Source organism: Talpa europaea (assembly GCF_964194135.1).
Source record: "Talpa europaea genome assembly, chromosome: 16".
Lineage (NCBI taxonomy): Eukaryota > Metazoa > Chordata > Mammalia > Eulipotyphla > Talpidae > Talpa > Talpa europaea.
The window spans coordinates 41,562,585-41,628,236 of NC_140084.1; the positions used below are offsets into that span (position 1 = coordinate 41,562,585).

The 65,652-nt window shown below is 51.8% G+C and overlaps 4 protein-coding genes and 1 pseudogene across 5 annotated transcripts in view; 3 read left to right on the forward strand and 2 right to left on the reverse strand.

Annotated features, from left to right (window-relative positions):
* The window catches only part of LOC311186025 (interferon lambda-3-like), a gene marked incomplete at both ends in the record, with an annotated part of 2,041 nt that extends 1,342 nt beyond the window's left edge, over positions 1 to 699 (forward strand). Inside the window, 3 exons of the mRNA XM_084256912.1 lie at positions 200 to 343; positions 435 to 518; positions 601 to 699. Of these exons, the coding sequence (XP_084113038.1) occupies positions 200 to 343; positions 435 to 518; positions 601 to 699 (327 nt within the window). The remainder of the gene's footprint in view (positions 1 to 199; positions 344 to 434; positions 519 to 600) is intronic.
* A 15,952-nt stretch (positions 700 to 16,651) lies between these two features.
* Positions 16,652 to 17,371, forward strand: LOC311186026 (small ribosomal subunit protein uS3-like; annotated as a pseudogene). Its single transcript has one exon. The product of its transcript is annotated as a small ribosomal subunit protein uS3-like (transcript).
* A 10,419-nt stretch (positions 17,372 to 27,790) lies between these two features.
* LOC311186027 (interferon lambda-1-like) lies at positions 27,791 to 28,871 on the forward strand (the record flags this gene model as incomplete). The annotated part of the gene is made up of 5 exons (XM_084256913.1): positions 27,791 to 27,958; positions 28,044 to 28,121; positions 28,364 to 28,507; positions 28,596 to 28,679; positions 28,773 to 28,871. 5 exons carry the CDS (start codon positions 27,791 to 27,793, stop codon positions 28,869 to 28,871), a joined length of 573 nt encoding a protein of 190 aa, XP_084113039.1.
* A 7,458-nt stretch (positions 28,872 to 36,329) lies between these two features.
* Positions 36,330 to 42,239, reverse strand: LRFN1 (leucine rich repeat and fibronectin type III domain containing 1; the record flags this gene model as incomplete). Its single annotated transcript, XM_084256683.1, has 2 exons — positions 40,819 to 42,239; positions 36,330 to 37,224 (listed from the first exon to the last, which is right to left on the reverse strand). Exons 1-2 carry the CDS (start codon positions 42,222 to 42,224, stop codon positions 36,330 to 36,332), a joined length of 2,301 nt encoding a protein of 766 aa, XP_084112809.1. The 5' UTR covers positions 42,225 to 42,239.
* A 10,310-nt stretch (positions 42,240 to 52,549) lies between these two features.
* On the reverse strand, positions 52,550 to 56,741 carry GMFG (glia maturation factor gamma). The gene is made up of 7 exons (XM_084257271.1): positions 56,684 to 56,741; positions 56,168 to 56,264; positions 56,006 to 56,055; positions 55,067 to 55,116; positions 53,351 to 53,433; positions 52,869 to 52,942; positions 52,550 to 52,736 (listed from the first exon to the last, which is right to left on the reverse strand). Exons 1-7 carry the CDS (start codon positions 56,684 to 56,686, stop codon positions 52,665 to 52,667), a joined length of 429 nt encoding a protein of 142 aa, XP_084113397.1. The 5' UTR covers positions 56,687 to 56,741; the 3' UTR covers positions 52,550 to 52,664.
* Positions 56,742 to 65,652: the final 8,911 nt, after the last annotated feature.

A 65,652-nucleotide genomic window follows, 5' to 3' on the forward strand; every position in this document is an offset into this window, starting at 1 on the left:
GGCCCCTACCCTGGCTCCTGGGTGCCCCGAACCCGCCTTCCCTCCGGGCCCTCTGCCTGCCCGCCCTGCACCCCCTGCCCCTCACCCGCCCATGGCCGAGCCCTCCCAGCTGTCCCCCGACTTCCTCCCCACTGCCCCGCGCCCTGTCCTGCAACCTGGGCCCTGCCCTCACCCCCCACCCGCCTGTGTCCCCGGTCAGGTGTGGGAGCGCCCCGTGGCCCTGGAGGCCGAGGTGGCCCTGACCCTGGAGGTCCTGGGCGGCCTGGCCGGCTCCTCCCCGGGGGCCGCCCTGGACCAGCCCCTGGGCACGCTGCGCCACGTCCACTCGGAGCTGCGGGCCTGCGTGAGTGCCGGGGCCGGGCCTGGCTCTGCCTGTGGGGCGGGGGACCCCGTCCTGGCGCGGCCCCGCCTCACGCCCCCTCCTGTGCCCGCAGCTCTCGGCTCAGCCCGCGGCGGGCGCCCGGCCCCGAGGCCGCCTCCACCACTGGCTGCAGCGGCTCCGGGAGGCCCGGAGGAAGGTGACGCGCCCGAGGGTGCTGCTGCCCGGGGCGGGGCCGCGGAGCCCAGGCGGGGCCCCCCTCACCAGCCCTGTCTCCTCAGGAGTCCGCGGGCTGCCTGGAAGCCTCCGTGACCTTCAACCTCTTCCGCCTGCTCAGCCGGGACCTGCCGTGCGTGGCCAGCGGGGACCTGTGCGTCTAGCTGAGACCCCGCCCGCCCCGGGCGCCCCTGGACGGCACTGACGCCCCGTTATCTTCTTATTTATTGCCTCGGATCACTATTTATGTATTTATGATCGCGCTCACCCTCAAAACAGCAAATGTTTATTTTTCTACTTTTGTAAAAATGTGCCAATAAAGAGTGTGGCCAGGACGCTCAGGTGGTGCTTGTGTTCCGTTTCTTTTGCAAAACCGCCCGTCTAGCTTCTCTCATTCTCCTCCCGGGTGCAGCGGGCCCGGGGCTGGCGGGGGGAGTGATTCGCAGAGCGTCACCAGCCTGCTCTTTCCAAGGCTGAGCTCGGGGGCTGTGAGAGCAGGGACGGCTTCCCGCCCCGTCTGGATTGGCCTGTGGCTGCCTGTGGGCAGCAGGAGCAGGGGTTTCTGGCGGCCGCCCCACTCGCTGCCTCCGGGGGGCACCATCTTATCCTGTGGCCTGTAGGACCTCTCTGCAGGCCCAGCTGGGCGCCAGGTAGACTGCCTGCCAGCACTAGTGGGGTTTGAGCACCTGAGCACCCCCTCAGGGCTCCAGTACCGGTCCCCAGAAGCTGCTTGGAGGCCCCAGAAGCTGCTTGGAGGCCACAATGGGCAGCCCATGGCAGGCATTTTCCCTGCCCTCCAGCGGAGGCCCTACTGTGCTCAGGCTGCTGACAGGGCCCCGAGTGATGGTTGTGGGTGGTCCCCCCACCACTTCACCCCAGGCACGCAGCCCCACTGGGGGTACAGAGCAAGGGTGCCTGTCTGGAGCAAGCAACATTTAGCCTTGCGCCCCCTGACTACGGCTGCCAGTGTCATCTCAGCCACACCTGTGAGCACCTCCAGCTGCTGTGAGTTGGAGTCCAGCCTCCTGCTCTCCGGAGCCAGGGGCTCCAGGCCTCGTTGACGGGACCACACCATCTTGAATGAGCAGCTTTTTGTTCTGGACACTGTGGGTAAGAAAGCCGGCCCTGTGGCCTTAGAAACTCTGTTTCCCCTTGGTTTTCTTTGTTTGTTTAAAGATGTATTTATTTATGCATATAAGAACTGGGGTACAGGCCAGAGGTGCGGGGGGTGAGAAGATTCACCAGAGACAGAGTGGGGAGCAGAACAGGCAGACTGGCTGAAATACACTGCTGAGGGGAGCAGCGGGCGAGGTAGGAGAGGTCTGCTGTGCCACGTGGGTCACCTCTCAGGCCGGGGAATCGAACTCATCCTGAGGTGGCTAAGCACAGCTTCACAGGCTGCATCTCAACCCCTTGCGCACCAGGGAGGCCCCTGGCTGGGTTATTATTGGGAGGCTCTGGAAGAATCTGCTTCCAATTCATTGAGAATTTTTTTTGTGGGGTGGGGGTTCAGTAGCCTGCAGTGGTGGGATTGAGGTCCCGCTTCGAGGCTGCTTGAGAGTTCCGTCCTTTGTTCTTGAAGGTCTCGTTCTGGTCCTTGCGTGTGTGACCCCATGTGTCAGGTTCAGCAAGTGAGGTCCTTCCTTCTCATGCTCGAAGTCGTTCTGACTTCTGCAAATCTCTCTTCTGCCTCCGGCAGGAGAAATAGCTGTGCTTTTTGCACCTCCTGTATCTACATCATGCCACTAGGATGCTGAATAATACTCTCCTTGTTCGAGTCCATAGACTGTCATTGCACCTGCGCCGTTCTGAGACAGAACATTCCTGCCTCAGCCCTGCCTGCCTCCTGCCAGGGTTCAGACTCACCAGGATGCCCCAAAACCACAGTCACCTTCAATCTCCGGCGCCTGCTCCCTTGGGACCTGAGGCTGCTAGGGGCTTGGAGAAGGTCTGTGATCCCACTCAGTCCCCCGGGGACCTGAAGCTCTGCCCGAGGCAGGTCCCAAGGGTGCTGAATCTTTTTTTTTTTTTAAGACTTATTTTTAGGCACACAAGAACTGGGGTGTAAGTCAGAGGTATGGGGTGGTGAGAGGATTCCCCAGAGAAAGTGGGGAGCAGAACAGGCAGATCTACTGCATACATTGCTGAGGGGAGCAGCAGGCAAGACAGGAGAGCTCTGCTGTGCCATGTGGGTCACCTCCCTGGCTGGGGATCAAACTCGTGCTGCAGTGACTGGTGATAGCTTGATAGAGCTGTGTCTTCAACACCTGCACCACCAGGGAGGACCTAGGTGCTGAGTTTTGGGAGAATCTTGCCCACATTGGCTGCACTTAGACCCTCCTGCTCTGGGTACAGAGGTGTGTGTATTTTTTCCACACCTGGGGAGCAATAATATTTCCATGGGAGCCATTACCCTAAAATACCTATGGAAGAGCCTTGATGCTTGATCGGCCAGCGATTCTCACGCCACCTCCGGCCAGTTTTATTTGTGACATTATCTGTGTTCCTCTGAGCACAACAGGGCTGAGCCTATGACTTTAAACCTCAAGCCTCTTTTGGATTCTATGAATCTGCTTTTGTCCTGATCTGAGCAGATCTCACCCTCTGAGCCTCTGGGGACCACAAATGTCAAAAGTTCCCAGTTATTGTGATATTTTTGGACCCTGTTATTAATGTGCCCTCTTATTTGTAAGCTGTGTGCCTGTGGTGTTATTCTGTTCCTCCTGGTGTGAATGTGTTTTATTTATTAAGTGGTGTTACACTTGCGAGCAGGAGCAGTCATTCCAGGCAGGGTGAAGTGGGGGAAGCCCAACTTTGGACTCACACCTGAATTTGAGACTTAGGTGGAGCATTTATGTGCCTGGTGACTTTTAGGAATAGACTTGCCCTTCTGGACTTTCGTTTTCTCTACTAAAAATGACTTAGTGATGCCTCTTTTTGGAAAGTACATCCATCCATCCACCCACGCACCCTTTCATGCCCTCGCTTTACCTGGCAGGGTGTTTTCTGCCATTTGCCAGGTGCTGGGGCTACAGACCCACAGGTGTCTGCCCTCAGGGAGCTTCAGACTGGGGAGGGAACTGATCGCCAGCATTTGAAGAAAAGAAGGGAGGTGTGCGCTGGATTCCAGAAATCCGGAGAGGAGTGGCTGGGGCGAGACTGCCAAGCAGGCAGGGGCCAGTCCCTCTGGTGCCTGTCAGATCTTTAAAGCGCTTGGATTTTGCTGGAGGATACAGAAGGTGTGTGTAAAGCAACCAACCCATTCCGGGCAGGTTTATGAACGGTTCTAGCAGCCACATGCTCTTCGCCATTGTTTGTAGTCGCCGCTCTCCTCCGTACACTCCACTCCTCCATCCTTAACACCGCACTACCACCACACCGCACTCTGCTGCACCATCCTTGTAAATCAGTCTCTTAGCTCAGGTGTACCCATATCAGGTGCCCGCCAGGGTTCCCTCATCTATCCTGATGGCGGGAGGGCAGAAAAGCCTGATACCTTTTACCTTACCCTCCAGTGTGGTTGTAGGGCTTTAAGCGAGGAAGCCATAGCTCCTTGCTTACGTTTCTAAAAGCTCAGGCCTCGTAAAAGGAGCATGGGCTGAAGTGTGTGGGAGGGTATCAGGGCGTCTAGTTGCATGTTGAGGGAGAGTTGTCATCTCAAAGGTCAGAGATGATGGTGATACCTACGTATATCCAGAGGTTCTTTTGTGGATTAGAAATAATATATGCCAAGCAATTAGCACATGATGGAAGAGACCATACGGTCACAGTGGTTGAAAATGTGAGCTCTTGTGGCCTAGGGGTTAAGGTACAGCATTATCATCACTACAGCGCGAATTTGATCCCCAGCCAGGGAGCTACCCACATGGTGCAGCAGACCTCTCCTGTCTCCCCACTGCTCCCCTCAGCAGTGTATTTCAGTGGATCCACCTGTTCTGCTCCCCATTCTGTCTCTGGTGAGTCCTCTCACCCCCTGCACCTCTGGCTTGCACCCCAGTTCTTCTATGCACAAAAAACAGTGAACTCTGAAATCAGAGAAGTCTTAGAATCACAACTTCTCATTTACTTTGTGATCTTGAACAAGTCATTTAAGTCATTTTCAATCAATATAATAGCTATATAATAGTACAAATAACATATGATAGTATATATAGTATAGCATATAGTATATTATTATATCCTTGTGGGGTGGTTGTGTTTGTTCAATGTATTCAATCATGTCAAATGTTTTTTGTGTTTTTTTTAAAGATTTTTTCCCTTAAGTTTCATTTATTCATGCAAGATGGGTACAGGCCAGAGGTGCAGGGGGTGAGAGGATTCACCAGAAACAGAGTGGGGAACAGAATAGGAAGACTGGCTGAAATACACTGCTGAGAGGAGCAGCAGGCAAGACAGGAAAGGTCTGCTGTGCCATGTGGGTAGCTCCCTGGCCAGCCCCGGGATTGAACTCATGCTGCAGAGGCTGCGGATAACTCGATAGCACTGTCTTTAACCCCTCCACCACCAGGGAGGCCCCGATCATGTCAAATGTTAAGGCACAGTCCCTGCACAGGGTAAGGACTCAATATTAAATCATTGCATCATCACTTTTTTTAAAAAAATTCTAACATGTGGTCTGTCACATTAGAGAGGAAGCTTTACCCTAACGCCCTCTCTCTAAAATAGATAAAAGAGACTCAGTTTTTGAAACCTAACAAAAATTTCTCATGGCATTCTTGATGGGGTCCTTCCCCTCCATCATTCTTGGGTGAATTTGATTGAACAGGATTTCATATTGTTATCTGCAATCCACATATCTCCTTTGGTGAAGTGTCTGTTTAAAACTGTTGCCAATTTTTCATTGGATCATTAGTCTTACTGTCAAGTTGCAAGTTTAAAAAAATATATTTGGGACAAAAAAAGTCTTTATCATTGTTTTGCAAATGTTTTCTCCCTGCCTGTGGCTTTGTCTTTTCATTTCTTAAACTTGTCTGTTTTTCATGTATGCCTTTATTGAGGTATAACTGACATACAAATTTACCTTTGCTTCTCAGTCTCCTACGTTTCACTTGAATCCTTTGCTTAACGCCTACAATCTGGTACCCAGCTTCACTGATCCATTACTACTGCCAGTAGCAAAGTCTGGGGAGACTTTTATTTGATAAGGTGAGGAAGAATATTGGTGCAGTGGAATCCTTCCCAACCCCCTACTGTATTATATATATATAATATATATATACCTAAATTTATTTATATGCAAGTGACCTTGATCAAACCATCTAACATTTCTGTATCTCACTTTAAAATATGGATAAGGATAAAAATAGATCATAAGGTTATTGAAAGATAGTTATTTAATACACGTAAATCACTTAGACTATTCTTGGCACATCATCAGTGCTCAATAGATGCTAACTAGCATTATCATAATATCATCAGCAGCTATCTGTGGTCCTGAAGTGTCATTGTCGACTTGAGCTTAAAAATTTCTTCAAACAGTGGGATATGTGGACTCCTGGCCAGTTTTTGCAAGGAATTCTGAGCCAAGAGAGAGAAAGCAATAGGGAGAAAAAAGGTAACATACAGACAGATTCAGACTGTGGGGGAATTTAAGTACAAAAAGATTTCAAGAAAGAAGCAAGAGAAATTTATTTCTACACTGTTGTCAAGAACGCTGAAGATTTTTCTATCTTGATGGAAAATCTGGGCTGTTTATACTAGAACCATAATTGGTATTTCCATATCATCGAGACATTTTATAACCACCAATGGAACAATTCATTCAGATAAGGACCATCAAGGGATGCTAAATCGTTTGGGTGAAAAGTAGTTGGAGAGCAAGATGCTCACATAGTGCCAGTATCACCCCAGAGGTGACTTAATAATACAAGGAAGGAAAGAAACTTTTACAGTGAGAAATCTGGCAGACTCCACCTTAACCCAGTCACCAAAAAGGAGACAAACTGACATCCTGTTCCTCTTGATGTGATGCACTGAGGCCACCGCATCTTGCATCATCTGTGCATTATTCTTGGCAAAAGCATTTAACCCGAATTTAGATCATGAAGAACGAATTAAAACAACCAAGCCAACGTATTTTATAGAACAACTAACTTGGACTCTTCAAAAAACATTAATATCATGAAAGAAGAACATAAAATAAAAAGGCTGTGGAACTGTTCCAAGATTGAAGAACAGAAAGAGACATGACATCTTGATGCTGTCACCACTGTGGCCTGGTGCGGCAGACCTCTCCTGTCTCGCCCGCTGCTCCCCTCAGCAGTGTATTTCAGTAGATCTGCCTGTTCTGCTCCCCACCCTGTCTCTGGTGAATCCTCTCACCCCCCACACCTCTAGCCTACACCCCAGATTTTCCATGCAAAATAAAAAAAAAAAAAGAAATAGACATGACATTGACAGATAAATGCAAGGCAGAGACCTTGATTGTACTGGAACCTGGATTTGAATATGTATATGCACTTAATGAACAAAGCTACTAACTGGATACTTTCGGAAATGGAATGCATACAGGGTCATAGAGTGTTGGTAATGTTACTTTCATGTAAACATTTTTAGGAATTGTGATTAAGTGGGAGGATGTCCTTGTTTTTAGGAGATTCATAGGAAGCTTTAGGTATGAGGTATTGAGACATCTGCAACTTACTTTAAGTGGGCGAGACAGAGAAGCAAAATGTGAACACTGGTGAATCTAGGTGAAGGGTAGATGAGTGCTATTATAATTTTTCTGTTAACAGTGAAATTTTTCAAAATAAAAAATCAGAGGAAACAACAAGTATTTCTTTTGAAAACTTTACCGTGTTCCAAGCAATTATAAGTTTTCTTCTGCTCCTTGGAGTGCTAGCCAGAAACACATTCATTCAGCACTTACTGAGTGCTTATTGTGTGCTAGGCATTGTGCGAGGCACTCGGGAAGCGGTGAACAAAAACACGCAGAAATCCTTGCTCGCATAGAACTTACATTAGAGTGGGAAATGCTTCTCAATCTGACATATCTGTTATTCTCCACACCCTCACCCTCACCATCTAGCTAGGAGTATGGCAAAGAGTGTAGGAAGCCTGGGATATATCCATTCTCTGCTACTTTAGTAACAGATCTCTGATTTAATGGCAGGTGGCAAGTTGCCCAGATAAAAGGGATTTACCAGGGAAGCTGAACAGTGGTGCAGCGGCTTTGGCATCTCCGGGCTGAGTGCAAGTAATAGAATCACCCCGATGTTCAGAGACTCTTCAGATTCCTCTCTCATTCAGTCTGCAATCTCAGTCCATTTCAGGGGGAACTTGGGTGCTGCAGCAGTGTCATTTACTAAGAAACTTGATCCTGTACAGAAAATCTTTGTGGACAATAGGAGAGGCTGCAGAACCAAGTGACAGCCATCTCGCAGACCTGTAGATGCTGGTCCAGAGTATCAGCAAGAGCTGGACAGGGAGCTTTTTAAGTTTAAGCAAAGCAGGCATAAATCCATTCCCCACATTTGAAGTCATCAAAAGCCCCAGGCTTGAGGAAATGGTATCAAACGTTTCTGGTAATTTGTCCTAGGTTGGTTTTACAACTGATCATGAGTAACAGAATAAACATACATTTCACCACTGTCAAAGTACTTTTAATTCTGATTTCAAACAGATCATTTGGGTGGGGAAGATATTTACCAACCTCCCTTGCAGTGAGGCTAGCTAAGACCCAAAAAAAGTCTAAGTTAGTGGGTGGGGCTTCCAGGAAAGTTTACTAAAGAAAGTAGAAAGCAGACAGATGCCCTGTTTACCCATCACTCCTTCCATATGATTTTTTAAAAAGATTTATTTATTCATGCATACAAGAACTGGGGTACAGGCCAGAGATGGGGGGGTGAGAGGATTCACCAGAGACAGAGTGGGGAGCAGAACAGGTGGATCTACTGAAATACACTGCTGAGGGGAGCAGCAGGCAAGTAAGGAGAGGTCTGCTGCGCCATGTGGTTAGCTACCTGGCTGGGGATCAAACTCGTGCTGCAATGACTGAAGGTAGCTTCATAGTGCTGTGTCTTAACCCCTTGCGCCATCAGGGAGGCCTCTCTGTGTGATTTCTCTGTGTGATTTCTGCTTTGAATATGCTTGGGCTCCACAGCCACCGTGAGCTACAAGATGACCGTGAGCATGGACTCCATATCCTAGGACTGGCAGAGCAGAAGGTTCAAAGGAGCCTAGACATCCATCACCACCCTGGGGAGCTGTAACACTGGTCCTGCCTCTGGATTTGTTTTAAACAGGAGAGAAATAAACCTCTGCCTTGTAGCTAGTCTGCAATCTGAGAATCAAACTGTAACTCACAAAGGACACAGGAGCAGCAGCAGTGAGAGGGAAAATGAAAATGATGGCAGGTTTATTGAGTGCTATCTCATAGCACTTTGATTTAAGTATTTTGAAAAAAGGATTTATTTATTTATGCATACAAGAACTGGAGTACAGGCCAGAGGTGTGGGGTGTGAGAGGATTGATTCACCAGAGACAAAGTGGGTAACAGAACAGGTGGATCTACTGAAATAACACTGCTGAGGGGAGCAGTGGGTGGGTCAGGAGAGGTCTGCTGCACCATGTGGGTAGCTCCCTGGCCGGGGATCGAACTCATGCTCCAGTGGCTGCAGATAGTTTCATAGGTTGTGTCTTAACCCCTTGCACCACCAGGGAGGCCCTGATTCAAGTATTTTGAATAATACATACACTTAGTTAATCCTCAAATCTTATTAACGACATTAGTATTAACCCATTTTACAGGTGAGGACTCTGAGGCACAGAGCAGTTACGTCATTTGGCCAAGGTCACATTGCAAAGAAGTGATGGATTCAAGTTACGAGCCAGGACATCTGGCTTCAGCAAACTACACTGCCTCACAGAAAGAGGGCGCCTCAGAGCAGGGGGGTGGATTTACCTAGTAGCCAGGATGAACCACACCTCCCAGAAGCCCCTCCCACACTGTGACTGACCACGTGGCAGGCTCTGGCCAATGGGGCATTAACACAGAAGCTTGCTGAGTGCTTGTGCACTGGGGCTTGGGCTCTTGGAAGTGTGCTTGCCACCCTATGGTGAAGACAGCCTAGATGCTGACTGAGGAAAGGCTACCAGGAGAGGTAGACCCAGCCCTAAGAGCACCCAGCCGCCCCAATGCCCAGTCAGCCCACAACGGACTATAGCCTGCTGAGTCCACACAGCAGAGCCCAAGAGAATGACTCACCAGATCCTAGAATCTAAACAAATAATGAATAGTGTTATTTGGAGTCACTTGTCAAGAATCAGTATATAATGGAAACAGGCAGACAGAGACATGGGAAACATACAGAGTAGAGATAATTAAAAGCTTTAGCATTTGTTAAAGCCCCCATGTCATATAGGGCTGAGGAGCAGGGCAGGGGAGAGTGAAATCAGAATATCTGAGGAAGAGATAGCCCCTGTCCTCAAGGAGTTGACTTTCTCTGGTCCCAAACGATTCCTCCCCTTGGGTGATTATAGGATACATTACTGGACTGATCGCAGGTATGGATTTGAATCTCAGCATCGTCACTTCCTAGCTGTGTGATCTTGGCAAGTGATTTCACTTCACTGTGCATCATCCATTCATCCAAAATTACTATTATAATTTCCTAGAAAATGCAAATTAATCTGTAATAACAGAAAGAAGATCTCACGATGCCCAGGGAAGGGAAAACGCAAGTATATACAGATGTCAAGACTCATCAGCAGTGTGTGAGAAATGTGTAAATTAGACCTTGAGGTGACAGTTACTTTTATGTATCAACTTGACTAGAGTATAGTTTCCAATTATTCAGTTAAACACAAATCTAGATGTTTCTGTGAAGGTATTCTGTCAATGCAGTTAAAGTCTACAAATCAGTTGTAGATTATTCCAGAAAATCTGGATAAAAAGTCTTAAGAGCAAATCTAAGGGGGCAGAAATTCTTGGACTGTACCATCGCTCCAACATCTGCCAATTACTTGTAATATATCCATCTGCCTGTCATCTCTAGACAGACAGGCAGATAGAATCCTGGTATCTCTGTTTCTCTGATAGAACCCTGACTTGAAATATTTGATAACATTGTAAAAAAAAGTTTCAGAAATCCATGTGATAATAGGAAAAAAACTCATCTCTGTTGAAATAAGATCTGGAATTGTGGTTTAAAATCTCAGACATGGTTTTAGATTCTGGGAATTCAACTAGATCAAGATGAACTCGGTCCCTGCTCACGGAGCTCACTTCTATGTGGGTTGGGAGAGAAAATAAACAGACATACAAATAAATATATAATTTTCAAGTGCTGAGTAGAGCTATACAGGAAACGAAGCAGGGAAAAGTAATAGCATGGTGCAAGCACTAACTTGGGGCACCCTTTGAGCAGAGCATGAGATTAAGTAGTAAGCCATGCCAACGCTTGGAGAAAGGCCATTTCAGGTGGCAGGAGCCGGAAGAGGACATGTGTCATCTCTGTCTGATCAGCCTGTATTGGTTGCTGTATCATCCTGGGTGCACACAGGAGATGGAGACCCCCCAGAAAACTAAGCAGGGAAGTCTGATATAAAGGAATATTAAGAAATTGATGCATTTAATACCCTTTTTATATCCTTCTTTAATATAAAAAATACTAGGCAAGGGTACCTATGAGTTACTCTCATAGGAAAGTAACTATGAAGATGGGGAGGTTAGTAAAGGTAACCTAGGACTGAGGAGAAGGCTCTGAGGAAGGACAAACTGGGGAGGGGGTTCCGCTCTCCGCTGCTAGCCGGGAGCAAAATTCCCTTGTATTGCCATGGTCACCAAATGACTCCATTTTTTGTGGCCTCCTCTTGTGACTCCTCTTGTGACTCACCAATCCCAATATTTATTGGATGTATATTGTCTCCCATTCTGTCCTTCATGTTATTTAATTCCCACAATTAGCCCATGAAGTATTATCCCAACATTACTGCTGAGCTCCAAAGGCGTTGGCTCCCTGCTTGGCTCTATATGTGTGGGCTCCCTGCAGAGCTATGTAAGTAAGTGCTGGCTCCCTGTTCTGCTCTTAGGTGCAGGGTGCCTGCATAGTTCAACATTGCTGGCCCCCCCACTTGGCCCTATAGGTGCTGGGTCCCTGTCGATCCACAGGTGCTGGCTCCCTGCCGAGCACTATAGGTGCTAGATCCCTGCTGGGCCCTATAGGTGCTGGATCCCTGCTGGGCCCTATAGGTGCTGGATCCCTGCTGGGCCCTATAGGTGCCAGATCCCAGCTCAGATCCACAGGTGCTGGCTCCCTGCTGAGCACTATAGGTGCTGGCTCCCTGCTGGGCCCTATAGGTGCTGGATGCCAGCTCAGATCCATAGGTGCTGGCTCCCTGCCGAGCGCTAAAGGTGCTGGCTCCCAACTAGGGCTTATAGGTGTTGGCTCCTTCCTGGGCTATATATTTGCAGGATCCCTGCTGACCACTATAGGTGCTGGCGACCTTCAGAGCTATAGAGTCTGAGTCCTTCCTTGGGCCTGTAATTGATAGCTCACTCTTGAGCCTGTGGCTTCTGAATCCTGCTGGGTCCTATTATTATTGCTTTGCCCTGCTTCCCTCTATAGGCGCTCCCTTCCTATTGAGCTCTGGCGGTGCTGGCTGCCTGCTGAGCTGTATACACACTGCCTCCCTACTGAGCCCCACAGGCCTAGGTTCCTGGCTGAGCCCTCCAGGGCTTGACTCCCTGCTGGGATCTAGAGGTGCCGGCTCCCTGCTGGCTTTATAGATACTGGCTTCCCTCTGAGGTCTATAGATTCTTTAAAAAAAAAAAAAAAAGATTTATTTATTTATTTATACAAGCACTGGGTACAGTCAGAAGCACGGGAGGGTGAGAGGATTCACCAGAGCCAGATCAGGGAACAGAACAGGCAGACTGATGAAATACACTGCTGAGAGGAGCAGTGGGCATGGCAGGAGAGGTCTGCGTGCCATGTGGGACACTTGCTGGTGGCCGGGGATGGAACCTGCACTGCAGAGGCTGCGGGCAGCTTTGCAGCCCAGCGCTCAACTGCTGCGCCACCAGGGGAGGCCGGGTCTATAGATTGTGAATCTCTCCTTGGTCCTATAGGTGTTACCTCTTTCCTCAGCCCTGTGGATGCTGCATTCCTGCTGGGGCCTATAATTGCTGTTTCCTGCTGAGCTCTGAAGGTGCCATCTCCCTGCTGAGCTGCATAGTCTCTGGCTCACTGTTAAGCTGAAACAGTGGAAACAGACCCAAAGCTCACCAAATCATGAATGGCTAAACAAACTGTCATAAATCCATACGATGAAATTTTATCAGGCATGAAAGGAAATGATGTACTGACAGAGGCTACCTCGCTCATGAGCCCTGACAGCTTTACACTATGTGAAAGAAAGCAGACCCCATAGACCACAGACTGTATTTATCCAATTTGTAGAAAATGTGTAGAGTAGGCAAAATCATTGAGACAGAAAGATGTGGTTGCCAAGGGCGTAGGGGTGGGGTGGAAGGAAATGGGGGTGACTGATAAAGCACACGGGACTTCTCTTTGGGGTGATGAATGTTCTAAAATTGATTATGTGGATGGCTTCACAACTTTGCGAATATGTAAAAATCCATTGAATTTTACACTTTAAATGTGTGAATTGTATGGTATGTGAAATATATCTCAATAAACCTGTTACCACAAAATATGCATTCTAATGTCAAGTAAGGATGCAGAGAAGGAACGTGACATCTGGCTTTGCCACTTACAAATCATTTGACCTTGACATCACTTTACCTTGTTGATCCTCCATGTCCTCATCTGTAAAATTGGGATAATATTTCATTGGCTAATTGTGGAAATTAAATAACATGAAGGACAGAACTGGGGGATAATAAATATGCAATAAATATTAGGATTGCTGTTTTTAAAAAATGTGAGTCACAAGAGGAGGAGGCCACAAAAAAATGGAGAGTCATTCGGTGACCATGGCAATAAAAGTCTCTGGTTCTTTGGGAGGCTGGAAGGCTCCAGCCTCAGAATCAGATTTCTGGAATTCAAACCTGACAATCTGAGATTCTAAGCAAGGTTACGGGTTCTCCGTCCCCCAGAAGTGCCTTGTGTTATGGTTGGGGATTATTCCAGGTTGTTAGCTTCATCCTCTGCCCTCTCTGGTAATCGCTGAGCTTCCTAAAGCCTTTAACGTGATGTTTTCACTGTTCAAACCATCCAGTGTGGATTCTGTGGTTTGCAACTAAGAGCCCTGATGGATCCAGGCAGGAAGGGGCTTGTTCAAGAGATGGCATGGAGGCTATGTGGTAGAGGAGGGGGAGCCAAGAAGGAGATGGGTTGAGAAGGCCTGGAGGGGTCAGATTTCAAAAGACATGGCAGGAAGTTTGGCTTTTATTCTGAGCGAGATGGGAGCCTTGAGAGGGATTTGAACAGTAGAGATCATTTGAATATGATCTCTGGCTCTGTCAGAAAGAGATGAGGGCAGGTGAGTTCCGGGCAACCAAGAATGAAGCCTGGGATCCTCTAGGCAGCAAGTGGTAGACAGGACTAGGATGGAGAGCGTGCAGAGGGAGAGAAGTGAGTGGGTTTGGAAATGCTTGAAAACAGGGTTTGCTGATGAATTGAAAAATAGCATGGGTGGGGCCTCCCTGGTAGCATAAGGGGTTAAGGCGCAGCACTATGAAGCTGTCTGTGGCCACTGCAGCACGAGTTCAATCCCTAGCCAGGGAGCTACCCACATGGCACAGCAGACCTCTCCTGGCTCACCCGCTGCTCCCCTCAGCAGTGTATTTCAGTCAGTCTGCCTGTTCTGTTCCCCACTCTGTCTCTGGTGAGTCCTCTCATCCCCCACACCTCTGGCCTGTGCCCCGGTTCTTGTGTGCATAAATAAATAAATCTTTTTTTAAAAAATACTGTGGGTGTGTATGTGAGACTGACAGAAGCAGTAAGAGAGAGAAGTCAAGGGTGACTTGATGGTTACAAAAAGCCTCAATTGCACCATCAGGAAAAGAGGAATACTTATTGCATAGGGAGATCAGGGGAGGCTATTGTAGAGGCCGGACCGGACACAGTGCAGGTTTTCTGATCCCATGCAGACCGGGTAAAGGAGGAGTCAGAGTCCTCAGTGGTTTTTGCAGGTCTTTTATTGGGGTTCACCAGGCATATGGCAGGCAGGGGTGCTGGGGGGCCGGGAGGCTGGCTGTCCTCCCAGCCCCCAGCAAGTCTTCACTCTATCTGGGCTCTCTACCGTTCGTTCTGCTGCTTCTCGGCTTCTCTTTCGGCTTCGGCTTCTCTACTGTTGCTGCTTCTGCTGCTGCTGCTGGCGTCCCCCTGTGACGCCGCCCTTAAAAGCACAGTCTTAGCTCAGCTGAATCCCATCTTCCTATGCCCACACCCTACTCCAGGTGCCCGCCATCAGGCATGCATTCAGGACAAGGATCCATCATCTCTCCTGATGGCGGAAGGGCAGAAAAGCCTGATATTTTCTTTACCCTACAGCTATGTAATCGTGGGTATAAAGCACTTAGCACCGATCATGTACCGAGGCCGTTATTCTTTTTTATGGGGTGTGCTTGAGACAATTCATCCAAACCCATCTACTTTGTTTGGCACCAGAAAAAAAAATCCTACCTGTGTTTCCTAAAGTTCCAAGAAAACCTCCACCATGCCCCAATTTCTTAAAAATATCTTCCCCCTTATTTTGTGGCCCTCACCTTCTCTAAGAAATAGGAGTGACTCACTTCCTCCCTTCCCACCATTCCAAGTGTTCTTGGAACTTGCCAGTCCAGAAGGCTCTTTCTAAAAGAGTCCAGGCTCCCTGATCTGGCCTTTTCTGTTTCTCTTTCAGATTCATTTTCCATGTGTCATATCCTGGTCACTGCCTACCTGGTTTTGTTTTGTTTTTTTAAGATTTATTTATTTATTTATTTATACAATCACTGGGTATAGTCAGAAGCGCGGGAAGGTGAGAGAATTCACCAGAGCCAGAAACAGAACAGGCAGACTGACAAAATACACTGCTGAGGGGAGCAGCAGGCGCAGCAGGAGAGGTTTGCGTGCTATGTGGGACCCTCGCTGCTGGCCGGGGATCGAGCCGGCTCTGCAGAGGCTGCGGGCAGCTCTGCAGCCCAGCACTCAACCACTGTGCCACCAGGGGAGGTCCCTACCTGGAGTTTTAAAGCCCTGCTTCAGCCCTACTAGCAAATTCCAAATTCAAGTGCTGTACTTCCTCTGCTTACATCAGCTGCTGAGACGCCCCTACCGCCCATCCCCTGGCTTATGGCCCTTGCTTGTTTTACAAACACCTAGGGAAGTCTAACGATACTGATGTCTGGACTGCCATCCCAGTTATTTCATTGGTTTTATTCATTGCATTCTATCAGAGGTTCAAAAATTTTATCTGCACCAGATTCAGCTGGAGATCTTCCTAAAACATAAGATTGTTGGGTCTTTCCCCCAGATTTCTGATTGCGTGACTGAGAATTTGCATTTCTAACAAGTTTCCAGGTAAAGCTGATGCAGCTGGCCCAAGGACTGCACTTTGAGAACCACTGCTCAACGTCAAGCAGTAGTAACTTGGCGAAAACTCTGGCTCCTCAAAGTGATCCACAGGCCATTGGCATCACCTTGGGAAGTGAGAAATGCAGAATGTCAGGCCCTGCCCCCTACCTACTGTGCCATAAATCTGCCATATTGATAATATCCCCAAGTGATATGTTAAAGATTAAGGAAGTTGGGTCACTCCTAGCTCTGCCTACCATTGACTAGGAGATTTGGAAGCATCTTCTTGACCACTTAGTTACCACATCTGTAAAATGGGGATAATAGATTTAATATCTACCTCCCAAGGTCATAGGAAGGATTAAATGAGTCCACATAAGTATAACAGTGCCTGGGACATAATTCCCACTCAACGAAGTCTTGTTATTTTTTTGTTAAATTAGCACCCCCTGCCCAGGTGTCCCTAATTGCCAAGTCTGGGCAACACTGAGCAAAGTTAAGCCAGCCCCTTGGGACCCAGGCGCCATAGGGATGTGGATAAAAGGATGGAAACAGACCGGGATGTAGATGAGACACCAAATAGGGAGCAGAAGAAGAACAGCTGAGAGCAATAAAAGGCCAAGACAGCCTTTTCCTCTCAAGGCGCAGCCGCAAGATGGCGGCGCAGATTCCCCAGGAGGAGAAGCTTCTTGATGGCGGCTTCTTCAAAGCTGAGCTGAACAATTTTCTCACTCCCGCTACTCTGGAGCTGAGTCGATTTACACCAACCAGGACAGACATCATTATCTTAGCCACCAAGACTCAGAATGTTCTTGGTGAGAAAGGCCGGGATTCTGGAATTCATAGCTGTGGGTCGGAAGAGGCTTGGCTTCCCTGAGGGCTGGTCGAGCTTTCTGCTGAGAAGGTGGCCACGGGAGGTCTCTGTGCCATTGCCCAGGCAGAGTCCCTGCATTACCAACTCCTAGGAGGCCTTGCTGTGGGGGCACCTACTGGGGTTCAGCATGGTGAGCCAGGCCAAAGGCTGCGAGGTCGTGGTGTTGGGGGAACTCCAAGGCCAGAGGCTAAGTCCATGAAGTTTGTGGGTGTTCTGATGACCCCAGTGGGGCGCCTGCGAACTACTACCCGGACCCCTCCGGGTGCCATGTGCTGCTGAGAGAGCTACGCTGGGCATCAGAGCAGAGATTATGGCACCTCGGACCCAAGTGGTGACATTGGTCCGAAGAGCCTGCCCTGCCACGTGAGCCTCGTAGAGCCCAAAGATGAGAAGCTGCTCCCCACTTCCCTCAGTGCCCGCGGCCAGTACCCACAGCATAACAGGTGCTCCCTGGCAGCTGCATGTGGAAACTGGATGTTGCTCTATAAGGAACTTTCATAAAATCTTTTTATTATTTTTTTTTAAGATTTATTTATTTATAAAGCACTGGGTACAGTCAGAAGCGCAGGAGGGTGAGAATTCACCAGGGCCAGAGCGGGGAGCAGAGCAGGCAGAAGGACCGAAGTAAACTGCTGAGGGGAGCAGCGGGCAGCAGGAGAGGTCTGCGCGCCATGTGGGACCCTCCTCCGGTGGCCGGGGAGCAGCCGGGGATCGAACCGGTGCTGCAGAGGCTGCGGGCACCTTCGCAACCCAGCGCTCAACCGCTGCGCCACCGGGGAGACCCTCATAAACTCTTTTTAAAAGACAAAAAAAAAAAAAAAAAAGGTGAAATCAAAACCTGAAGCAGAGTTACCCAATGTCGAAGACAGAGACTTGCAGAGAAGCATTAACAATTTCCACAGCCAGAAGTTAGAGGCAACATTAGGTGAGGTCAGCCGCCATCCCTGAGCCACGCCTGTCTGTCCGTCCAGCCGTCCAGCCTTCCGTAGTAGTGGGGCTGTGGACCCGCAGCTGACAAGGTGAAGGGGCAGCAGGATGACCCAGACCTGCTGGGAAGTAATAGGCAGGGTGTGGGGAGGCGCATCAGAGAAGGCTGTGTGGGAGATGGGGGGCCATTGGCGCTGGGATCTGGGTGTGGGACCCAAGATTCTGCTGGACAAGCAGGTACAGCCAGTCTACCTCCTCTACCCCCAACTGAAATAAGTGCCCCCTTGTGCCCACCAACCCCATACTCTGCTCTTGAGGATAAGGAGTGCCCCTAAGATGCCTGCACCCCTTCAGTGGGGTCCTGGGAGACACAGGGGAGAGTTCAGAATGGTACAGCAGGCCCAGAGGGAAGGGTGGGTGGTGGAAGGGGGCCAAGCAAGGGTCCGCTCAAAGGTCCCCTGCCTTGGCTCCTTCATTCCCCAAATGGCACCCTGTACCCTGTATCCCTTCTCCTGGACTCACCCAGTCCACCCAGTACTAGTTGGGTCTTTTTCCATGAGCATTGCAAAGTGAGAAAACCAAAGTGCAGGGAAATGTATTCTGAATGATTTTGAAAAAAGATTTATTGATGCATACAAGAACTGGGGTACAGGCCAGAGGTGTGGGGGGTGAGAGGATTCACCAGAGACAGAGTGGGGAGCAGAACAGGCAGATTGACTCAAATACATGCCTGAGGGGAGCAGCGGGCAAGCCAGGAGAGGTCTGCTGCACCATGTGGGTAGCTCCCTGGCCGGGAATCGAACTCACGGCTCAGTGGCTGAGCATAGCTTCATAGTGCTGAGACTTAACCCATTGAGCCACCAGGGAGGCCCCTATTCTATATGATTTGAGGCCACTTTTGTAAAACCAACAAGAGTATGTGCTAAGAATCTGCATGTGATGTAAGTGTGTAGAGAAAGCTGTGAGTGAACCAAGGCTAGCCAAGAAGGCTAGGATGAGAAAGAGGTGGGGGCTCGGTAAGGGGAAAAAGTAGGAGACTACAAGCTGAATGGAAAAATGTGCATGCATGGATCTTTGGTTTCTTTTGGTACATTTTTATTCACTTAAAGTTTTATTTTAAAATATCATAGATTTACAAGAAGTCACAGAAATACTAGAGTTTCCTCGTAACCCTTATTACGTAACTAGAACACATTCTGGAAACTAGGAAATTGACGTTGTCACAATACAATTAGCTCGACTACAGACCTTTCTGGGACTTCGCCAACTTCCACACACACTCATTTCTTTTCGTGGGTCTTTGTGTATAATTCGGTGACATTTTATCACGTATAAATACCACAATCACGATACGGAATTGTTTCCTCGTCACTAAGAAACGCCCCTTGAATCACACCCTCCCTCTTCTTTCGTTACCCTTGACAACTACTAATCTGTTCTCTAACTCTATAATTTTGTCATTTTAAGGGTGTTACAGAAATGGAATCACATAGTATTTAACCTTTTGAGATTTTTTTTCACCATTCAGCACAATGCGCTTAAAATCCAACCAAGTGGTGTGTATCGCTAGTTCATTCCTACTTGTTGAGTAATATTCCCTTGGATGGATGTGCCAATGGGGAACCTTTCACGATTCACAGGTTGATGAACCTATCGATAAATTCTAGTTTGGGGCTGCTAATGTTACGTCACTTCCCATTAAATAGTTCAATAGGCGATTAAAACCACCGTGAACATTCATAGCACATTTTTTGTGTGAACATACATTTTTATTTCTCAAGGGTAAATGCCCAGGAGTGCGATTGTTGTGTCATGTAAACATATTGTGAAATTTCCTGGGGACTCTGCCTCTGATCTAGCAGGCAAAGCTATCTTCACAGGCTCCCTCCTGAATGCAGGAATCTGTAACTTGAAGGTAAAGTCAGTTTTTTCAGATTAAAAAGAAAAAGATTTAAGAGCACCAGCTTTTGCCTCTCTGCAGTATATTCATCAGCAAGGAAAAAAAAAATAAATTCTGCACTCTCTTCTGCTAACATTTGTACACCTTGAGGTCAAGACAATTTAGAACGAGAAGCCCCTCTTATCAAGCATAATTGTATTTGCAACATCAATGACTCACTCCTGCCTATTTAACTAAATTCAAACGTGTTTACTGAATAGTTCTCACAGAGTAAATCTATTGGATTGCTTCCGGGTTCAAATCATCACTTTGGTTTTCTAATAAGCTTTTGGTCTAATTATTGTTGAGATTATCTTTAGTTGACAGTATAAATGGTAGATGTGTGCATCTAATTTTTTAAGAAACCATCAACTTATCTAGAGGGGCTGTACCATCTTATGTCCCTGCCAGCAGTGTCTGAGAGTGCAGTGTTCTTTGCATCCTCACCAGCATTTTATTCTATCAGGATTAGTATTAGTATTAGTCATTCCAATCGGTGGGCAATGGTATATCATCATTTTAATTTGCATTTCATTAAGGACAACTTTTCTTGTGTCCATTTGCCAATTGTTAAGAAGCTTTGGGGAAATGCCTGTCCCTGCTGGCCATTTTCTCCTTGGATTCTTTGGAGTTAGGTTTCTTTTTTAACTTTTTTTTTTTAAGATTTATTTATTTATATATACAAGAGCTGGGGGACAGGCCAGAGGTGCAGGGGGTGAGAGGATTCACCAGAGAGAGAGTGGGGAACAGAACAGGCAGACTGACTGAAATACACTGCTGAGGGGAGCAGCGGGTGAGTCAGGAGAGGTCTGCTGTGCCATGTGGGTCACCTTCCTGCCTGGAGATCAAACTTGTGCTGCAGTGACTGCGAACAGCTTCATAGTGCTGCAACTTAACCCTTTATGCCATCAGGGAGGCCCGGGTATTTTTGTTTTGTTTTGATGAGTTTTGAGAGGGTTAAATACATTCTAGGTACTGGTCTTTGTCGGGGATGTGATTTGCAAATATTTTCCTGGTTTTTGAGTTTTTTGATCAGAAATGGATTTAGATTTGTCAGGTGCCTTTTCTGCTTTGATATGATCCTGTGATTTTTCTTCATTAACCTGTTAATACAGTGGGTTCCACCCACAGACTTTCAAATATTGAACTGGTGGTGTATGAATGGACTAAATCTCCACTCAGTCATGGTATATGATTTTTTAAATTTAAAACATCTTTATTCACTTTAGCCTACCATTCTTCCCCTTAATTGTGGTTAAAATATAGATAACATAAAATTTGCCATTTAGCCATTTTTAAAAGTACCCTTCAGTGGCATTAAGTATATGCACAATATTGTATAACCATCTCACCATCTGTTTCCAAAACTTTTCAACACCCAACCTGAAATTTTGTACACGTGAAGTGATAACTCCCCCTTTTTCATCCCCCCCAGCCCTGGGCACCAGCTTTTCTACATTCTGTCTGCATGAATTTCCCTATAGATATTTCCTGTAAGTGGACGCATACAGTATTTGTCCTTTCGTATCTAGCTTTTTTTTTTTTTAAGATTTATTTTTATTTTGTGTAGAAGAACTGGGCATAGGCTGGAGGTGCGGGGCATGCGAGGATTCACCTGAGACAGAGTGGGTAGCAGAGCAGGCAGATTGACTGAAATGTACTGCTGAGGGGAGCAGTGGGGGAGACAGGAGAGGTCAGCTGCGCCATGTGGGTCACCTCCCTGGCTGGGGATCGAACTCGTGCTACAAAGGCTGTGGATAGCTTCACAGTGCTGTGCTTAACCCCTTGCGCCACCAGGGAGGCCTGCAGGCCCCATTTAGAACCCCTGTTTTTAGTTCTCCTGCATATATAATGACTTTGTATGTGTAATTTTATTGCTGGCTACAGTTTGCTAATTTTTAAGGTTTTTTTATTTTGCTTATATTTATGAGGGAGATTGGTTTACAGTTTCCTTTTTTTCTTTCCTTTTTTTGTTCTTTGGTGCTGGAATGAGGGTTACTCTGGCTTCATTAAGTGAATTGGAATGTGCTGCCTCTTATTTCTAGAAGAGGTCGTGAAAAAGTGGTGTTAATTCTTCTCTAAATGTGTGGTAGAATTCTACAGTGAAACCATCTGGGCCTGAAGATTTCTTTCTAGTAGCTTTCTAATTGCAGATTAAATCTTTGAAATAATTAATGAGATTGTTCCCATTATTAATTTGATAACGATTTGGTGCATACACATTTAGAATCAAATATATTTGATTCTCTATAATATGTAATCTAATTTATTAATTTAGTCTAATTTATAATATATAATATAGATTATAGATAACATTTTAGGTGGGCTTTGCTAGTTTGTGGGGTTGTTTTTAATGAATTAATTTATGTTCCTACATTGTTGTTGATTTTTGGACTCTCCCCTCAATGCAGTTGCATTATCCATCACCAAAGTCATTAGTGCGCTTCCCTCCCATTTTAACCCCCTCCCCCGCCCTCCTCTCTGCTGTGTGCCTCAGATGTATGGTCAGCTTGCAGGTTTTGTCTTTTTTTTTTAAAGATTTATTTATTTATTTATACAAGCTTTGGGTACAGTCAGAAGCGCGGGAGGGTGAGAGAATTCACCAGGGCCAGAGTGGGGAGCAGAACAGGCAGACTGACAAAGTACACTGCTGAGGGGAGCAGCGGGCAGCAGGAGAGGTCTGCTCGCCATGTGGGACCCTCGTCCAGTGGCCGGGGATCGAACCAGTGCTGCAGAGGCTGCGGGCAGCTTCGCAATCCAGCGCTCAACCACTGCGCCACCGGGGAGGCCCAAGTTTTGTCTTTTGACCCTCTGTTTAGTTTCTCTATATTCTGCAAAGTGAAACCATCCTATAGTAATCTTTTTTCCTTCTGACTCATTCCAGCTCCCTCCATGTTGTCACAAATGGCATGAATTTATCATTTTTGACCACTGAGTAGTATTCCATTGTGTGTCTATTTTGCCTAAGTTCTTAGATGCATGTGCATAGACTTGTTTGTGATATTCCTTTTTTTTTAAAGATTTATTTATGCATACAATAACTGGGGTACAGGCCAGAGGTGCAGGGAGGTTGAAAGGATGCACCAGAGACAGAGTGGGGAACAGAACAGGCAGATTGACTGAAATACGCTGCTGAGGGGAGCAGTGGGCGAGTCAGGAGAGGTTGCTGCGCCATGTGGGTACCTCCCTGGCAGACTGGGGATCGATCTCGTACTGCAGTGGCTGCGAATAGTTTCATAGGTTGCATCTTAACCCCTTGCGCCCCCAGGGAGGCCTGTGATATTCCTTTATTATTTCAACATCTGTGAGCTCTATAATGATGGCTTCTCTTCCTGCTCATGGTCATTATGTCTTCCTTTTTTAAAATTCTTCAGTCTTGCAAAAAGTTCATTGATATTTTCAAAGAACCAGCTTTTGATTTTATTAAATGTCTTTATTGTTCTTCTGTTTTTTATTTCATTGATTTCTACTCTTTTTTTTTTAATCTTGCCTTCTATTGACTTTGGGTTTATTTTACTCTTCATTTTCTGATCTCTTGAAGTGAATGCTTATACTGTTGATTTGAGACCTTTCTCCTTTTGCAATATAAGCATTTAGTGCTATAAGTTTCTCTCTAAACACTGCTTTAGCTATATCTCACAAATTCTTAAATGTCATGGTTTCATTTTCATTCAGCTCAATGTAATTTTCATTTGCCCTGAGCCTTCTCTGAACCATTGGGTATTCAAGAGTACTTTGTTGAATTCCAAATGCCTGGAGATTTTCTTATTACCCTTCTGTGACTGATTTCTAGTTTGATTCCATTGTGGTCAGAGAATATTTTCCATATCATTTTAATTTTTTTTAATTTGTTGCAGTTAGTTTTGTAACCCAGAATGTGGCCTATCTGTTGAATGTTCTATGTGCCCTTGAGAAAAAATGTAAACTCTATAGCTATTCTGTGGGATGTTCTGAAAATGTCAATTAGATTCTCTCGGTTGATGGTATTGTTTAGTATACAAAAAATTCTTGCTGATTTTTTGTCTAGTTATTCTGAGAGAGGGATATTGAACTACCCACTATAACTTGCATTTTTCTATTTCTCCTTTCTGTTCAACTGGTTTTGGGTTGATGTATTTTTAAGTTCTGCTCTTTGGTACATACACATTTAGAGATTTATTTTATTTATTAATGCATACAAGAGCTGGGGTTTAGGCCAGAGGTGTGTGGGCTAAGAGGATTTACCAGAGACAGAGAGGGGAGCAGAACATGTGGATCTACTGAAACACACTGCTGAAGGGAGCAGCGGGCGAGACAGGAGAGGTCTGCTACGCCATGTGGGTCAGCTCCCTGGTTGGGGAATCGAACTCACGCTGCAGTGGCTGGCAATAGCTTATAATGCTGAGCCTTAACCCCTGCGCCACCAGGATGACCCTGGCATAAGCATTTAGTATTGTTGGGGGTAGTTTCCCTCTGGCCCCAAAGTATTTACATTCCTTGCATATGCAAAATTTGCTTGCCCTTTCCAGAGCCTCAAAAGTCTCATCTATTTGTGTTGGGGCACAGTCAAGATTGAGGACCTCATCTCAATCAGATCTAGGATTGAAGCGGTCACCCTATTGCAGAGGTGGGAATTCTGGGTACTTGGAGAGGATGGGAAGCGGGTGTGACTGTTTAGGAGAACAGTAGATGAGTATTTAGACCTGCACCACCAAACACATACAGCTGCCGTATTTAAAGTGAAAGAAACTGAGAATTCCGTTCCTCCATTGCACTAACCAGATTCTAAGCGCTTAACCACCACGTGACTCGTGGTTGCTAGACAGTCCACGGCTTGTCCACACTTTCACTTTCTGTGGTTTTAGTCACCCATGATCAACCATAATAGGTAGAAATTTTTAGTTCAGCAAAAATTTGAGAGCCCACAAGCACCTAACTCTTATAATGGTACATGGCTGCAATTGTTCTATTGTTAGTTGTTGTTGTTCCTTTGTTGTGCCTAATTTATACATGAAACTTTATCACAGATGTGTACATCTAGGAAAAGTAGAGAGTATATTGGGGTCAGTAGCATCTGTGGTTTCAGGCATCCACTGGGGATGTTGGAACATCTCCCCCACAGATAAGAGGGGACTTCTACCTCGGATGGCACAGATACAGAACATGTCCATCAATGAGGAAAGTTCTGGCAAAGAGCACTGATTAGGCAATATTATAAGTACAGATCTACCCTGTGGCCCCAAAATCCTACTCCTGCACATACATCTTACTTGGGGTCCCCAAAAGCATGTCTCTGAAGCAAGGGCACAGGTGGTCAGTGAAGATGTCCCCAAGAAGTACATATGAGTGGGGAAATGCAAACTGGAAGAAAAAAGACCCAGTAAAGTTTGCAGAGTATGGCCTAGAGTGAGACCTATGAGGTACCCCAGGCACCTGGCCAAACCTGAGAGCGAGCACCACCTGATTTTTTGCACCCTAGGCATCTGGCAGTTCTTCACCCTACACCGCCCCCGCCAAAGAGTTACTGCTTCGGCCAACTGGTGTTCACTGGATGGGACCCTTTGAAAACTCTAGGAATCACATAGACTGCAACTCAAACCAACCCACTGAGGAAAGGGGAAGCAGTTGTATTTATTCCCCGGCTCCTGACCTTTGTTGGTAGAGAATTGCCCCGCAGGAATTAATCCCAGTGCTTCTGGTCCGTTTTGCAAGCAGGCAGAAGAAAGACCTCAGAAGAAGAAGCAGAAAGATATAGACATGAGGGGGCGGGGAATCTATGGGCGCGGATGGGAACTGTTCAACATGTCTGTGAGGGAGCGGGGAAGATGAGCCGAGGGGTACGGTGGGCACGCTGGCAGCTATGCCATTGTAGAGCCCGGACAACCTCCCCCAGAGCACACATGTGAGCCTTGTGGGGGTGGGGGGGGAGCTGGAGGCAACCTCTGGTCTACCTCGTGGGGAACAGCTAAGTAAAAATGCTGTGCACACGAGGATTACAATGCAGTGGGTAAAAAAGAGAACTTGACGACCACCACTCTGTGGAGAGATCTTATAAAAGAGCATCGTTTTGGGCCTCCCTGGTGGCACAAGGGGTTAAGTCTCAGCACTGTGAAGCTGTCCACAGCCACTGCAGTACAAGTTTGATCCCCCACCAGGGAACAACCCACATGGCACAGCAGACCTCTCCTGTCTAGCCCCTGCTCCCCTCAGGAGTGTGTTTCAGTCAATCTGCCTGTTCTGTTCCCAGTTCTGTCTCTGGTGCATCCTCTCACACCCCACACCTCTGGCCTGCACCCCAGCTCTTGTATGCATAAATAAATCTTAAAAAAAATAAAAGAAACAGCATTGTTTTAACAAGCAGAAGAAATAGAGTTGATTTATAGCACAATCCCATTTATGTAAATTGGCAACACATGTATACACACAAAATCACGAATTATAAAGCTCCATCTTTGTTGTGATACAGCAAGTGCATGAAAGTGGCTTCCCATGAGGGAGGCATGGGGTTCAGCTTGGAGGTGCAGGGTCAAACCTTAGAGCGTCTTTCACGGCCCACTTGTGATTCTGTGTTACGATCTGCACAATGTGATTGATCATTTTCTGCACCTAAGCACCAAGAAGGAGCTCTCCTGCCCGCCTGTGACTGCAGTTGCCTCTTTTCCTTTCTCTTTTTTCTTATAAACCTGTCTTTCTAAAATGTAATAAAGACCAAGAAAACAAGAAAGGCGTGGAAATATGAAGTGCCTGCACGTTACTTCCATCCTGCTACCCAGCTGGCGCTACTGCAGAGGGCAATGGCACCACCCAGACCGACTCTGCCTGCTTCTGGAAGCTTTCCTCACTGCTGAATCCCCGGGCAGCCCCTCAGAACTAGATGCTTAGGGTTGCCAGAGGCCCCCGCTTCTCCTTTGACTGTGTATAGAATGTGGGGTAAATGCCAGGGAATCTGTTCAAACCCCAGCTCTGCCTTTAACCAGCTATGGGACCTCAGGCAGCTCACCTTGACTTCCTGTGCCTCAGTTTCCCCCTGGGAAAATGGGAATGATGAACCTCGGCACAGTCATCTCCCATTCGGCATCACAGGTTGTCCTCGGACCCTTCAGGAAGCCCCAGATCATCAAAAAGAGGGCCAAGTCATTCAGCACCAGTCAGACCGACTCATCAAAATCAAGCATAGCTGGTGGAAACCTTGAGGCATCTGCGGATCGATGGATGCGCAGAAGGTTCAAGCACCAGATCTTGAAGCCTAACATTGGTTATGGGAGCAACTAGAAAAAAGCCCAGTGGCTTCCCAAAGTTCCTGGTGCATCGTGTCAAGGAGCTGGAAGTGCGGCTGGTGTGCAACAAACCTTAGTCCGCAGACATCACGCACGGTCTCCTCCAAGGCCTTTGTGGAGGGAGCCGCCAGCACCCCCAACCCCGCGACCCTCCCCCAGACCCAACGCCAGGCTGTGTAGCAAAGAGAACGAATAGCTAGCTCGTGTGTGTGTGTGTGTGTGTGTGTGTGTGTGTTGTTAATAAAACCAGGAAACTGCTTTCTGCAATAAATAAAGTAAATAAAATGGGGATCATCAAAAAAGAAGTACTCAAGGGAATGTTTGACATAAAATGAGTTCATGGAATGTGCTTAAACCTATAGGGGAAGTTTCCCCTCTGCCAGGCACACAGCCTCGCCACCCCCACTCCACCCCCCAATACCGCCAGACTCCTGCGCCCCTCTGATAGTAGTCCAGCCTCTTCCTATTCCTCTCCCTGCCTCCGCCTCAATCAGGGGCTCCCCAAAGTCCCAGGGAGTTGCCAGCTGGGCTCAGGGACGACTCAGGTTTCCTTCCGAAATGGAAATTTAATTTCACTTTCCTTTCCCACATAACTCCGGACTTACCTGGCTGCAGTCACACCTGTGAGCTCATCTCGAATAGCAGGTGGTTCCGCCCACTCTGCCTTAGAAAGAAAACGAAGCGGAGCTTGGGAATTCCTTTTGCATTTTCGCTTTACGTACATCAGAGGCTCAGAGGCTCGCTCAGCGTGGTTAAAAAGCCCAGCCATGCCGTCGGGAAAGCAGGTACCGCTTGACCATGGCTTATGTCTGGATCCTCATGCTCGTGACTGCTCTGGCTTCAGCCACAGCGGGTCCTGTCCCCACTTCCAAGCCCGTTACCACCAAAAGGAGCTGTGACTTTGGCAGATTCAAATCTCTGTCGCCCAGGGAGGTGACAGCCTTCAGGAGAGCCAAGAATGCTTTGGTAAGTCCATGTTGTTGGCTAGCCCCTCCCTTCCTGCTGTGGCCAAGCTCCCTCCTGCTGAGCTGACCTGGCCATTGTTCTGCAGGAAGACAGGCTGCTGCTGAGAGACTGCAACTGCAGCTCCTGCCCCTTCCCCAGGACCTGGGACCTGAGGCAGCTGCAGGTGAGCTGGGAGAACTGGGCGCCCCGCCCTCGCCTGGCCCCTACCCTGGCTCCTTGGTGCCCCTAACCCAGCCTTCCCACTAGTCCCTCTCTGCCTGCCCGCCCTGCACCCCCTGCCCCTCACCCACACATGGCCAAGCCCTCTAAGCTGTCCCCCGACTTTCACCCTTACCTGCCCCTGGCCCTGTCCTGCTCACCTGAGCTCTGCACCTCACCACCCACTCGCTTGTGTCCCCTGGTCAGGTGTGGGAGCGCCCCGTGGCCTTGGAGGCCGAGGTGGCCCTGACACTGAAGGTCCTGGGCAATGTGACTGGCTCCTCCCTGGAGGCCGTCCTGGACCAGCCCCTGGGCACGCTGCACTATATCCACTTGGAGCTCCAGACCTGCGTGAGTGCTGGGGTCTATGGCCTGGCTCTGGGACTAGGGACCTCACTCCTGGCCCATACCCACCTCACACCCCCTCCTGTGCCTACAGCTCTCAGTTCAGCCCGCAGCAGGCACCCGGCCCCGAGGCCACCTCCACCACTGGCTGCACCGGCTCCGGGAGGCCCAGAAGAAGGTGAGTGGTTCAGAAGGCACAGGATGATTGAGCCCTGGGTGAGGGAGGAGAGGCACCAGGACGATGGAAGACCCTCTCAAATCTCTCTCTCAGGTGTCTCCAAAGTGCCTCCTGGCGTCTGTCACCTTCAACCTCTTCCACCTCCTCAGAAAGGACCTAAACTGTGTTGCCATTGGAGACAAGTGCATCTGAGAACTTGCCCCCCCAGCCCTCTACAGTGCCAGACCTTATTTATGCACTAAGCCCCATCCAGCCTTAACTTATTTCCCTCACCCTTTATTTATGGATCTGTAGCTCTCAGGCCCAAAAGAAAGATTTATTTTTCTACTTTTACACAATTTGCACAAATAAATAATAAGAAATTGGACCATTCTGTGATAGGTGAATCCTTGAGTGTGTGTGTACGAATGTGAGTTTGTGACCAAATGTGGATGTCTGTGGCGTGGACAAAATCCTCAGGAGGTTGTGTATTTGTGTGCCAGACCCGACTGTCACTGAAGGTGCATCTTGGGGCGTATCCGTGGCCATGTGTGTATAAACGCGTGTGTCTATACGCAGTTGTTTATGTGATGTCATGTGAACTGCACATCTCTCTGGCTCCTTGTACTGATGTGTATCTTTTTTTTTTAAATTAATTTATTTATTTATATAAGCACCGGGTACAGTCAGAAGCGAGGGAGGGTGAGAGAATTCACCATAGTCAGAGTGGAGAGCAGAGCAGGCAGTGACGAAGTACACTGCTGAGGGGAGCAGCGGGCGGCAGGAGAGGTCTGCGCGCCATGTGGGACCCTCCTCTGTGGCCAGGGAGCAGCCGGGGATCGAACCGGCGCTGCAGAGGCTGCGGGCAGCTTTGCAACCCAGCACTCAACCGCTGCGCCACCGGGGAGGCCCCTGATGTTTATCTCTTGATGATAAATACATCCTGAGAAAAGCATGATTAGGCACGTTCATCATTTTGCAAAAGTCATAGAGCACAATTCCCCAAACCTAGAAAGTAGAGCCAGGCTAGGTGGAGCGAACGCCATCAGGCCCACAGCCCATCCTGTGTAGGTCATGACTTAGATACCCAGAATAGAGGGAGTCTACCTCAATCAAGAGGTTTTATCCTGTAGTAATAATCAGAAACCCAATTCAAATAGGTAAAACAAAATGTGTTTAGGGCCTACCCCGGTGGCGCAGCGGTTGAGCGCTGGGCTGCAAAGCTGCCCTCAGCCTCTGCAGCGCCAGTTTGATCCCGGCCACCAGCAAGGGTCCCACATGGCACGCAGACCTCTCCTGCCGTGCCCGCTGCTCCCCTTAGCAGTGTATTTCGTCAGTCTGCCTGTTCTGCTCCCCGCTCTGGCTCTGGTGAATACTCTCACCCTCCCGCACTTATGACTGTACCCAGTGCTTGTATAAATAGATAAATCTTTAAAAAAAAAAATGTGTTTATCCACAAAAAGTCAGTAGTCAGGACAGTTCTAGAACTGGATCATTCATTCATTCATTCATTCATATATGTAGTAATGTGAGAAGCAAGTCCTTGCCCATTTCTGTTGACTGATTCTCACTCTGCTACCTCATGGTCTCAAGACAGCAGCTGCAGCTCCAGCGGTCACACCAGAACATAACCCCAAGGCACAACAAGCTAACCGATCTGAATGGAGTTAAACAGCAACGATTTTATTAAGCTCCCGCATTCTGTGGGCCACTAAGTTAGACAAGTATGGAGCCTCTGCTCCACAATATGGGACCTTGATTCTCCTTCCATGGTTCTTAAAAGCAAGGAAAATCAGTTCTGAGAACTGATTAGATTGGAAGGGAACTAGCTCAAATTCAGCCAAACCCAAGTCTAAGCCAGTCACTGGCCAGGAAGATGTAATCACAAAGATTAGTCAGACTTGATTCATCCCTGAGGCTGCGAGGATCCCAATCCTGAAAAAAAATGCCCCAAGGAAGACACTTGGTGCTTTACTGCAGGTAGGAGCTGAGTTAGACAGCTAGGTAGCAGCCTAAAATGGCATAGAGATTGTGTATCCATGCAGGACTGATATCCAGTGGGTCTCCAAAGGGTAGTACTGCTTATGCTTTTAAAATATTGAGATGCTTTTATACCAGTTTGGCAAATTGCTAATAGCCAGAGAACTTCCTCAATTCAGGAACAAAAGAATTAGCACCTAATTGGGGGGTGGGGTGGGTGTGATATTCAGGATCAGCTCCAAAAAGTGCTCAGCATACCGTGGTTAACTCATTCACTGGCACCCCCAGTGCAAGAATGATAGGTGTGGCTTTAAAAAGTGGGGGGGGGGGCTCCCCAGTGGCTCAAGGGGTTAAGTCTCAGCAATATGAAGCTATCCACAGCCACTGCAGTTTGAGTTTGAACCCCACCCAGGGATCTGACCCACATGGCGCAGCAGACCTCTCCTGTCTCCCCACTGCTCCCCTCAGCAGTGTATTTCAGTACATCTGCCTATTCTTCTCCCCACTCTGTCTCTAGTGAATCCTCTCACCCTCCTGCACCTCTGGCCTACACCCCAGCTTATGATTGCATAAATAAATCTTAAAAAAAAAGGGGGCCATAGGTTCTGACATTCCCCCCAAGAGGTAGAGTGCGTGTTACCCTCTCGTTGAAACTTAACTTGACTTCTTCAACTCAGTAGAGCAGAGAGCAAGGCAAGTCAAGTGCAGGGGGGGACTTCCACACCGTGTCCCTCTGGCTCTCTGAGAAAGCGCCATCTCAAGACATGGCCTCTTGCAACCTGATCTCCAGGCTGCAAGAACTCCCGGCCACATGGAGAGGCCACGGGGACACTCTCCTGTGGACAGTCCCAGTGGAGCTCAGGAGCTGCAAAACTCAGCTTCACAGTCAATCCGGCTCACACACGTGAGTGAAGAAGTGTCCAGACGATCCCCACCCCACCTTGCTGAGATCAGGTTCTTCATCCACACAATCTGGGTGCATCCTAAAATCATTTATTTTGTTTGATGCCATTAGTTTGCTTCTCATATGAAGCACTAGATCATTGGGACAGTGTGACAGCCACCGGTCCATCATAAGCCGTTGGGGACATGTATCCCAAGAAACATGTTACCCAGAGGAAGCTCCTTAAGGTTCTGAATGACTGAGTTTGGGGCACATTACAGGAGTTTCAGAATCATTTCCATCATCTTTTCAATCTCACTCCTTTGCATTCTCAAAGAGGGGAGGGCTGGCCTGCAGCCACCACTAGCATAGCCTCCCCCCTACCACCACTATTTATACAGCTTGTAAGTGACAGGACACCAGTTTGGGGGTTGAGGGGAAGCAAGGTACCCAGGGCAGGGTATGAATTTCTTCCCCCCGGCCCCCACTGTCCAATACCAAGTGCCCAAAACCTGCTTTTAGAAGACTAAAGGGCTTCTTAAATGGGTTTGTTTATGTAAAGAATTGAAAATAATTCTTGGCAAAGGTCAAGTCCCATATATGTGTTCACTGCTATTACTGTTACTGTTTTAGAATTTTTTCTTCCCTGAAACAACTTGTCCCTTCCTGTTTAGTTCATTGGGATGAGGATGTGAGACCTGGAGCTGTGGTGGCCATTTTGTGACCATGAAGCAACAAGTTTAGAATATGAAGTTCTTCTAAGAAAGGTGGAACAAAAGTAGAAACTGGTCCTTGGTGGGTTGGATTCTTATTAATAAGCTGTTGCACAAAACCCCAACAGCCCTAACTCCTGACTTGTTAAAGAACCAGATGACTTAAGTCATGTTAATTGAGTTTTCTATTTCCTGTAGCAAAATGTACTCTCATACATCCATGTCTGTCTGCCCACCACACAACCCAGAGAAGATGGTTTATTCATTTTTAATAATAAAAATTTGAAACAGATAAGACAGGTCTGATTTCAGGCTTAGGACGCTCTTCAATATGAGTGATGTAATGGAAATAAGGTTGCAAACTTCTGCTAAAGTCAAGAAAAACAAAAGAAATTTGCTGTTTTGTTGTCACCCACCCTGATAAAGCACCTCTCTTTTCCTTTGGGGAATGAGCTCCTCATTCCATTGGACATGTGACTCTGGATTGTTCAGTCAGAGCACAGTGACAAGCCTTCCCTGTCCTCCCCCTTGACAGCCTTTGCGCAAGCTGCTCCCCTCGCTTGGAATGTGCCCCACGGTTCCCCAGCCACCACAATAGCTTCACCTGCCTGATTCCCACTCATCCCCGATGTCTCAGCAAATATCACCGCCTCCAAAATTCCTTCTGAGTGATACACTGGGGTTTCCGTTGCTTTCATAAACCCATCAAACTTTGCCATCCTACCTTTTCGGTGACTACTCAGGTTCAACCACATGAAATTGCCCATTTTCTATCCCTTCTGACCTAAAAAAAAACCTGGCAATTTCGTATAGTTCAACCTAATCTTTTAGCTATCTCTTCTCCCTGCTACCCCCAGTGCCATGTGACCTGACATATGCCCCCGACCTGGCCAATAAATGAAACACCAATAAAGCTTTCCATTCCCTTGGATGCCACCATGGTGCAGGGATGGCATGTGACCCCAGTCCAGCCAATCAGAGCCCTTGCCCGGAATTTCTTCATTTAGGGCTGGGGCATATTTAGGACTTGGTATACTTTGCCTGTGGGCTATGGTGCAGGAAGGACCAAGTCTGTGTTTGTAAATAAATGACCATTTAGCCCACCTTGGAGGTTGCAAGGTATGACTCTGAGCTAAAATAAGCAGAGCAAAGAGTGGGAAGAATGTCTTGGTGGAGTCGAGTCTGGGGCCTGTCTCCGAGGCCAAGTTCTAGGGAATTTCACCTTTGTCTGTCTTGCACCTACCACAGCCAACAAATGCCTGTTTTTTTATGCCTAAACCAGTTAAGCTGAGTTCCTATCACTTGCTACTGAAAGAGTCTGACTAATACCCACCCCTGAACCTCCTTTTTTTTAACAGATTTATTTATTTATTTATGCATAGAAGAGCTGTGGTACAGGCCAGAGGTGTGATGGGGTGAGAGGATACACCAGAGACAGAGTGGGGAGCAGAACAGGCAGACTGACTGAAATACACTGCTGAGGGGAGCAGTGGGTGAGACAGGAGAGGTCTGCTGTGCCATGTGGGTAGCTCCCTGGCTGGGGATCAAACTCATGCTGCTGTGCCTGCTGATAGCTTCATAATGCTGAGACTTAACCCCTTGAGCCACCAGGGAGGCCCCTCCTGAACCTCAGGGTGGGGCCAGCAGCTCCTAGGGCCTCCTGTCTCCTGTGCCATGTGCTGTCTGAGAACCAGGAGGGGAGGGGCTGGTCTGTCTTGTCACTACTTCCCATAGCACCGTTCTGCTCACCAAACTCTGATCATTCACCAGCTTCTTTACCGTCTCCCAGTTGAGAATAGAAGCTCCTTGGGGCAAGGAATTCTTGTTTCTGTTTTGCTTGCTCACTGCTATATCCTCTGCTCCAGAGAGTTTACTGAGAGAATCAGAGACAACAGTTAGGTGCACAGGATTTGGAGGGAGTAAACTTGACCAGCTGTGTGATCTTGGGCAGGCACCTTAGCCTCTCTGAACTTGCTTCCTGATCTAGAAAGGTGGGTGCAGAGCAATAAACAGTTGGCTGCAAGGTATAAACGCAATCATGCTTGCTATTTGAGTAACTCCATTTTGTGTTACATACACGGGCTGGGTTGCATGTTCTCTACTCGTGCATCAGGGAGGGTTTGTAAGCACAGGGCCTGGCATGTGGGAAGCTCTCAGCGCCGGGAGTCGTGATGACTGATGGGGAAGTGTGGCTGGTCTGCTGGGTGAGGGAGCCGACCGGGCCTGTGATTCTCCAGTGCCTCTGTCCTTGCCGCCTCCCACCCTATCTGCCCAGATCCATCCCCCTCCCTCCTGCTCAGTTGCTATTTCTGTCTTTCTCTCCTCCTCCCCAGGCCTCAGGGGGCCCTAGCTGGCAGGAAGCCTTCCTCCTTCTTCCTCAGGATCAGGAAGGACTTTCACTGCAGGGACCCCTGCTAGAGCTGGGGCACCCCCTCCACCCACCCCCCCCTCCCCATCCACAATCCTGTCTCACCTGAGAAGCTCCTCTCCCACACCTTCCTTCATGCCCACAGCTTGCTCCTTCTCCACCTAGGCGGAGACCAGAGTGACCAATGAGCGCTTTCCCTCTCCCACCCTGTCCCCAGGCTGCTCCCGAGACCCTTGCTGGGCTAAGGCCCCTGGGGCTATTCTCCAGCCCCAGATACTCACACCAGAAGCAAGGTAGCATGGCTGGCTGTGAGATACAGACCCTGAGATCTTTACCTGCTCCATTACTGCTACACTGGGGGGCCTTAGGCAGGTGACTTCGGGGTGTCTACTTGAGATTCCTGTCTGTAAAATGGGACCAAAGATCTTTACCTCACAGAGCTGTCTGATCTCCGAGATGAGCTGTGCTTAGCACAATGCCTGTCTGTGAAAGAACATTCGCTCACTGCTCAGCCCAAGCTGCTCTGGCGGGAGGCAGGCGGCTGCCTTTTTAAATCCCAGGGGGCCACCGCCCGCAGGATGTGACCTTGGGTATCACAATCCTCACCTGTAACGTGGGAAAACAGTTCTGATGGCCTAGGGTGGTGGTGAGAATTAAATATTTAAGTGCTTGGCACATAGTAAGCACTCACTAAATGTTAGCTCTTATCATTTTATTTTTATTATTTCCCACCTCTTAAGTCTCTCAGAGGAGAGGAGCCGGTCTGCAAGCCTCCCTGGTCCCAGTCGGCGGCCCTCCCTTCACTTAGGAATCCTCACCCCGGAATCCAGGTCGCCCGCCCTCCCCCACCCAAACACACGGACACACACAGAGGTCAGCAGGGCGGCCTCGGACACAGAAAAAAGTTTAATTCTGCTGCGGCGGAGGGTCCCGGCTCCGGTAGGGAGGGGGATTTGGTTTTGGATTTGTTCATGTGGGGCTTTATTTGAAGAAAGAGGAAGAAGTAGGGATGAGTCTGGTCCTTCTGGTGGGACCTGCCCGGGACAGTGTGTAGTGGGGAGAGGTCATCTCCAGAGACGGGGAGACTGGACGGGACGCAACACGGGGGTCGGGTGGGGGGGTCGAGGGGAGACAACGCTTTCACAGAGGCAGGGGAGACGGGTAGGGAAGGACAGAGACGTAAGACAAACGACAGAGGGCGAGACAGAAACGAACGAGGGGAACACGGAAAGGCGGACCCCAAGCCAGACCCGACGGGACCGAAGAGGTGAATAGGGTGGGGTTGGGGGCTTTGGAGGCCGCCGCGGGACAGAAGAGGATCTAGTCCAGCCAGATACAAGAAATGGGCCCCTCGCCCCTGCCCCGGGTCCCGGGCGGGGGGAGAGGGCTCGTGTCTCAGTGCTGCAGTGTCGGGGGGGCCCTGCCCCTCCCCGCGCTTCGCTGTGTAAGGCACCGGCTCCAGCGAGGTCCGCGAGCGCGCGGGGGGAGGGGCAGGGGGGAGGGGCTCGCGGGGGCGGGGAGCCCGGCGGCCCGCCCCCAACTCCTGGGGCGCGGGGAGGCGGCCTCCAGCCCCCGCCTGAGGCGGCCCCGCCCACTCCAGGGAGGCGAGGGGCGCGTCTCCCCCGGAGTCCGAGGTCTCGGCGAGGCGTTTTCTCCTCGAGTCCTGCCCCGGGGTCCGGGCGGCCGGGCTTTGGTCCTCGGCCCAGGCGCCCCGGCGCCGCCCCCGCTCACACGGTGCTCTCCAGCATCCACTCGGTGCTGGTGAAGGCCAGGCGCGCCCTGGCGGAGCCCAGTCCCAGGTCTCCGTCCTCCCCGGCCGCGCCCCCTCCGGCCCCGTCCAGGTGCGGCGTGGACCGGTGGCGCTTTGTCCGGCGGGCGCGGCGCGGGTAACTGTGGCTCTGGAAGAGCGCCCCGTAGTCCCCGTCGAACGAATAGCGCTGCTGCGGCCTCGGCCGGGCCGAGGCCCCCCCAGGAACCAGGGCAAGAGTTGGGGGCGCCGAAGCTGGCGGCCCCAGCGCCCCGGAACGGCTCCTCCGAGGGCCGGCCGCCGCCCGGGACTCCTCCCCCGAGGCCTCCTCCGACGGCAGCAGGCACAGCGAGGTGACCGAGCCGCCCAGGGAGCGTCCCAGGGCCGCCTCTGGCTCCACGGAGGCCATTTCGGCCGCTGTGGCCTTCGCCTCGACGGCCACCGCGGCGGCCGGCGACACCTCGCGCAGCGCCTCGTAGCGGTCCTGCGCGGGGGCCTGCGGGGCGCCCGCACCCCCGTTCGTCTGCGAGCACACGTGGCTGACCCGCGGGGGGGAGCGGGAGGCGCCCTTGACGCGCCGGGAGTCCCCGTCGCCGTAGACCTTGTAGCGGATCATGAGCAGCACGATGAAGACGAGGACCGAGGCGACTATGACGCCCCCGATGGCGATGATCATGGTGCCGCCCAAGAAATGGGCCCTCAGAGGCCGGCAGGGCGCCGGATCCCCCGCGGTGGTAAACTGCACGCAGCCCACCACTCGCGTGGCCGGCAGCGCGGTCGCCCCGTCGTCGTAGACGGCCAGGACGCACAGGTCGTAGGCGCGGCCCGCCGCCAGGTCATTCACCAGGAAGGTCTGGCTGGTGGATGGGATCATCCTGCAGGAGGGGCGGGGTCGGCGTGGGTTAGCGCCACTCTGAAACACGCCCTTCACTCGCATGTCCCACGCATGCATTGGGATCACAAGGACCAAACTAGGAATCCCCACCATGATCTCACCCCCTAGTGGACAGCAGCGGACGTTCAAGAGACAGTGCCCGCCCTTGCAGGATCCTAGCTCCACACCATGCCCCTCTTCTGTGTGCCTCCCCCTAGCCCCCACCTACCTCCTGCCTTTCCCAGCACTTATTAGGACATCTGCATTCACATTCCCTCGGGGCATAGGCCCTGCCCTCAAGGGACATCCCCCAAGCAGTGTGCCATTCATGCTGTCTGATGCATGCATTTCCACCCTTTCCAGGACGCCCCCATACCACACCCCTTTATCCAGTCCCCACCCTCACTCAAGTAGACACAGGTGAACTTACAGCCCCCGCCTTAGTTCTATGGGGACAATGGAGGTGCTCCTAGCTCTGTCTTCCATCCTTGCCCTTACAAGGCAAACAAGATACAGATCTCCCCCCCCCATCTGCTTGTCCCATCTTTGGGTAAATACATCTCCTCACTGAAGCTGTCTTCGGCCACTCGCTTTATGATTGGGGATGGGTAGCATCAAAGCCATACCCCGTAAGGACTGGAGATGGTTCTCCAACTGTTCTCAGGACCATGTCCACTCTTTGTATGTCCTGCTCCTTGTCCAGACATCAGAGGCCACCACTCTGTGTGCACGCCCTGCCCTAGACTGCCTGAAATCATACCTCCTGGTCAGTTTCATCCATCATTGAGCCACGCAAATATAGCCAAGCTGGCAGCCCTCTTCTTCCTGTAGGTCCCTGGGCTCAAATGAGGGGCAATGTAGGAAAGTGGTTAAGTTGACAATGTGTGGGAGCCAGAGAGCTTGAGTTTCTCCTCTGCTCCTTGCTTGCTCTGTGACCTCTGGTAAGTTTCTTAACCTCTCTGTGCCTCATTTCCCCCCAAACAGGAATATTCAGGCCTCCTGCATCATAGAGATGGTGTGAAGTGTGAATGAGTTAACATGCCCAAAGTTGGCGTTTAATAATTCATTATTAGCTTGCTTCTCACCCAGTGCAGCCCTCGCTGTGGCTAGCGTTCTCCTGCTGGTTGCACCCCCACCCCCCCACCCCAGCCCACCCCCCCACCCCACCCCACCCCACCTCAGTGTATAAGAGCATCCCCACGGGGCCCAGCCCTCTTCTGTGGGCACATCCCTTCTATGTTGGCCATGTTCAGTCCTGGCTAACCTGGGACTGCCATTTCCACATGGATTAGCATGCCCAGCACTCTAGCTCACAAGCTCTGCTCTCCTGCCAAGCTCTTAGTGGGTCACCAGAGACAAGGACTGCCTGCTCATCTGCGTGGGATGTGCAGCAGGAGCTCCGCCTCCTCAGAGAGGCCACACCCTCCTCCCCACAGTCTCTGAACTCCCAGAAGCCTCACCTTCCCTCCCACCAGGACACCTCTGGTCCTGAAGCCCACCTCCAAGAGCCACCCTCCAACCAAAGCCTTCAGTTAAGGGCCCCGCCCCCTCATAAAGGCCCAGCCACTTCTCTGACTCTCCCCCTGCCTGCTAGTTCAGACCACTGCCACCCACCCCGTCCAATCTTGGACACACTCTTCCCCTCAGCTCCCCTTTCAGAAAGCCTAGGCTTCCTCTTCTCCCTCCCCGCAAATAACCAGTTGCTAGGGATCCCCCTCTTTTCAAGGACAGAGGCTGGCTCCTTAAGAAAGGTTGAGCCCATGTGTCTCTAATTGGCTGCAGGACCCAAGCAAGAGGCAGAGCAGCCTTCTGGTTGGATGTCCCCTCCGCCCATGGCAGCAGTGAGGAAGTTAACCCCTGCAGCGCCACAGCTCAGGAGTCTGCAGTGGGGGACAGAGGACTAGCACTGTGGCTCTCTGGGGAAGGGAAGAGACCCGGGATCCTTTGCCCAGCTTGGAAGAAAGCACCATCAACATCTGCATGCAGGGTCTGAGGCCCACCCCAACATGTAGAAGCCATGGGTTACAGAGAGAAGGAAAGAAAGAAACAGGTGGAAAGTCACAGAAACCAAGAGTTATCTACAGAAATGTCTTAACCATGTCCCTTCATCCCTGCCAGGCAAACAGTAGGTGCTCAATACATGGGTGTTCAGTGTAAAAAAAGGGCAGGATTAGGAATTGGAAGGGTAAAGGACTGGAATCCCGGCTCTGCCACTTTTTATGTGACCTTGGGCAAGTGACTCTCCTCACACTGAACCTCAGTTTCCCTGTCTGTAAAATGGGAGGGAGGGTTGTCACTGCTTCGTAGCCAAGTTGGGAAGGTCAAGTGAGGTTGTATCCTTGGGAGTACCTTGTGAAGGTGTTTGTTTCGTTCATGTGTTTGCCATACTGTTCGCTAGACTAGGCCTGTGTCTCATCTATCTCAGAAGGTCCAGGGCCCAGCCTGCAGCCTCTGGCATGCAGTAGGCACTTACAGTGTGGTTGCTGGCCAGAATGGAATAGAGAAGAAAACGAGGATGACAAAGACTAGGAAAAAGAGAGGCATTTACTCATCCAAACCCAAAATAGGGTTTTGCCAGGCCTGTGGCCAAGAGGACGCTGGGAGATGGGGAGATGGAGGCCAGGAGGCCTGTTCTCCATGAAGGTCTGAGCAGCCCCACGAACTGGGGCTCCCGGTAGGTAGGGAAATGGCTCTGGCTCCTCTGACATCCCCAAGTGAAGCCAAGCACAGGAGTAAGCATTCAGCAGGTGCTCTACCGTGAGCAGGTAGGAGGCAGAGAGAGGGAGAAGGACCATTTATCAGATGGCCCCCAAGTGCCAGGTCTGTGGCTGTGAGCCATACTCAAAAAAAAAAAGACTGTGCTGGACCAACAGCCCAAGGCCAAGGTAATAATTCATCATGTAATGATCTGCCTGCTACTGCTGGGCTGGGAGCTCGGTGAGGGCAGGGACTGGTCTCTTGGTCTCCCTGTGCCCCCAGCGCCCAGCTCAGCCTCTGCTCACAGCAGCCTGGTGAGGGCAGTAGAGGGAAAGCAGAGACCGAGGAGAGATGGGGAGTCATAGGGGTGACGGGAGAAAGGGACCCTTTAATGTCTGTCCACAGCATACAGCTCTGTCTGTATAGGGTGGTGGGGGGGGGTGGGAAGAATATATATTTCCTCATACTTTCTGTTCTGTTTTCATAATGTACCCAATGGGTTGATGCAGTAGGCTGGCATGTAATTTATAAATATAAATGTCCTGTTAGGATATGCATGTGATTCCTGCCCCACAATGTCAAACAGACAAGTTAATACAGTCAGACACCTCTGGCAGCGGTGAGGTAGACCAGAAGCCCCATGACAGGGGCTGGGTGGGGGTGGGGGCGGGGGCGGGGGCTGGTGCTGGGCTCACCACTGTCCTCATCACCGTGGAGGTGATCAAGGAATGAAAGACAGAAACAAACAGTGGGAAAGGAATAGGGGCCAGAACAGGAGCCAGAAGGAGGGCAGGAGACGGCTAAGTCTGCATGTCCCTCCAGAACCCAACCCAGCCCCGGGCATGGGCAGATGGGAGGGCCCCGGGCTTGGAGGAGGCCCCCGGCCCGCCGCACCCACCTGTAGACGAGGGAGTCGTCGGCGGAGCTGTTGTACTGGACCTGGTACATGCGGATGCCCGGCACGGGCCTCTGCGCCGGCCAGCGGATGAGCACGGAGTTCGACGTGAGCTCGGCCGCCACAAGCCGGCGCTCGGCAGCTGATTCATTGGCACCAGGTCGGCCGGGCGTGGCGATGTCGGAGGACCCGGGCTCGGTCAGGGGCGGCGGGGCGGCCGGCGGGGGCGCCATGAGCGGCAAAGGCACCACGCACACTTCCACCGGGGCCGTGGCTTCCCCCGCGGCGTTGGAGGCGATGCAGGTGAAGGTGCCGCTGTCCCGCAAGGTGGTGATGGTCACATCCAGCGTCCCATCCCCCCGGACCCGGGTCCGGCTGGAGTTCCCCAGCAACCGCCCGTCCGGGGCCACCCAGTGCACCACCGGCTCGGGGTCACCCACCGCGCGGCACCGCAGGCTGACGGCCTGGCCCTCCACCACCAAGGCCCGGCCGCCCGCCTGCCGCGTGATGAGCGGGGGTTCGCACAGGAACTCCTCCTCGGGGATGGACCAGAAGTAGCGGTCGGTGAGGTGCTCGGGGGTGGCGCACGTCTCCAGGTCGTCCTCCCTGGTCAGCCGCCGCAGCCAGAGCAGCTCGCAGTTGCAGTGCAGAGGGTTCCCGCCGAAGCTGACCGTGAGCGGCGTGGGCGGCTTGGGCCCGGGGCCTTGGGACCTCAGAAAAAGCCCATCGGGGGGCAGTTTATGGAGGCGGTTGGAGGTCATGTCCAGGCGGACCAGTTTGTGAAGTTGCACGAAGGTGCCTTCGGCGATGTGGTCTATAAGGTTGTGATCCAGCGTGAGGGTGTTCAGGTTCACCATCTGGCCCACGGCCTCCCACGGCAGGGCCTCCAGGTTGTTGTAGGACAGATCCAGGTCCTCCACGGTGGACAGGAAGGCGTCGAAGGCGGCCGGCTCCACGCGGCGGATCTGGTTGTTGCCGAGGATCAGGTGCCGGAGGTTGCCCAGGCCGCGCAGCTGGTCGCCGCGCACCTCGGCCAGGCGGTTGCTGTCGAGGTGCAGGGCGCGCAGGGCGCGGAGGTCGGCGAAGGCGCCGGCCGCCACCTGGCCGATGGTGTTCCGGGAGAGGGTGAGGTGCACCAGGCTGGTCATGTTGGCGAAGTCTCGGCGGCGGACCGCCGCGATGAAGTTGTCGGTGAGCCGCAGCTCCACCACGCGCCGGTCAATGGCCGGCGGCACGAAGAGCAAGCCGGTCTTGGCACACAACATGGTCAGCGTGGGTGCCACATTCTGGCAGATGCAGCGGCCGGGGCAGGGCTGGCCACGAGATGCCCCTGCCCAGAGAAGCAGCAGAAAGGGCAGGGCAGCAGGCGGTGGCGAGAGGAGCGCGAAGGAGCAGGAGCCGGGAGCCATGGTGCTGTGAGGAGGCGGATCGGCGGGCAGTGAGATCTGCGGCGGAAGGGGACAGGTTACCCAGGCGCAGGGCTTGACCGCCACCCTGGCGGCCCTGGGATGACCTGCGAGGAGCCCGGCCTGGCCAGATCCCTCCCTTCCCAACAACCAGGTCCTCCAGGGCAGTGACAGAACTAGTCACCAGCTCGCATGCGCACCTTGTTAATAACTATTTCCATGCTGGTTGGTAAATTACCCCTGTCCCACCCCAAGTGTCCTAACCCCACCCTGCCCCTCCTTTAGGTGCTCCCAGAACTCTCCTGGTCCCCCCCCCACCCCACCCAGAGGAGTGACCCCTGACCCAGCCTGAACTTTCCACTACCTATTAAATATGTAAGGCGGGGATTTCAAAGTCATACTCCCTGGGTGCAGCCTCCAGCGCTGACACTTACTAGCTGTGTGACCTTGGGCAAGTGTCTGAACCTCTCTGAATCTCGGTTTCTTCATCTGTAAAGTGGAGATAAAAACAGGCCTTACCTCTGTGAGAATGAAATGGATTCATAAGCATGGTGTCCTTAGAGCACCGCCTGGCTTCGGTCAATACATGTTAGTCATCACCATCATCTGTCCAGTATAGGCCAGGCACAGAAATGTGCACTATGATTAAGAGCAAAGGCTTTGAAATCAAACAGACTCAGGTTCATGTCCTGACTCCCCCACTGGCTTGTTCCGTGACCCTATACCAATTCCCTGATTTGTCAAAATGGGATGATAGCTGCATCATCTTCATTTCGCTGTTTCAAGGGTGCAGTGGGGTTGGTCATGGGGGCCACTGAACACAGGACCCAGCACATTGCAAGCATCCAATAAATGTTAAGGATAACACCACCCCTCCCCACCCCACCCCCACACACACCTTGGGCAGTGGCAGGAGCTGGAAGATGGAGAGACTGAGAAAAGCACTTTGGTCTCCCTCTTAGTCTTGGGACATCCTCTGAGCCAAGTTTCATCCTAGGCCCTGCTGAGCGCCCAAGCAGGAGGCAGACTTTTGTGCTCACTTCAGTGGGTACACAAGGCCCCATACAAGCCAACACACACACACACACACACACACACACACACATTCATGCTCTGTGCTCCAGGCAAAGCCTTCCGGTGGGGATTCCCCCCGCGGCTGCTGCAACCCACGACATGTCAGCTCCCATCACAACACAGGGTGGGTGGGGGGTGAAGAGGAAAGGATGGGAAGGGGGCATCCCCCGAAATGGTTCTCATCCCACCCCACCTTGTACCCCAGTCCCTGCTGGAGCATCTCCAGGGAATCTGCAGTTTGGGGCTATGGCCTGATATTGCCCTGACCCTTCAGCCCCGGGGAGGGGGGGGCCAGGAGAACTGGAGAGAGGGGTGCAGAGACAGGGAGAGACCAGGGGGAGGGAGAGAGGACGGACTGGCAGAAAAGCAGGTTCAGAGAGAGACAGACAGACAGACAAAGAGACAAAGGAAAAGTCTGAAAGAAAGGTGGCGAGAGAATAAAAGCAAAGAGAAGAGACGCACAGGAAAGAGATGGAGACAGATGGAGGTGAGAAGAGAGATGGGGAGAGACACGGAGAAAGAGCTAGACTGAGGGCAAGAGTGTCTGAGCTGAGGAGGATGGAAACAGGGTCAAAAGGTCCCCCTCACTCCAGGGATGCCCTGCACACATTTGTCTTTTGCTCCCTCGAGCATGTGCTCTGTACTAGGCAGAAGGGCCTGGGCTGGGAGGCAGAACTCCTGCTCTGCACCTGCTTGACCATGGGGTCTCTCGGGCTGGAAACCCCAATCTATGAAACAGAAGCACAGGGCTTTCCCTCCCACAGCTGGAGTGGGGCTCAAGCTAAAAGAATAATAGCAAGGGAGAGTGTCAATTCATCGAGAAGCAATGAAACATGGAGGAGAAAACCTAGACAGGATCGCCAGGTTCACGCTCCAGCTCCTGGCTAAGTGTCGACGAGCAAGTGACCACACCCGTTTGGGCCTCCGTGTGCTCATCTGTAAAATGGGGATAATGAGAGCACCCGCCTCAGAGGGTTGTTGAGGATTAAATGAGCGAATGCACTGTATCACGTTTAGAACAGTGCCTGACAGACACCATACAGTGTTAGCTACTATCATCATCATCACCATCACCATCATCATCATTAATCTATGTTTTCTCTGACTCTCTCTCAGGTCCGACCCTCAGGAAATTGTCCCACAACCGTGCGCATACACACACAACATGGTAAGTCACGTCCATGCCACTCTCCACGCAGGGTCATTTCACAAATGATGAGGGATGTCCCTCTCCTGACCCATCAAACCACCTGAGAGGTGATGGCTCCAGGTGCCACCCCCCAGGCCTCCCAAGCCCTGGCTCTACCATAAGTCCGTGTCCAAACATGAAGCCGGACCTTGTCACCACCCTCCAGCACCTGGCCCCTCAGGACATGGCCAGACCCTGCAGAAACCCACTGGGGCGGGGCTCCAGGCCCCCAGCTGGTCAGAGCAAGCCCAGTGGCTGCCCAGCTTTCTCCCCACCCTGACAGGCCACACTCACCTCTCTTTAGGGAGTCAGGGCCTGGGCCAGTACCTGCAAAGGAACAAAATGACCCTGTTAGTATCCTTTTGGCTCCTCTCTGGAGACCTGCCTCAGAGGCCATCCTAGCCAAGGAAGTCTCTGGAGAGATCACTCTCTCAGTCCTCTTGCTGTAGGCTCCCCATAGTCTCAGCAGGACCCAAGAAGTCATCTCAGGAAACGGGGGCGACTGGGCCTCATGACTGTTCACCCTCCCAACCCAAGACTCCAGGACTTCCCCTTTAGGTCTCCTGGCCCTCCTCACCCTGGAGTCTGGGACCCCACCACCCTCCTAACTCCCTCAGACTCAAGAGTTGAAGTCTTGGTCCCTTCCTGTTTCAAGACCCAGGAATCTGGCCCTCCAACCCCCTTCTCCTTCAGATCTAGAATTCTAGACTCCCAGCCTCCTCCTTTCAGAGTTCACACCCTAGCCCCCCAATTTCAAAGACCTGGACAGTACCAGAAACCGGAGGAAGGCCAGCAGTTCCCATCTTCACCATGACACTATCGTCACACCCACCTACGTGGACATGCCCAGACCCACGTGGGCCCACAACCCCGGTTCTACATCTGAACCTCCATGGTCACACCAACTTCCCACACATGCCCACCCCGGGCTCCTGGCCCAGGATGGGAACACACTGGTGTCCACGGACCCCAGGCTGGACCCAGCATAGCACAGGTCACACCACTTGGGCCCCCATCCCAACAGGCCCAGAGGCGGGGTCAGCTTGGCACCAGGGACACGGGCACACATGTGTATGGCACCTTGCACATGCATGTTTGCACATGCACAACCCCACTCCCCAGAGATGAACACTCCCCAGAGATGAAGTTTAGAAGGACACACAACATAGCAGACACACAACATAGACGAACATATACCCTCCAGGTTAACACACCTGTACACAACCACACATGTACAACTTGACTTCCCTTGCACGTTCACACAACAGAGAAACCCATGTGCCTCCTGAAGACACCCAGGTACAAGCTCCTATAACAGGTATACCCTCGCATGCTCACCAACACCAGGGGCACACACATACAACCTACTCACTTGCACAATCAAAGATAAACAGGTGAGGGCTCTTAAATGCCCAGACACACTCATACAACTTCACAGACCCCAGGCATGGTCAGTCACGGATGCACAAATGCACACGCTAGCTGTTACATACTCCACACACATACACAGAACCACAAGGGTGCACAGACACTCACAAGGCCGATACACACTCAAACACGCAGGTACAGAAAGATCCACCTTTGCACAGCCTCTCCAAGATGTTCACTCATAGTAGACACATGTTCACACAACAGCCCTGTAAGGATTTACACACTTACAGATGCACACAAAATATTGTATCACAGTAGCACAGTCAACAGATAGGCAGAGATTCACGCTCACACACAATCAGGGACATACATATCCCTCCCGGCCCTGAGGCACCTTCGCCCCACCTACTTCCCAAACCAAAGAAATCCTGATCTCTCTCCCTCCCAGAACCACCCAACCTACCCCCCCCCCCCCAAAGCCAGGTACAAGGCAGAACCAGAGGTCAGAGTTCAGCAGGTCGAATCTCAGGGGGTTGAGGGCCGAGTCCTAGGGCACCATTCCCAGCGAACCTCCCACCGGCAGCCCAGAGGTCCTCCCGCCCGGCCATCTGGAAGGAGGCAACTCTGGCCCCATCTGCGGGAGATCTGGTCAGTGGGGGGACTGGTTTGGGGTGGGTGGGGGAAGGCCGGGTCTGCATCCCTCTCTTCGGGACCATCTGTCCATCCCTCGGCCTCTCATCCCTCCATCTGTCCACCTACCCGCCGCCCATCCCCCCCACCCAGTCACCGGGAAGGGGAAGACATGGCCGTCTCCCCCAAGGACCGCTGCGGACCCCCCCCCAGTTGACATGGACTGGGGAGCAGCAAACTACCCTCCCCCAAACCCACACAGAGGCCTGGACCCACAAGGTGGGGAGCCCCAGCCCCCCAGCCGGGCACCTGAGGTGGACGCACAGACACACACCCTCGGCGATGTAGCAGCCGCAGACACACACGCAAATGGACACCCCGGCGGGCACACCCGGCTCCACAGACCCTCCGGGGGACGGTCCGCCCGGACACGGGCACCCAGCGCCGCCGGCCGCGCGCACACTCGCTGGGGGGCACCAACCTGGGCACACAGCCCACGCACACACCTGCACACAGCCCCTCCGAGGGGCGCGCGCGGCCCCCAGACACGCGCCGGAGGGGCCGGCGCTGGGGCGCACACGGCCGGCCGGCCCGGCCCGGGCCCCGCCGCCCGCACGCACCGAGGCCACACGGGCGGGCGCCGCACACCCGGCGCCGGGCACACACAGGGCCGCGCGAGCGCACGCCGGGCCCGCCGCAGCGCCGCGGACACACACTCACACGCTCGCGCGCTCACACCCGCGCTCACACCGGCGCCCCCGCCCGCCGCCGCCCGGCCGATCCGGGCCGCGCTCACCCAGCCCGGGGGGGCCCGGGGCCCGGCCCCGCCGCCGCCAGCTCGCTCCGCGCCATGGTGGGGGGAGGGCCGGGGGAGGGGGCGCGGTGCCGCGGGGCCGCCTCCCGCCCGCCTCCCGCCCTCCCTCCCGCGCCGCCGCCGAGCTCCGCCCTCCGCGCCGCCCGCCGCCCGAGCCCCGCCGCGGCCGCCGCCGCAAGGGGGGAGGGGGCCGATCCGAGGGGCCGGGCGGGGCGGTCTGGCACCCCGACCCCCGCCCCGGGCCGCCGTCGACCCCTCTCCGCTGCGGAGCCGTCGGCCCGCCCCCCACCCCTCCCCAGCCCCACCTCCAGCCCTGCCGGCTTCCCCAGAGACCCCCCCAGACCACGCCCCGCCTGGCCTGGGGACCCCGATCTCCGGTCTCTGTACCCAGGGGGATCTCAGATCATGCCTTACCTCCTGCGAGGACCCAAGTCATCTTCCACAGCTACCCAGGACCACAAATCATGTCCTACTCTCCTTGGTGACCTCAGACTCTGCCCCACACCCCAGCAGGGACCCCAGATCATGCCCCCCCCAATCCAGAGGTATCTCAGGCCATGTCCCTGCATCCAAGGGGATCCAGAGCATACCCATCAGGGGTGTGAAATCACACCCCAACATTCGGGTAGACCCCAGGCCACACCCTATCCCTGAGGAACCCCAGATCATACCTCAACATCCAGAGAAAACCCAGACTATGTGTCAACATCCAGGGAGACTCCAGATCATGTCTTACTGCCTTTGGGGACCCAGATCATGTCCTACAGCCACCCAGGGCCACATGCCATATGCCACTCCTTCTTGGGAAACCCCAGCCATGTCCTTTGACCCTCCAAGACCTGAAGCCATTCCCTGACCCCTAACAGAGACCAGAGACTCCAAACCATGTCTAACTTCTAGATATAGGCCCAAATAATGTCTTTTATCCCCATGGGAGAGCCTAAACTTTCCCCATTACCCCCATTACACCCCAGACCATCGTCCCTCCAAAGCATCCCTTGGTTTCCAGAAACTCTGCTTTGTCCCAGATTCTGCCCCAGCCTCTACCCTCTTTCTCTCTATCAGACCCTGCCCCCTTCCATGTGCTTTCCATGGAGCCCCAAATTCCTTGCTCCTTCTTATTCAAAATACTTTGCCTAACTGCTACCCATTTTGGATTCCAGTGTTTTCAAATCTCTTCTCCCCCAAACCCCTCCCCTAGATTCTTCCTAGCCATATCATCACACCAAGTCAGCCCTGCCCGACCCCCATCAAGAGCCCTTCCCTGGTGAACCCTGAGCCCACTCATAACCATGAGATACTCCCTAGGGGCCCTCATAGTCCCCCAGACTCCACCATCACCCAGGCACCACCCCCACCCTGGTTCCTGCTGCTCCCCGCTGGGGCTTGGGGGTCCAGGCCTGGGAGGACAGAAGTTGAAAAAGGACGAATAATAGCAAAAGGGAACAACACATGTCCAGCCCTACTATGTGCTAGGAAGGGTTTCACGTCTCTGACTGCGTCCATTCTGCACAGCAGGCAGATGAGGCCCCATCACTAGCCCTGTCTTCAGAGGAGAAAAATTGGGCCACAGGAAGTTTAAGCACTTGCCCAAGGCCACAGACATAGAGACAGAACGGGAAGGAGGTGAAGGGGGAAGCAGGTGAGGACAGATCTGGAATAGACAGGAGAGGAAAAGCAGAGCAAGAGAAGAGAAATGAGAGACAGTGATGACTTTTCCATCCTGAAACATACTTGCTCATGCCAGCCCCAGGGCCTTTGCACGTGCTTCACCTTCCATGGCTGATTTCTTCTTTTCATTCAAGTCTTAGTTCAAGATGTCTCTTCAGAGAGGCCCTCCTTTTTCACCCCCAGGTTACACCCTGCCACTTGTCCTGATGTTTGCAAATTACTTTGAAAGACATAAAGAGTGAGATGGATGGATGGAGAGGTGGATGGAGAGGTGATGATGTAAGGGCAGTAAAATATTAATGGTAGAATGTAGGAGGTGGGTATATTAGCATTCACTGTAACATTTTTCCAAACATTTATTTATGCATACAAGAGCTGGGGTGCAGGCCAGAGGTGCGGGGGCTGAGAAGATTCACTAGAGACATGGTGGGGAGCAGAACAGGCAGATGTACTGATATACACCGCTGTGGGTCAGCTCCCTGGCCGGAGATAGAACTCATGCTGCAGTGGCTGCCAATAGCTTCATAGTGCTGTGCCTTAACCCCTTGCGCCACCAGGGAGGCCCCTCGCTGTAACATTATTTCAGCTTTGCTTCCTGCTTGACATTTTTCATAATAAATATTGAGGGGTTGAGGGGGGTACAAGAGGAGACTTCTAGAGACAAAAGAGGCAATTAAAAAACTAGCCCCCAACAGGTACCCCCATCCGCTGGCTTTCTCTCCCTCATAGCACTTCTCACTGTGGTAAAGATTGTATTTGCTTGTTTACCTACATTGTTTAGTTATTTAATCATTCATTTCTTATTGTCTAGTCATTGATATGAAGCCCTCCTAATTGGTGCAAGGGTACCCATTTTCTGCAGTGTCCAGAATAGCAATTGGCACCCAGTAGGTGCTGGGAGTACATGTGTTCTTGATTGTTTGCTGGGGTGCTAGACCTGCGGCAGGGGCCACTCTCAAGGATATACATGAGCCCAGCCTGGGGGCACCAGAAGAGAAGGGGTAGACCCCAGCAGCTGGAGAATCTCCCTGAGGCCAGGGAAGGAGAGTTGGCCTGAAAAAGTGGGCAAGAGGTGGAAGTAGACAGCGTGGATGTTTCTCTGGGGCTGTACTTCCTGCCCCAGGGCTGCTGAAGTAGATCCTGACCAATCTAATTCTCCCACAATTTATTTCTGTTCCCCAACCTGTTACAGGGCAGGGAGAGGGGCAGGTGGTCCCCCCTTTCCTGGGGACCACCCTGTTACAAACCTAGGCTCCACCCTCTGTCGCTAAGGCACCACCCCCCAAACACAGCCCTATCAGACCAATGGTCCCACCCGCCTACCTTGATATCTATAGTAGTCAGTCTTCAGCCTGTCCCCCCTCCCTCAAGTGAAAGCCTCACTTATCAGCCTGAGGTCCACCCCTCCACCTGAGGCTCCACACCCCCCCCCCCCCACCTCGTTTCTAGTTTTTAGCTAGGACTCTGCTGCCCAGACCAGGTCCTCCATTCTCAGGCCCTAAGGTAGAGTCTGCCTTTGTCCACCATCACCCCTGGTCACATTCAAGGTCAACAGGGAAAGCCTAAGACCTGAATTCAAAAATATTGGGGATCCTGGATCTGTAACAGCCTAAAAAGTAGATTCATAGAAAGAGAGGAGGAGGTCTGGGTTTGAACCACCTCTCAAAGGAGTAGCCCCAAACCTAAAGCCACACCCCATCCTGCTGACACTTCATTGGGTAGCATAGTCTGCTGTGGCCTCTCTGATTGGTACCTTCACAATCCTCTAGCCAAACCTACTCTGTATTGGACCCTCAGAGTCATCCTCTTTGGTTGGTCCCTGCTTGTCAAACTCCCTGCTCCTGATTGGGCAAGTCTTCGTACATGCCTTTTTCCCATTGGATTGTTTGCAATCAGCAGCCTAGATGCAGAAAGAAGTTCTACTGTGGACCTTTCTGGAGTGAGGAGAAGGAGGGTGAAATGAATGTGGGGGTGGGGGGTGGTAGGAATGGGAAGGGAGGGGATAGGTTGAAGAAAAGAAGGGTGTGGTTCCCTAAATCACTAACTCATGAAAAGCAGTGGTCATTGGACAGCCAGGTTACCAGCTGTGTCACTTTGGGCAAATATTTTTGGCTTCTGTGCCTCGGTTTCTTCATCTGTAAGTGGGGGGTAATAATGGCTCCCTTTTCATGGAGTATTGTAAGGATTGAATGAGTTAATGCCAGTAAAGTGCTTATAGAAGTACCTGGCACATAGGAGACCCTCAATCGGAAGTTTATCATTTGTTTGATCACTAAGTGCCTACCTTGCACTATCTTGCCTCTCTTGCTCCTGGGCTGGGAGTTGCTTGACCTCTTCATACAACAGACCCTCCTATCCCCAATCCTTCACCTCCTCATGCCTCTAGCACCAGGAACTGAGTGTGTGATCAGGGAGAGGACTAGAGACATCGCAGAGGTGAGGTGGGGGGAGGGGGGAGCAGATCAGTGTCAAAAGGAAGAGCTCAAGCCAAAGTTTCCCCCCCACAGAAAAATGGGGGCAGAAAGGAGTTCTCTATAGCATAGTGTAGAGTGGTTCTAGCCTGAATCCCTCATGCAAAGGGCTTGTCCTGACTGGGGACCAGGGAGCAAGGGATGGGGCAGCGTGAGGTGAGGAGGGGGTGGTGTGCTAAGGCTGGGAGGGGGAAGGGCTAGAGCAGGGTTTTTGGACCCTCCCCCAGGAACAACAGGGCTGGAGGAGGGGCAGCCCGGGGCCCAAGGTCACTGTGTCATTGTTACCATGGCAACGGCCACCTCTCTACAGGGAACCTGAAAAGGGGTGAAGGGAGGGGGAGCTCCCAGGTCCCTGAATCTGGGGACAGAAAGAGGAACAATCGGAGAGACAAGGGGGCAAAGCTTAGAGACAGAAAGAGCCGCTGGTCTCTGGAGACCTGTCCATCTGGGAAGTCTGCCCGCACACTATGGGTGCTCAGTTAGTGTCCCTTGGAGACAGAGAGTTTGAGAGACTCAAACGCACAGAGATACCAGTAGAAGGAAGAACCTGCAGGTGGACCAACCCTGAAGGGTCCTCAGGCTTAACCCAGCCATGCAAACCTGCCACCCCAACAATTTCTGAGCCCCTGAAGCAATTATGTTTGCCCCTGCACTGGCTTTCTTGCCTTTACATTCCTCCTGTCTGGGACTAACTAGGACAGTAGCTTTGGTGCAAGCGAATGCCTGCTAGCCCCTAGAGCTGGGGTGGGGAGGGGGAGGAGGAGAAATAGACCCCCTGCCTCCTTTACTCTCAAGGCCCCAGGTGCCCTCGGCCCCCCTTCAGAATGGCCCCTCTGAGGGGTCACATAGTCCTTCAATTCCTCCAGGAGACTGGGCCCTCTTTGCCCTCCAGGGAACCCTCATGGTCCTTCCCTTTCTCTCAGGAAAACAGGTATTCTCCTTATTCTAAGGTGTGTGCGATAGTGCCCCCCCACCCAACCCGAGATCACAGCAGGGGTCCACTTGGTCTGCCTGCCCTCTGCTGGCCTGACACTGGTACTGCAGGGACTGCCATCCAGCACCCAGTGCGAACAGAAATTGATTTAAAAGGACAGAAACTGAGCAGAACTGAAAATCTTGCATTTTAATTCCTCTAAGGTTTCAGACATTCAGGTCCTAGGGATCCAAGCCCCCAGATTCTTTGGGGACTCAGACATCAGGAACTGGGGTTCCCAACCCATAGGTCAACGAAAGAAAGACAACTTCTCCTGCAGCCAGGTCTCTGTGAGGTCATCAGTGGTGCGGATTTCAAACACCTGGGCAGGGAGAGGTCAGCATTATGATCCGCTCAGGAAAAGAGGTCCCCCCTTCTCCCCCAGACCAGGAGCCCCGACCCCCACACCCCCAGCCCCTGCCTCCCTAACTCTCTAGAGCCTCCAGGCCCAGACCTTCGTGAGCTCTGCCGTCTGCACCAGTCTGTTCTTACTCCCCGCGTACATCATCTGTTGTTCAGGTTTGCAGCCTGTATGGAAAAGAGGGTGCATAGCTGGGGGGCACGGGGTGTTCCCCGAGGCCCTAGTAATGTCTCACAGGCCCTGCAGTTTTTCTAAGAGTCCAAGGAGTCTTCTAAGGAGGGCCCTGAGGTCAAGCTCAGGCGGGCCAGGTTTGTGGGAGGACTTGAAATTATGGGAACCCATGGGCTCTTGAAGAATCTGAGCCTCCACCTCACCCCACTACCCTCCCAGCACTCGCACCACCTGTGCAACACACTGGCCGGTCACACTCACGCCTGCACATGTTCACACAGCCTCGTCCACAGTCACACTCATTCACACAGTCACATTCACACCTGCTCTCCCAGAGTCACGCTTACACACTTCACACAGGTGTCTAAGGCCCTCTTCCCAGGAAGGGTCAAGCTGTGTCTCACCTACAGGGCTGGAGAAGATGAAACACAAGGGGTAGGACACCCGGCCATCTTCGTGCACGTACTTGTAGCTGTAAACCACGAACCTGTACCAGTGAAAGGGAAATTGAGCTTGGAACTTTGGATCCCAGGCCCAGCGGCCATTACCTTGAAATCTTGCTTGAGTAGGAAAACCTTGCGTTAACCACTGAGGCCCCAAGAACTGACTTCAAACACAATAACTGAATCAAAATAATAACAGTCAGTGACTATTTTTTGACTCGCAACAACTCTGGAGTACAGCTGCTCTTATTATCTCTATATTACAGATACGGAAACTGAGGCATCTGTAATATGTCCCCAAAGGTGGGGTCATTGGTTCCAAGTTCTATGTCTGGAGGGAGGATCGGAACCCAGAAAGTTCAGCATGGGTGGAACCGCAGGAAGTCCACCACTGCACCGTACTGTCCAGCGCCCAGACCAGGCTGAGTCCAGGCTCAGACTAGCCCAGCATAAAATGCAAGTCTGGGGCCCTTTGTTCAAAAGGCAGGAAGTCTTTTCCTTTCTTCATCAGTCTCTCTCCAGCCTGATCAAGTCTTAAATTTGATATTTAAAGTCATGCTATCTTGGGCCTAGGGACACTTGCAGTGGTGGTGGTGATGAGGGAGGAACAGATGCTTACGAGGGCCCCTGGAATTTGTCAAGCAGGTGTGTTCCAACCCTGCCCCTGCCCCTCCCTGAATCAGCATGCGGGCCCCTGCCTGCAGCAGAGGGTGCCAGGGGTCACTAGGCCAGAGAGGGAGGGAGTGGCTGAGAACCCATCCAGGGGAGGTGGAACTGAGTTTGATCCAAGCTTCCAAGTCCCCAGCATGGTCCTATTGGACTTGACACCAAACTCAAATTCAAAGATAAAAGGATGCAGAATTTAAGATGGCTGGTGGTTATGGAGGATTAACCCCAAAGTGTGAGGTTCCTGCTGGGTCCGGGGCCCTTTGTTACTGTCCTGGCTGAGACTTACTACCTGGGATTGAGGCTCAAAGTCCTAGGGTCCCCAAAATTCACCCCAGTTGAAATGAAAACTCCAAACAGACCAGTTTTCATAAAAGTATCAAAGAAAGGGCCTCCCTGGTGGCACAAGGGGTTAAGCACAGCACTATGAAGCTATCAGCAGCCACTGCAGCAGGAGTTCAATCCCTGGCCAGGAAGCTACCCACCCACATGGCACAGCAGACCTCTCCTGTCTCGTCCACTGCTCCCCTCAGCAGTGTATTTCAGCCAATCCCCCTGTTTTGCTCCCCACTCTGTCTCTGGTGAATTCTCTCACCCTGCATCTCTGGCCTACACCCCAGTTAATGTACGCATAAATAAATAAATCTCTTTTTTTTTTTAAGTATCAAAGAGATCCTCCCCACAAAAAAAGCACCACGTTCCTGTGACTTCCACAGGACTCTCCCTAATCGTTAAAAGACCAGATCATTCCTTTGCTCCCCAAAGCATTTCCAAACACTGAAAAATAAGCAAAATGTCATTGTTTTTTAAATGAAGCAAGTGCAACGTTGAGACCAAAAATTGACCCAAAAAAATAAGTAAAAAAATATTAGTATGTAAACAAATAGTCTCGTATGTGGACTCTTGGCATCAAACATGGCGTCCCTAAGCCCCAGGATGGAGAAGCCCTTAGTCCCTCCATCATCACTCCTCCACTGTGGCCTGACCCTCCCCTGTCTTCCCCCAGGATACCTGGGCTGTCTCTCTGGCAACTCTGTTTTTAGTTCCTCTGGAGAAATGTTCTGGAGCAACAACAAAATAAAAACAGAAAGAGAAAGAGAAAGAGAGAGAGACCACTGTTAAAACCACTATATGTCTAGGCACTGGTCTAAGAAACACATGTGGATTAACCCACTGAGCTATCCCATCACCCCGTGGGGTAAAGTCCTCTTAGTATGCCCACTCTACAGGTCCGCAAACTGAGGCCCCGTGGAGTTAAAGACACTCGCTCATTTGCACAGATAATGAGCAGCAGAGTCCGGATTTGGATCTGGTTTCAAATCATAATCCCCTTGCTACACTTCTTTCTGAAGATGTGAGGGAGGCTGGATCCTGGCCAATCCCCCTCCCTGATCAAATGACTCCCTCCTCGCTCCTTCCTACCATACTAGGAAGTAAGCCTTATTATCATCCCTGTTGCTGACAAGGACCTTTAGGCCAAGAGAGGGTGAGGCTGCCCTTGGTTAGGGGATTTCTGCTAGCTTTTGGTGAAGTTATCTGGAACTCTAAAGTGCCAATAAGATATTAGCATCATCGTTCTGATTTTATTGAGCATCCACTGTATCTACTATGTTCTAAACAAGGATTAAGTCATTGAATCCAGGGGCTTCCCTGGTGGCGCAGGGATTAAAGTCTCAGCATCATCACCAGCCACTGCGACCTGAGTTTGATCCCCAGCAAGGGAGCTACCCACATGGCACAGCAGACCTCTTACCGCTGCTCCCCTCAGCAGTGTATTTCAGTCAATCCGCCTGTTCTGCTCCCCACGCTGTCTCTGGGGAATCCTCTCACCCCCCACCACACACCTCTGGCCTGTACCCCAGCTCTTGTATGCACAAATAAATCTTTAAAATAAAAAAAAAAGTCCTCCCAGTCCCACCCTGCAGGGGTCCATCCACACCAGCCCCTCACCTGATATTCTTCCTCCAGCACCACCATCTGCCGGTCTTTGTCCACCTTCACTGTGTGGGGGAGCACAGCAGGGTTAGACGCCCCTCCTAGCCATCGGGGCCACCAGCCCGGCCCTCCCTCCGGGCCCCCGGCGCCCCTTCCATGGAGGAAAATAATACTCACTTATTATGGCTGCATTGTCTGTCTCTTTTCGGAAGCGGAATTTCCTCAGCTTTTCCTTTAGTTCTGGGTCCACCTCGCACACCACCAGGGAGTCGGACTGCATGGAACCAGAGAGCTGAGCAGGCCTGGCTGGCCTCAGCCCCTGCCTCCTTCCTCAAACCCCATGTCGCCATGTTCGAATGGGGTGGAGGGTCGCCACGGCCCACGTGAGACCTTGTGCGTGCCCGCAGAATGCGCCCTGCCCTGGGGCCCTGGCTGCTCTTGATCAGGACCCACAGCTTGGGTGCAGAGCAGAGGCTGCACTCAATACCCTCATGCGACACTCAGGAAGACCCAGGGGCCTGCTTGCCTGGATCAAAACCCTGAATCACCATCTCTCTTCCCCAAGAGAGGCCCTGAGGCACAGTGGGGTCCCTCTCCCAGCCCCTGTTCTTCAGCTGGGAAGCCCCAGGTACCTTCCCAGCCCAACCCCACCCCTGACCTTTACCCTCCCCCTCCCCCATCCCAGCCCCTGACCATGACTTTTCTGTCCACAGGTCTCTTCTTTTCGCAGTTCTGCAGTCTTCTAGGGGTGGGGATGAGCACTTGGGGGGCGGGGTGTAGGGTAGGGGAAAGGTTTCATCTACCACCACATCCTGTTTATGCCTGTTCTGAGACAACTGTCACAGAAGGCTCCTCCCCCTCCTTCCTTCCCCTCCTCTAAGCAGGACCTCCCAGGCTTGCAGTCACTCAGACCAGGATTCCAATGCAGCATTGCTGTGTGACCCGAACTAAGGAACTTCTTAGTGCTGATTCAGGGTTGTTGTGAGACTGAAAGAACTTCATGTGTCTCCCAGTGTGGTCAATGCACAGTAGAGGTTAACAATTAGTTTGTGCCTGCCTCCCTCCTCCAGGAAGCCTTCCTGGATTTCCCCCCCATTTGGACTATTTGAATCCCAATGCAGAAAAAGGGAATTTAGAGTTATTTGCTGGTCAGACCCTCAGCCATTATGTTGATGGGGAAAGGGAGACAGGAGACCACAGTGAATTTTTTTTTTAAAGATTTATTTATTTATACAAGCACTGGGTACAGTCAGAAGCACGGGAGGGTGAGAGAATTCACCAGAGCCAGTGCGGGGAACAGAACAGGCAGACTGGGGCCTCCCTGGTGGCACAAGGGGTTAAGCAGAGCACTGTGAAGCTATCTGCAGCCTCCGCAGCATTCATTCGATCCCGGCCAACCAGGGAACTACCCATATGGTGCAGCAGACCTCTTCTGTCTCACCCGCTACTCCCCTCAGCAGTGTACTTCAGTAGATCTGCCTGTTCTGCTCCCCATTCTGTCTCTGGTGAATCCTCTCACCTCCTTCCCCCCACCTCTGGCCTGTACCCCAATTCTTGTATGCATAAATAAATCTTTAAAAAAAAAAAAAAAGAACAGGCAGACCGACGAAGTACACTGCTGAGGGGAGCAGCGGGCGGCAGGAGAGGTCTGCACGCCATGTGGGACCCTCCTCTGTGGCCGGGGAGCAGCCGGGGATCAAACCGGCGCTGCAGAGGCTGCGGGCAGCTTCACAACCCAGCGCTCAACCGCTGCGCCACCAGGGAGGCCCGACAGCAAATTTTTTCCTGAAGTTTTTCAACCTATCTGACCCTATGACAGTGACAGCCCATCTGTCAGACCACTCCTCTGTTTTTTAATTAAAAGCATTTTGATTTGGGCCTCCCCGGTGGCGCAGCGGTTGAGCGCTGGGTTGCGAAACTGCGCGCGGCCTCTGCGGCGCCGGTTCGATCCCCGGCTGCTCCCCGGCCACCAGAGGAGGGTCCCACATGGCGTACAGACCTCTCCTGCCGCCCGCTGCTCCCCTCAGCAGTGTACTTCGGTCCTTCTGCCTGCTCTGCTCCCCGCTCTGGCTCTGGTGAGTTCTCTCACCCTCCCATGCTTCTGACTGTACCCAGTGCATGTATAAACAAAACAAACAAACAAACCAGCAAACAAATAAATAAAGCATGCCTCTATAAAAAAAAAAAAAAAAGCATTTTGATTTGCCCCCCTTCCTATCCTGAAATGAAATTCCTAGCTAATGTAATCTACTTACACACATTCTCCCCCCAAATCAATGTGATATCCTGTCATATAAAGGAAAAATAATTCACAGGAGGGCCTGCGCATTTCAGTGAGGAAATATGAGAATATTCACAGCCCTACCTCGGCTGACCCCCAGTGCCGCGCCCTCCACAGTAGTGGACAAATCTCTTAGCCCCTCTCCTTGGGCATTGGGCACAGCCCCTCCCACCCACTCAAGGGCAACCATTCTCCGACTCCTGTGCCATCCATGAGCCCTCTCTGCTGTGTCTTTCCCCTCAGCTATATGCTCAGTACTGTCTTCCGTCTCACACGCTCAGCCCCTGTTTCTGTGCGGCCACTGCCTCTTCATTTCCTTCCCCTTTCAGCAAAAGTTGTTGAAAGAATCACCTAAACTGGCTGCCTCCTCCCAACCGACTCCTCTGCTCAACCCTCTGCCACAGACTCTCATTCCCATCCCACGTCAGGGCCACCAGTGGCAGAGGCCACCAGTTGCAGCGTCATTTCTCAGTCTTCATCTACCATCCCTGTCAGCTACGGCAGGCATCGGCCATCACACCCTCACCTGAAATGACTCAGGACACCCCTCCCGGCTGGCGTTCCTCCTACTCCTCTGACTGCTCCTTTTCAACCTCCCTGGCTGATCCTTCTGTTAACAGAGGGGTGTCCCGGAGCTCAGTCCTAGGTCTCCACATCTCCATCCTCCTTCTTTCCTGATTTCATTCATCTCCTGGCTTTCAAAGGGAATTCCCTGATCATTTTTCCAACCTGAACTTCTCCCTAACTGTAGACTCCTTCAATACCCGCCAACCTGACATCCCCATCTGGATGTCGTAGAGGATCCTGGATCCTTCTCTTTCTTCTGACGATATACATCAAAACCTGTCAGTTCTGAACTTCAAACTGTGACCAGAACCTGTCCCCTTCATCCCTCTCCACAGCCCATACCCCAGTCCTGACCACCTTCATCTCCTGCCTGAATTCTCCCAGTAGTCCCCCCAACTTGCTTCCTAATCTACCCCCCCATTCTACTCTTCATGATTGTCAGACAGCTTCTAACTAAACCCAAGTCAGAAGACACCCCCTGTCTCAAATACTCCCACAGCTCGCACAGATTATTCTATGAATAATCCTACCACTGGGCCTTTGCACCTGCTGTCCCTCTTTCTGAATCCCTTTTTCCCTCATGGTTCACCCTTTACTCCTTCAGATTTCTGTTCAAATCTCACCTGATCAAAGGATCTTTCCGACCGAAAACAGGGCAGGCCTCACCTCTCCATCCCCTTATCTGGGATGGAGATCATGTTTATCATGTTTATCAAGTAACACCAAGTTATAGTGTGTTGTTTTTTTTAAAAAGATTTATTTATGCATACAAGAACTGGAGTATAGGCCAGAGGTGTGTGTGTGTGGGGGGGGGTGAGATTATTCACCAGAGACAGAGTGGGGAGCAAAACAGGCAGGCAGATCCACTGAAATACACTGCTGAGGGGAGCAGTGGGCAAGACAGCAGAGGTCTGCTGTGCCATGTGGGCAGCTCCCTGGCTGGAGATAGAACTCGTGCTTCAGTGGCTGCGGATAGCTTCATAGGTTGTGTCTTAACCCCTTGCGCCACCAGGGAAGCCCCACAGTGTGTTATTTATTGTTCATTCCCCCTGACCACAATATAAGCTTCACGAAGGCAGGGGTTTCTGCCTGCCGTGTTCATTTTTGAATTTCCAGCACCTTGAGCATTGCCTGGCACATAGTAGGTACTCAAGAAATATCACTGAATGAATCAATGAACCATTCTCTGTGGTGTGACAGTTGTTGTGTGGTTGTAGGGGGTGTGTAGTGAATGGGGCTTTGCTCCCGCCAACCCTTGCCTCTCCTCAGTGTCTGTGATGCCAGGCTCTCCTGGTTTCCCTCCTCTGCCAACTCCATCGGAGTCTGTTGAGAGTGTCAATTCCTTGGCTCAAACCTGACATGTCCCCTTTTCTCGAGGTTCCTTAGGGTCCTTGTCTCCACCATTCATCCTTTATACCCTCAGCAGCCTAGGTCACTATGTCCCACAGCTTTCATTACCATCTTTGATGATCCTCAAATGTTGCTTTACAGCCCCATTGTCTCTCTTAAGCTCCAGATCCAGGGGGTGTGCAGCCTCTGGACCCCAACGCTGAGAGGCCCACACTGGGCTCAGCATCTTCCAGACCTGCCTCTCCCCTGGGTCTCCTCCTCAGAGAACACACACACAGAGCCAGTCAGAGCGCCCTGTCTTGGGTCTCTCTCCCTCTCTCCCCTCTGCGACTAGCCAGTGCAAGGGTAAGTTCATTGAGTTAAGGGCACCTCCTCCTCTTCCCGTCCCACCCTGGCATGAATGCCGTCTCCCACCCAGCTACCTCCCTGGATCCCGTGTCCCAGTTCTATTCCCTCCAACCCGTCCTCCACAGAGAAGCCAGAAATGCCTTTCCGAACCCTCCACTCACCGTACCTTGCCAGCGTGAAGTACTTCCATGGCTCTCCAGTGCCCTCAGGTCAAGTCCAGACCCCACTGGTAGCCAAACATCTGCCTTGGTTCATTTCTCACCCCTCGCTCCTGCCTAGAACTCTACCCTCGACCCCTACTGCATTTCCTTGAGCTCCTCTGACCACATGCCTCCATCCCCTGAGAGCGTCCGGGGCGAGGACCCTCGCTCTCATTAGTTCACAGCGATCCAGGAAAGTGTGGAAATGAACAGCTTACAGAACAGTAGCGACAGCCTCGTTTATTACGGCCTCTTGGGCCCAGCGCTATGTGGGCAGCGTCTCTGTCCTATTTGATCCCATTCCTGTTTGCGAGACGAAGAAACAGGCTCGGAAGGGGCTGCGGTAAGAAAGCCGGGAGCGTCGGCTCGTATCCCAGACCCCGGCACAGCAGCGCCGGGGCCTTGGGGGCGACGTAGGGGCGGGGCGGGGAGTCGGGCCTTGAACGCCAGAGTCAGGAATTGTGACTTAGCTCAGGCCGCCGAGGGCGACGCGGGCCCGACTGCCCCCTGCCGGGCCGGAGGCCCAATCGCGGCTCCGCCGGGCTCGTTGCCCGGGGCAACGTCGCGCGCGCCCCGCCCCTTCCCCGCCCGCCCGGCCCGAGACTCGGGCCGAGCCTCTTACCCGTCAGTCCCCCGGCCGGCCAATCCCGCTGCGAGGGGGGCGGGCTCTGGGCCTCGCTCGGCCCCCGCCGCTCCCCTCTCCGCGGGGACCCTGCCTTGCTCTGCGCACACCTCCCGCCCTTCGGGCTGCCCTCGCCGCCCGTTGGCGGGCGCGCCGTTCGTCACCGCGGCGTCAGCTAATGCCGGCGCGCGGCGGCCCCGTCGGGGCGGGGCCAGGGGCGGTGACGCACGGCGCGGTGACGCAGCGCGACGGCGGCGGCGGCGGCGGCGGTGGTCGGTGCGGGAGGAGGGAGGGGAGCTCGCGGCCCGGAGAGGGGGCGACGGCGGCGGCGGCGGCGGCCTGAGGAGGCCCGGGCGGCGGCGGCGGCGGCGGCCGAGGCGGTGAGTCGCGGGCGAGGCCGGGCGGACGCGGGCCGGCGGCGGGTCGGGGCGCGCGGGGCTCACCTCAGGGCGCCCCAGGCCGCGCGGGCGGCCCCGCCCCCTCAGGGACCCCGAGCCGCGGGCGGTGGCGGGCGCGGAGCGCGGGCCGCGGCGGCCCCGACCCTCGAGAGGTTCCCCCACCCGTCCCGCGAATCGCCCTCACAGGCCGCTTCAGAAGCTTCCCTCCGGGATTCTCACACCCTCGGGGCGGCCGAGGGGCCCGGTCAGGGGACCTTTCCTCGTGAAGCCCCCCGATCTACCTCAGACACCTCCCTGGAGGGCGTTCCCGCTGATCCCCGAACTCTGCCTCAGGGACTCCCTGAAAACCCCCATCCCCCTCCCGTGACCCGAAAGTCTTCCCGAGAAACCAGCACATTTCCCCCGTCCTCTCCCCCGACCGTCACAGGTCTCCTCGATCTTCCTCAGAGAACCCCCTCTTTGGCCTCGAATCCCCATCCTCCTCCTCCATCCAAAAATACTCCCCGGAGGCCGCTCCTCATATATTCCAGCAATATGTGTCAGATATCTTCTCCAGGAGCCTTCCTCACAAGCTCTACAGATCTCCCTCAGAGTCTCCCTGAAATCCCCTCCAGATCCCGCACATTCCAGAAGTCTCCCTCAGAGACCGCCTTGGCGTAGCCCAGCCGTCTCCCCCAGACTTCCCCCTCACATAGCCCAAGAATTTTCCACCCCACCTACCCCCATACCAGAAATCACCTTGGAGATTTTTCCATTTCTGGCCCCCAAATCTTAGAACCCTTCCCCCCACACACTCACCCTTTGGAATGTCTTCGTGTGCCTTAGAGATCTCCTTCAGAAATACTGCCCCAAAATGTACCTCAGGTGCCCTGAAATGGCCTCAGATCCCAAAACACCTCCCAACCACTCCCCCGTCACATATCCCAAAGCCATCCTTTCGGATCCTTCCAGGGATCTCAAAGAATCTCCTCCTGTCTTGCAAATCGCTCCACTCTGAAACACCCTGGAGGTTACCTTCATGTAGCCCAAAAGGCTCGAGACCCTCTCACTTGTAAAGGTCTCTTCCAGAGATCACCTGAAATTGCTGAACTCCTCTTCAGTATTCCAGAAGCATCCTCCAGAATCTCTTTTATGGATCCCAAGTCTCTCCCAAACATCCACACTGCACTTTCTAAAAATTTCTTCTTCAGTATTCTGAAAAGTTCCATCATAATTTCTCTGAGGTCCTTAAAAATCCCCTCTTCTAGATCTATTTCTAGATGAAGTTTCTAAAGATCCTCCTCGCAACCCCTATTAACCCTAAGACATTCTTCATGGCCCCTCTGAGATGCCAGTTTTCAAGATCTCCTCGCATCTCAGTGACCTCAGCAGCCACCTCAAGCCTACCTGAGATGTGCCCTCAAACCCCCAGCACCACCCTTTGATTCACCATTCCTGCCTTAACAACTTGTTTCCTAGAACTTTTTCTCCCTGATCTCTCCCTCACGGGTTCCCCCAAATCCTCTAGCATTCTCTGCAGATGACCCTCACCTCCCCACATGTACCCTGTCTTCCTTCAGAATAACTCTCTGAGTTCTTGCTCTTAGAAAGTCCCAAAATTCTTTCTGAAAAAATACTCTGACATTTCCCTCAGGAAACCCACCTTCCCTGCGTGCCCTTTTGAATACCCTATCTGAGCCTTCTGAGGAGTTGCACCTAAATAGACCTCTGTCCTGCTCCAGTACATCCAAGATCATCTCAGAAGTCACACCTCCCCCAGAAGCCCTTTAAGGCATTTTCCCCAAAATTGCCTGTAGCAACACCCCAACCCCCAGCACATCCTGAGACTTCCTCAGAACTCTTCCTCAGATTCCCTCTCTGACATAAGCAGGAAATTTATTCAGCACCTTATCAGATTTATCCCTTTTAAAGCCCCTATTTTACACCCTCTCATTTCCTTTTCTCTGAAATAAATTAGGGCCCCTTCTCATATCTGAATCTCCTTTCCCCAGTGGCCCCCAACAATTTCCCTCCCTCCAGAGCCTCCATGCCTTCTTTTAAAAAAGTTCTCAGCAGACATTTGCACCCTTGTGATCCCACCCTCAGAGGTCTTTTTCTCAGAACCCTTTTCCCTTCAGAGTTTGAGAGCCTCCTAACTCCATCCTTTGAGACTCCAGCATTCCCCCCATTTTCCTTTCATAAGCTGTCATTTTACCCTTTGAGGGCCTCCTCACTAAAGAATCTCAGAATGAGGCAGAGCTTCGCAAAGTATGGCTCCTGATCCAGCAGCATCAGCTTCACTGGGAACTTGTTAGAAATGCAAATTCTAGGGTCCCAGCCCAGACCTGCTGAATCAGAAAACCAGGGGATAGGAGCCACCAAATTTGTTTTCAGGAACCCTGTGATGACAAAGCATGCTCAAGTTTGAGAACCAGTCCCTGTAGGAGGATTTCCCTTTCCTTCACAAAAAGCCCCCTGATAACCTCAGGGTGTGCCTTTGTACCCTAGAACTCATCGCATTTCCCTGAAAGTCCCCTTTGTGAAGTACCCATCCTTCAAAAGACTCCTTACGCTCTTTGAATGCTCTTTGAAAGGATTCTAGCTCCTCCACAAGATTACCCCACCCTCTGAGCAATTATTTCAGATGCTACCTTTAAATGGTTCCTGCTCAGCTTTTCCTCAGCACATTCTCTTTCTGGCTCTCTGGGCACAGGCCTGTGCCCCCACCTGGACTGTTTCTGCTTCAGTCATTACCCCCTGGAACACACATGCTCATCTCTCTTATCATTCGTCTCCATCAAGGCGTCTCTCCCTTAGGGCACCCTGCAATATTTTCATTTGTCCTGCTGCCCAGAGCCTCCCGTTGCACTTCGTAGAGGACCCTCTGCCTTCCAGTTTTTCTAGCACTTGCCCACTTGCTCTCACTGGACAGAGAGTTTGTCAAGTACTGGGGGTGTGGCTTGTTCCTCTCTGAATTCTGCGGGTAGGATCTACACTTTGTAAATGATCAGGAAGCCCTGAAGAGTGAGCAGCTCTTCCTTCTGCAGCTGAGCAGAAATCTATGAGTTCCTCAGACCTCACACCTGATTCAGGTTCAATGGACGTTCCACGCCTCCTCCTCTTCGCTCATCTACTTTCCTTTCTCTTCCCAGCCCCCTCCTAGGAGAGGCTGTCTGCCCCACCTGATCCTATTTCTGGGACTTCGTGCTATCTCCTCATTCGGAGCTACCCCAGGTTTTATTTTTGGTGACCTGCCTCATCTCATCCTGTTGGCCATCCCTGCTCCCCTCAGCCTTTATGGGGCTGGGGCCCCCACAGGCCTCTCAGCTTTCCTCAAGGGATTCTGGTTCTCTCTAGGGTAGAAAAGAGGAAACAGATTACAGGGTAAATACTGGGACCTGTCTTCAGAGAGCTCACAGTATAGTAGAGGGATTGGGCATATACGTGGGGCAGAACATGAGGTAAAAATTATATGCTGTGAAAATTCAGCAGTGAGAGAAGTCTTTAACTGGAGCGCCTTCACAGGAAAGGTGGTATTTGGACTGGGTGGTGTTCCATAGGCGCCGCAGGCAGAGGAAACCGCATATGCAATGGGTCCAAATCAAAAATGCCACCTCATCTTTCATTCATGGCACATCTTTCCACCTAAGGGGCAGAGATAAAACAAATCTCCTCAGTCTGCATTGTGTTTGCCAGCTGCTCTGTAGTGACCCAGAGAGTAATACTATTAATGACCACTGTTTATTGTGTAATTATCATCTGCCACTTTGCTGTTTAAGTGCTTCACATGTATTATCTCATGTCATGTTCTTAAGAACCCTGTGAGGTAAACTGCCATTGTCCTCATTTTACAAATGATGAAACTGAGGACAGGTGGCACAAATAATAAGGTTTCTGGGCCCTGTCCATCCCAAGAT

Excerpts from the sequence above, each read along its gene's own strand:
- GMFG (XM_084257271.1), bottom strand. Across the intron at positions 56,056-56,167 it reads AGACAATGCAGCCATAATAA|TGAAGGTGGACAAAGACCGG; the intron begins GTGAGTATTATT and ends TCCCCCACACAG. Across the intron at positions 52,943-53,350 it reads CATCTTCTCCAGCCCTGTAG|GCTGCAAACCTGAACAACAG; the intron begins GTGAGACACAGC and ends TTTTCCATACAG.